This window comes from Quercus suber, unplaced genomic scaffold (assembly GCF_002906115.3).
Source record: "Quercus suber isolate HL8 unplaced genomic scaffold, Cork oak 2.0 scaffold_69, whole genome shotgun sequence".
Classification (NCBI taxonomy): domain Eukaryota; kingdom Viridiplantae; phylum Streptophyta; class Magnoliopsida; order Fagales; family Fagaceae; genus Quercus; species Quercus suber.
In genome coordinates, this window is record NW_027069534.1 from 651,111 (window position 1) to 723,199 (window position 72,089).

The 72,089-nt window shown below is 34.5% G+C and overlaps 2 protein-coding genes and 1 pseudogene across 3 annotated transcripts; 2 read left to right on the top strand and 1 right to left on the bottom strand.

Annotated features, from left to right (window-relative positions):
- Positions 1 to 17,095: 17,095 nt before the first annotated feature.
- LOC112023739 (probable LL-diaminopimelate aminotransferase, chloroplastic) lies at positions 17,096 to 23,572 on the bottom strand. 2 transcript variants are annotated; one of them, XM_024056363.2, is made up of 10 exons: positions 23,421 to 23,571; positions 23,260 to 23,288; positions 23,056 to 23,123; positions 22,719 to 22,835; positions 21,947 to 22,009; positions 19,558 to 19,662; positions 19,386 to 19,436; positions 18,217 to 18,537; positions 17,889 to 18,095; positions 17,096 to 17,611 (listed from the first exon to the last, which is right to left on the bottom strand). In XM_024056363.2, the coding sequence occupies exons 1-10, from the start codon at positions 23,495 to 23,497 to the stop codon at positions 17,318 to 17,320; spliced, it is 1,332 nt and encodes a 443-aa protein (XP_023912131.1). In that variant the 5' UTR covers positions 23,498 to 23,571; the 3' UTR covers positions 17,096 to 17,317. The 2 variants fall into 2 exon arrangements, with proteins under 2 accessions (XP_023912131.1, XP_065629181.1); XM_065773109.1 differs by lacking the exons at positions 19,386 to 19,436; positions 19,558 to 19,662 and having other exon boundaries at positions 23,421 to 23,572.
- Positions 23,573 to 29,361: 5,789 nt separating this feature from the next.
- LOC112023712 (tRNA (carboxymethyluridine(34)-5-O)-methyltransferase) lies at positions 29,362 to 33,505 on the top strand. The gene is made up of 3 exons (XM_024056334.2): positions 29,362 to 29,493; positions 31,069 to 32,169; positions 33,006 to 33,505. The coding sequence occupies exons 2-3, from the start codon at positions 31,103 to 31,105 to the stop codon at positions 33,091 to 33,093; spliced, it is 1,155 nt and encodes a 384-aa protein (XP_023912102.1). The 5' UTR covers positions 29,362 to 29,493; positions 31,069 to 31,102; the 3' UTR covers positions 33,094 to 33,505.
- Positions 33,506 to 62,801: 29,296 nt separating this feature from the next.
- Positions 62,802 to 72,089, top strand: part of LOC111999824 (beta-fructofuranosidase, insoluble isoenzyme CWINV1-like) — a 10,935-nt pseudogene continuing 1,647 nt past the window's right edge.

Below are 72,089 nucleotides of genomic sequence, written 5' to 3' on the forward strand. Positions count from 1 at the left end.
AGTAATTATTAGAACCTTTTTTTTTTTTTGGCGAGAGGTGGGTCAAATGCGTGGTGTAAAAATTGAAAAACGGAATAAGTAATTAAACTACTAACTGTTCCGCATTAATTAATTATTGATTTTTGGAGGTGGGAGATAAGTCAAACTTTGCTACATAGAAATCGGAGAACGAGATAAATGTCGTTGAGTTACAAACCCATTTGGCATCATTTAGAGTTAATTAATAAATTTTTTTTTCGTGAAAAACAATTTATATATCTTGTACATGATAAGATAAGAATTTTACTACAAATTTTGTAATACACTGGAATTTTTGAACATTGGTATACAAAAATTTCAAATACTCATTAAACTAAAATAGAATACAATCAAGTTACACTTAATTTAACTGTAACTTCACCGGCCGATGCTAATTTGTACAGAGCATAACATAGAAGCAAATGAATATAGCTATCAACCTTTATTATAATCCCAAGTTTCCACTTCTTTTTTTGAAACATCCGTTATCTGAGGAGGATTGTTTGGATGAATTTTCTTGAAAGCCCAGAAGAAACACCCACTTGATTTTCTCTCTTCGAACTCAATCTCATCCATGTTGGCTCTTTCTTCCTCTTCCCTTGTCTTCATTTTCTCTTTGTGAAGCTTCTTCATCACATAGATTTCAGCAAGACCATACGCAGCAGCCATCGCCTTAAGAAAATCTCAGATGTCTACAAATATAGTTTGATATGTACTCGGTTGGTGGTTTGGGAGGCCTTGAGAGGGATATTTATAGAGGCTTTTTTTTAATCAACTTGGGGAGCAAGGAAAGCTTTCAATTTAGTGAGGGCCCTTTTGGTTTGAAATCATTTCGTGGTGGCTTCGAGGTCTGCAGGCAAAAACAAAGACAAAGTGAGGTAAGAAACGCTTGGGAAGGTGCTTTTTAATTGGAAGGTTGTGTTAGCTTGGTGATCAAGGAATTGTACAAGGTCCATTAAAAACATTTTCATCGTTGGCATGTGGCGTGCTATGCCAAGGTCCATTAAAAATGTGTTCGAATACTTATTTACCATTTGGCATTTGGATAAATAGCTATTATATTGAAGAAACTTTGTAGGTAGGGGATTTCACTATGTCAGCAATGAGGTAATTAAGATTCTATATTAGTGCTTTTACACTACAAGTTTATTTTAAGTATTGACTAGTGACTATAATACTATTATCAGTTTAATTATCACCGTAAATAGTCAAACTAAAAAGCCTTCAAGCCTGTCTGGTTGTAGCACTATTTATTGAAATTGAACCAAAATTTCTAATGGAATAAAGAATAAAATTAACAAGTATCATGACATAAGGCACTCTCAAAAAATTATCTTTATCATTTTGTTTTTGTCATGTTCACCGTACTATTCCTAACTTTCTTGCGTAATGCCATGCGATAATGTTATTGGCATCTTTCTGGCCTTTCAATTTCTTTGCCGGAACATTATCAATCTACTTTTGCTTTTTAAACTTTACAAAATCATCAATAGTTTGCAAAATTGGTAGTTGAAAATAAGAATAAATGAAAGAAAGCATCAGGTCTGATCAGGATATCGCAAGAGAAATAAGAGTAAAAAAATTCAAATTCAAGGGATAGATGATAGATTATCACTGACTTCACGACTGACGACATGAGTTAAGAGTTAAGACAAGAATATACAAGTGACTCTTTTAGAAGACAAAAATAAATATAAATCGAAAGATTTATTTAATTGAGGATTTAATTTGTCTTCAGAAGCCTAGGACGGTGATCTTTAGCATATAAAATTTGTATCTAGGAATTTTAATTTTAATTATTACTTCACACTACATTACTAACCTCTACAAGCTTACACATGCGTGAGGGGACAATTTCATCCGAAATTTGACCGATTTTTTTTCCCAGAAAAATTGCGTTGCCTTATGTTTTTAGGACTTTTAAGGCTGCGTTTGAATCGGGTGAAAAGCATTTCCGGAAATGCTTTTCACCATTTCCGGATGTTTGGTTGTGCACGGAAAACGCATTTTCCGGAAATTAATTTCCGTTGACCAGTGGTCAAGGCTGAAAACGATTTCCCCTTTCATTTTCACTTCAAATCTAATTTTCCGGAAAATTAGAAACAGAGCACGAAGAGAGAGATGAAGGAAGAAACGGTGAGCCCAGGCGCACTCCACCTGAAGCACGTCCTCGCCGGTCAGATCGCCATCCTCGTCGCCGTCGCCTCCTTCGTCCTTGATCTCGTCGCCTACTTCGTCTCCGATCTCGTCGCCTCCTTCGTCACCGATCGCGCAGCCCTCTCGATCGCACCGCCCTCTCGATCGCGCCAAGATCGCGATCACGGCGCCAAGTTCGTGCCTGCGAGATCGCGCCGAGATCACGCCGTCCTCCTTTGGGTCAGATCATCATCTCCGATCTCGTCGTCGTCTCGATCGCGCCGCCCTCTCGATCTCGTCGTCCTCCTCTGATTTTTTTTTTTTTTNTAATTTTAATTATTACTTCATACTACATTACTAACCTCCACAAGCTTACATGTGCGTGAGGGGACAATTTCATCCGAAATTTGACCAATTTTTTTTCCCAAAAAAATTGCGTTGCCTTATGTTTTTAGGACTTTTAAATATGCTATGTGCAAGTTTTCAAGTGAAAACACCAACCTTTTATTTTGGATGAAAATATTGGCTTGTAGTGGCTAGGGGCATTTTTGTCTGAAATTTGACCGACTTTTCTTTTCAGCAGTGGGGAGGGGACAAAAGTGGGGTGGAGCAAATGGCGTGGCTTTGCATGGTGAGCGTCGATCTCTGCTGGCCTAGGCCCTCTGAGTGACTCTTTAATCAATTTTTGGAACACCAATCTTTGTCTCTCAATGATGCTCTCGCTCTCTCTCTCTTTGATGCGGTAGAAATGAGTGTGTGCTTAGAGGTTCTTTTATTTTTTTTGGTAAATATTAATAGTTTTTATTAATCACAAAATCTCTTTCCTTGTTTAATTTTCTCTCACCTTTTTCTTTTTTGCATGTGTTCAACTTTATAAAAAATAAACCCAAGTTGATATAATATCAAAAAAAAAAAAAAAAAGAGTTAGAAAGTGTAAGGAAAGGTAGTGCCTAATTTTATGGGATATGGAGAAATGTGGTGAAAAAAAAAGGTTTTTTTTTTTTTTTTTAATATTCCTACAATTTAGGAGTTTTATTTCTACGGCTTAAATTAAATGATCCCTTAAATAATAGTATAGAAAATATAGATAATAAGAGGAAATATTACTTAAATTAAATGATCTTGGAGTTCGATCAAACTAGTGAAATACTCTTTTGGGATGAGCTTGGAGTAAACTTATTAGCCCTGTCCTCCCCTTTTTCAGTTTTTTTTTTCCTTCATAAATTATCCTTAACAACAACAAATGTAAAAGAAAATATAGTTTTGAGAATAGTGCAATAATTGGTTCTCAAAAAGAAAAAAGAAAAAAAGGATGATAGTGTAATAATTAACAATGATTTATCTATAAATCACTTAAAATATACTCATATTTGTCAAAACATTAATGGTAACCTGTTTTTAATTTTTTTTTTTTGTCTTTACGGGGTAATGATGTGTGCAATAGGTAGAAAGGTCATATGGCTTCGGATGGAAAGCCGACTTATAACCTGTTGGGCTATATGGGCCAACCCAGGCCCTTTCTAATACTGAATGAGCTGAGAAAAAGATTACCTAAACAATGTGACTAAAAGTACACCCTTCCAAGTAATTCATGAACATTATTTGTAATGCTACACAATGTGATTGATCTCAAACTGTAACATAAAATTTAAAATAATATCCCAACAATTACTCCTCCTAATCAGTCAATTAATATCAATATTATATATAAAGGCCTTTCATGTGGAAAAACATGAGATTTTGTCAAATGATGCATTCTATGCAAAGAAAATTAAAATATTCACAAGTGCCACATCAAAGATTAAAACAAATTAAATATTGACTTTTTATTTTATTTGATTCAATGTTTTAAGAATTTTTTAATTAAAAAATAAATATATTTTGTATCATTTTATTCAATATTTCAAAACTTTTCATCTTTTACACATACACAAAAAAACTTTTTGCATTTTAATTCATCATTTGGAGCAAGAAGGCGACGCATGGGCTTGGTTAGATTTTGCCTGCCCCAGTATAAATCATTCTAAAGCAAAGGACACTGTAGCAAGCAAATAGAGACAATTGGGTGCTGCCAAGGACTCATTAATGGAGCTAGTTTTTTGTTGCATTATATAACTAAAACTGGTCCGAATGATAGAATGCTATTAATTTGAACTGTTATTTTGTGAGACGGGGGCATGTGCTTATTGTCTCACTAATATGTGGGTCTCATGCCACGTCAGTGAAACAATGGGCCCAGGCGCCGTCTCACCCAAGATTTTTCATTAATTTGGGCATAGAATTGGCATCGTGGGGTCACCTTTAATGGGCGCCATTCACATGGGTTTGGTAGTTGGTACCATAGGTGCACTGTGTTTAGATTAGGCATAAATAATAGACTAACAGTGTGTCACACTCACATTCAATCACAGCTATGCTTTCTATCCCCTTTATCACGGGATAAACTTTGATATCACGTGCTACCGTTGGGGCTACACGTGCATTTAGAAGTGACTTTTATGTTAACATGATTTGTGGTTGTGTTAGCGATAACAATGGTAAATAAATCAGTAAAGTGAAAAGGTATATTAACAAATGAACAAAAAGAGAAAATGGGTCATGAACACTTGATTCAACATCAACATGTGATTTTTTTTTTTGGAGATAATTATAACATGCTGCTAATCCTGTAATTTGAACACTTTCCCACCTAGACCCCCAAACACTTTGTACATAAGAAGGTGCTAATTCAGCTACAAGATTTTTGTACATGGGTATTAACATGTGATTTGATGTTACATAATGTAGGGTTAGGATTTGTGGCCCAAGCCCAAAAACAATGAATTTGTAGAGCGTGGGTGATAGAGTTAGGTTAGCTATGGAGCTAACAACGATTGATCACAGCATACAAGTATAAACCAGCATAAAAGTACACGTAAAGACCAAGTAAGTTCAAGTCCGAAGAGACTTATGATAGATTAAATACAGGTTACAATTCTTTCTGTTATCTTTTGACCTCCCCCCTCTCATTAGGAATCCTTCTTCTTTATATATCTTCCTCCACTACCATCCCCATCGTCCACTTATTCTCCATCTAGCTCCCTACTTGAGTGCATGTCATGTAATGTATCTCCCTTAGCTTTTGTGAATGACGGTAGCTGAAGTTGCACTGTTCAGAGGTCTTCTCCACATAAATGCGGCCAGAAAAGTTGTTGCAGTGCATTTAATAAAGTGGTGGCAGCTTTTTCTTTTAAATATTTCTCCGTTCCTCTTATCTCCAGGCGTGTCTAAAGTTTATCCAAATTGCTGAAGTCACTAGTAAATTCATTTGAGCCTCCCACATATTTACATGACCCCAAAATCCTTTCATTTGAGGATAATCATCTCTTCGGAACAATGATGCTCTCTTCAGACGGAGTTTCTTCGTCCCCATGTATCCTTCTTTCACGCGAAATATCCCTCGACAATTTTAGCCTCCTCGGACAGACACTAATCTTCACCTTGGGCTTTAGGCCTACTATATATGGCTGGGTTTTACAACCCCCCCCCCCCCCCCACACACATAAGATTAAAACACTATTATCTTGCCTAAAAACCAATATTAGCAAACGATGGGCTTCGTTTAGTTGGAGTGAAAATAAGAAGGATGGAAAAGAAAAAGAAAAATATATGAGAAAAAAATGATGTTTTTTCTTATTTGGTTAAGGAGAGAAAACATAAAGGATGGAAAACATTAGGAAAAAAATTCGCCTAGGCTCACAAATTTTTATCCTCCCGATTTAGGAGAAAAACTAGGAATAAAAGAGAAAAGGGGGACTTAGTTACCCCCTCCAAGTTGATGTCTTATATGTGGGTTTTTTCCCTTTTATTTATTTTATTTTATTTAATTATGGGAACTTGCATGTTGGTGAGACTGGTCCTTGACTCCATGTCTCTTTTTTTTTTTTTTTTTTTTTTTTTGTTTTGTTTTTAATTCCTTTCTTTTGTGTTCATACTATGCCATTTTCTTTTTCAATTCTGTTTTGTTTTCTTTTTGAAAAAAAAAGTTTTGGATTCTTGAACCTCTTATCCTCTTTTTATTTTATTTTTTTAATGAATAAATCATTCATACATATATTTTTCATAAAAATATAATGTATTATTTTTGTTTTTACCTAAGTTGGATATAATGATAAATTTATACAAACTTTATTTTTTATTCTCTCACTTTTCTTCTTAACTAAGCAATTTTTTTTTCTTCATTTTTCCACTTTTCTACCCCCAACTAAACACATGAGGGAAAACTAAATTTTTTTTATCCTTCAACTTTTCTATCATTTTTCTATTTTCTATCCTTTCAATTTTCATCCCCAAACCAAACGGACGCTAAAAGTTAATTTGATAAGACCATCATTCAACATTTGACATTGTGATCGTCTTTAACTTATAAATAGTGTTAAAATGTCACTTGTTATTAAGAAGAAAATTTAATAATTTTGAAAAGTTTTGATAGTACCTAGTATTAGCCTAAACATTAGGAGTGATTTTTTTTTTACCCATAATTTATTTTTCATAATAAACATATTTCCAAGTTCCAATAAAAATATATGGAGTTCAAATCTCTCTATTGTAACAATCAAATTATAAAAAAAGAAAAAGAAAAAAAAAAAGAATACAAATGCTGCAATGCAACAAGAGACTAGGATCAGACTTCACCTTATTCAATAAGATAATTACTCTATTCGGAATTCAACCTAGGAACTATTAGTATTAGTAAAGTTCAGAAGACTCATATCTTGTGGTTCTCATTTACCCGATAACCCACTTTCTATCCTCATTTACTTTAAATTTACTTTCCCAACTTCAGTTTAAGGTTAGAGTTTAAAGTCATAAGACTTTTACACAGCGTTTCTTAGACAAGTTTTCTGGAGGTGAAGCTGCAGAGTAAACCGGTAACAAGTTTACACAGCGTTTCTTAGACAAGTTTACACAGCGTTTCTTAGACATAGTGATGATGATGTATCGTGTTTTTTTTTTTTGAAAGCCAAACCAACTTCATTCAAAAAGAAAAGGAAATCGAGTCCAAAAACAAAGCTTCAAGAGTCGGTGGAGGATCATCCTCCAACCAAACAATTTCCTCACTTAGATCTCTAGCAAATTGAGCTAAAGAATGGGCAACCCCATTAGCAGTGCGTCTAATGGCCCGAAACTCCACGTGGCGCAACCTCCCAGCCAAGCAGCAGATATCATCATAGAGATTCCCCAAGCGAGACCAATCAGACTGAGCTGAGACAATACATCTCATAACATTTGAGTTATCACCTTCCACGATTAAGGCAGAGAACCCAGCATCAATTGCAAACTCCAAAGCTCGCCGACAAGCCAAGACCTCAGCTTCCTCGCTATCCATGACTGCGTGACCCTTTGATGACAGCGCTGCCATAACTTGACCGCCGGCGTTCTGAATCATCACACCAATACCTGAAGCTGATAAATCAAAGAAGACTGCAGCATCATAGTTCATTTTATACCTTGTGTCGTCTGGTGGTTGCCACGACAGTGATGGGCCAGCAGAGACAAGAAACCCAAGCTGAGTCTGTCTCCTTAAACTCCGTAAGGAAGCTGTGAGCACGCACGTTCAATGTACCAGGTTCCTGCAAAGAACCTCCATGCACAACCTGGTTGCGACGATGCCAGAGAAGCCAGCATTGCACCAGAAAAAATTCTAGAACATCCACGGGCAGCTTATGCAGTAGCCCTTCGAGTAATTGTATTACCGAGTCTTGGACAGTCAGCCCTTTCTGCAGAGCATGGTGAGAACAACCAGCCCAAACGTCTTGGGGAGCACCACATTCCCACAATGCATGTAATATTGTTTCAGGGGCTTGCTTGCAAATGGGGCACAAGTTGTTCTCAATAATTCGTCACAGCCGAAGCTTATCAAGCATTGGTAGGATGTTGTGGCACGCTCGCCACAGAAAGATTTTTATTTTATTTGGGATGTTAAACTTCCAAATTCTCGCCTAAACTTCATTGCAAGAACCCAGATTGGACCCCTCACCCACCAATCTTGATTCATTCAACAGAAACCTTGCTGTATGATAGCCAGACCTTACTAAGTACCTCCCATTTTTATTATGCAGCCAGAACATCACATCTGGAACACGTCGTCTATTCAGAGGAATTCGATAAATAGCCTCTGCATCGTGCCTGCTAAAAGCCATGTCAATGAAAGCTCGGTTCCATTGAAAAGTAGCCCAATCAATAAGCTCCGATACATGCCAATCATCCTCTACTTCATGTGGTGGGACCAGAATTTTATTGGTGGGACCAGAATTTTATTATTGGGATGACAAGGCAGCCACTTGTCTGATAATACCCGAATGGAAGAACCCGAACCAACACGCCAGCAACACCCCTTCCTCAGGATAGGCTGAGCCGCAAGTAGACTCTTCCACACATATGAACTATTTGGATGATCACCTGCCTCCAAAAAGGTGCACCAGGGAAAGTATTTGGCTTTAAAGCAACGATAGAGAAGAGAATTATGGTTGGTTAGCATTCTCCACCCTTGCTTTGCCAACATAGCGAGATTAAAGCTATGAATGTCTCCGAAACCCAGACCTCCCACCTTCTTTGGCCGAACAAGGGACTCCCAACTCTTCCAATGAATCTTCTTATCATCCCCACATTGACCCCACCAAATCCTAGCACACATCATATTTAATTCATTACAAAGTTTCACTGGAAGTTGAAATACTCCCATCGTGTATGTAGGAATTGATTGGGCCACAGCTTTGATTAGGACTTCTTTTCCCGCTTTAGAGAGCAACTTTCCCTTCCAACCCTGAATCTTCTTCCAAACCCTCTCTTTAAGAAAAGAGAAAGCTTGATATTTTGATTGGCCAACCAATGTGGGCAAGCCTAGATAGGATTCAAATTTCACCACTTCCTGCACTCCCAACGCATTTTTTACCCAGTCCCTTTGCACCCTCGTTGTATTGCTACTAAAGAAAACAAAAGATTTTTCCAGGTTAATACATTGACCGGAGGCCACAGCATACAACTCTAGCACATCAGAAATCACCTGCACTTCTTCTTGTTTAGTTTGAAAAAACAAAAGAAAGTCATCAGCAAAAAGCAAATGAGAGATAGAAGGGGCATACCGACTGATGGACACTCCATGAAGTCGACCCAACCCCTCCTCCCTGGCCAGTAGAGATGTAAAGGCCTCAACACAAAACAAGAATAAATAGGGGGATAACGGATCACCTTGGCGAAGCCCCCTAGTAGGTCTGAAATTCCCATATGCCTTACCATTGAGATGGATAGAGAAAGAGGTAGTAGTGACACAACTCATAATCCGGTCAATCCACCTTTGCAGAAACCCCAATTTGGACATCATTCCCTTTAAGAACAACCACTCAACTCTGTCATACGCCTTACTTATGTCCAACTTTAGAGCAAGAGCTCCTTTTTTACCCTTTTTCCGCCCATGCATGGTATGCAAAGTTTCATAGGCCACAAGTACATTATCAGTTATTAACCCGCCAAGTACAAAAGCACTCTGAGAGGGGGATATTAATTGGGGTAGAATCAACTTCAACCTGTTAGCCAGTACTTTAGAAATTATTTTATAAATGACATTACACAGGCTAATAGGTCTAAAATTAGACATTTTTTTTCGGAGACTTCACTTTAGGAATGAGGACAATATGGGTATAATTTAATTCAAGCAACAAAATACCAATATTCAGAAAATCCAAAACAGCATTTGTCACATCATTATCGACAATATGCCAAAATTTCTAAAAAAAGAGAGCATTCATACCGTCCGGTCTGGGGGCTTTGGTCAGTCCCATCTGAAAAAGCGTTGTCTTCACCTCCTCAGCATTAAACTCACTAGACAAAATATTGAGCATATCCGAAGAAATCCTGTGATTGATTGCATTAAGGCATTCCTCCATCCGGTCACACATCCTTGAGGAAAATAAATTCTCAAAATACTGGACTGCCACTTCTGCAACGTCCTTAATCTTATCAACCCATGCCCTTTCCGAATTTTTAATGCCTTGTATAAAATTTCTGCGACGCCTTTGTGAGGCCTTATAATGGAAAAATTTTGTGTTTTTATCCCCGGACTTTAACCAAGACAAGCGGGAGCGTTGAGCCCAATATAGTTCTTGCTAAAGCAGAAGATCATCAAGTTGTTTACTGGCAGTCACAAACTCAGCTCTGGTTGCTTCATTTTGGTCGCCTTCATGTAATCTTTCAAGCACTTTCTTCAACCTCTTAATTTCGTCCACCGTAGGTCTTGTCTTAGTTGAACCCTATGCATATAATTCTGCCCCACAATGGTTTATTTTATTGCTAATTCTGACCATTGGAGAACCTCCACCCCCCATGCTGCCCCATGCATCTTCAACCACAGTCCCACAATCCTCCTCAAGTAGTCACCGTTCTTCAAACTTAAACCCCCGTGCAATTTTGCCATGGAACTTGTTGTCCATCCCAGTCTGTAAAATTATTGGCATATGGTCGGAAGCATGTGAGAATTTATGAGACACGGTGCTAGCTAAAAAATAATTAAACCATTCCTTATTCGCGACCGCACGGTCGAGCCTTTCTCTAGTATTTCTTGCACCTGGGCTCTTGTTGTTCCAAGTAAATTTATATCCTTGGAAACCCAAATATATCAAATGACAATCCTCCAAAGCATTCCTAAATTCTTCCATTATTTTTGCTTATGGTGGATGGCAATTGAGCTTTTTTGAAGGGTGAAGAAAAGCGTTAAAGTCACCAACACAGCACCACGGGCCATTTACAAGAGAAGAAAGATGTCTTAATAGAGCCCAAGACTTGTGTTTTTGATTTGCTTCCGGCTAGCCGTAAAAGCTAGTGACAAACCATTGAAAGCCATTATCCTTAACTACTTTCGCCAAAACATGATTGTCCGTATAATTTATCACCTCCAGCCGAACCTCTTCTTTCCAAACCAATGCTAAACCTCCACCAGAGTTGGGTTTTTTAACAATAAATTTATTCGGATAAGCTAAATCTCTACAATGGTGCATAAAACCTTCTTTATCAAGTCTAGTTTCCATTAGGAAACAGACCGTGGGAGCTTGATCCCTCACAATATCGTGAAGGCTTTGAATTGTGCAAGAGTTCCCAAGCCCTTAGCAGTTCCAGCTTAACAGCCTCATTATGCTCGGCAAGGGTGTTCCGACACCCCCGCCGCTTCAGTGAAAATTGAAACATCCCCAGTTTTGACCCTCTTCCCCGCTTACTCATGCATACTATCAAGACATACCTGCTGCTGTGTTTGTTTTATTCGTTTGCCCAGAACTGGCTTTGCACCTTCCTTTAAATTCTCCACAGGCCCATAGTCCATGCGGGTAAGTCTAGTCCACGTGCATTGTTTGTCAAGCCCTTGAGGCTTATTACTTCCATTCACATTTGTAGGCCCATCCAATTCTCTCGGCCCATCCCTACTTGGCCTAACCGTTTCCACCAACGTGCTTTTTTGCATTGCTTCTCTTTCCGTACTTTGCTCTTCGTAATTTGCGGGATTTGCCAGCAAGATTTCTGAAGCATACTCTTTGTTTACGTTATTGTCATTAATGCATTTGTCGTTATTATCATTAATGCACTTGTCAACTCCAGCCTTATCATCTAACTCGCCCCTTCCACCGCCATACACCGTCCCTACCCCATCTTTCACCTGTTGCTGGTTGGTACTCCTTTCATTATTCCCAGGATCCTCCATATCTCGGGTTTGACCTTTACGGCTTGGAGAACGAACATTGCTACCTGAAGCTTTCATCCATTCCCCATACTGGCAAGCTCCATCTTCATTGCCCTTACCCTTTGCAAATGCAAAATATTGAGCACAATGTTTGAGGTCGTGACCCAGCAACCCGCAGTGATGATAAAACAGAGCAAGTCTTTCATACTTGAATGTTACCCATATTTTCTGCCCACTTGAGCCCGCTAAAAAGGCCCCTTTCCGAATCGGTTTGGATAGGGGTAGTGCTACCTTAACTCTCATGAAATAACCTGGGATATCCTATTTTGGCTTTTTCTCCACTTCCTCAACAGTCCCTAAACGGCTACCTATTTCTTCTACAACTCTGGGAGAGACCATATCAAACGGAGCCCCCTATATTTGCACCTAAAAGGGTGCTGAGACAAACTTTACATTGCAAGCGGTCATCCCAGATTGCCATCGGACAAGCAATAGGACCTGATTATCAAATGTCCATGGCCCACCTCTCAAAACCCTCTCCATGTCAAACTCGATCTGAAACTTGAATTGAAAGAGGTTTGCCCTGACCTCCACTATCTGGACTTTGTTCTCCAAACCCCACGCTCTCTTCAGCGTACTTTGAGCAGCTCGCTTATCAAACGGTTTACAAGTGAGGATCTTCCCAATCAAACTCTGGGAGCAACTCTCAATCTCTTCCTTCTTGCAGTCATCAGAGATAGAAATGACTTCCTCCTCTTCCGTAGTCAGTTTCATGCTCTTCAAGTTGTGTATCACTTTGTCTGCCATAGCTCGAGAAAATCTAAGAACAAAGCTGAGAAAGTCAAATAAAATCAAACCCTCAGTAGAACTTGAGGGAGAGAGAGGCTTGTATACCAACGAGGGAGAGAACTCCTACCCAAGAGGATTTAAGTGCGTAGGAAAAATTAACACAAGTAATTATATACAAGATCCCGTCAACAAAAGGAAGATTATGATCATATATGTTCCTTGCAGTGATTGAAGCTCAATTAATCCATCCACATTTGGATGATCATAATGAATATTTGGAAGGATGTGGAATTACTGTGGATGCAGATTCGTTCCTTAGCAGTGTAGTGAAAAAAGAAAAAGAAAAAAAAGAAAAAAGAATAGGGGGTAGGAACATGTTAAATTAGGACAAAAATAATATTTTGAACAATATAAGTCATCCCCTTTCTATGAGTCCACTTATTTCTAATACGCATGTTTAATCTATATTCTTATTAATTGTAATGTAACAATGTATTGAAAAAATAACTACCAGTTAGGTTTTTTTCTTACTTTTTTTTTGGGCGAGAGGTGAAGTGTGACGTAGAAATTGGAAAACGAAATAGGTGTCAATCAAACTACAAATCCATTCCACCTCAATTAACTATTGATTTTGGAGGTGGAAGGCAAGTCAAACTTTGTGATGTAGAAATTGGAGAACGAGATAAATGTCATTTTGGTATCATTTAGAATTAATTAATAAAATTTCTTTTCGGGGAAAGCAATTTATAGATCTTGTACATGATAACAAAAGAATCTTACTATAAGTTTTGTAATACAAATGAATTTTTCAACGCTGATATGCAAAACTTTCAAATGCCAATTAAACTGAAATAGAATACAATCAAGTTACACTTAGGCTGTGTTTGGTTCTCGTAAAATATTTTTCGAAAAATAAATATTTTCCTGAAATACTATTTTCGGGAAAGGAAAATATTTTCAAGTGTTTGGTTGCATTATGAAAATTGTTCTAGAAAATATTTTCATGTGTTTGGTAACATTTTGAAAATGCTATTTTTCACCACCACCCACACAAAACCCACCACCACACAATAGGAAAACCACCAAAACACCACCACCCACATCACCACAACAACAACAAAAATCAAAATCACAGAGAGAGAGAGAGAGAGAGAGAGATCGGTTTGTGGGTTTCTGGTGAAGTCGAAGGCTCTGGGTCGTCGGCGAAGTTGAAAGCTTGTGGGTCGAAGGCTCTGGGTCGAAGATCGGTGGGTCGAAGGCTTTGGCTCTAGGTCGAAGGCTCTAGGTTCGTGGCGTGATCTGGGCTCTAGGTTCACCGGCAAAGTCGAAGATTGGTTCGTGGGTTCGTGGCACGAAGGCTCTGGGTTGCCGACGAAGTCGAAGGCTCGTGGGTCGTGGGCAATGGGCTCTCTCTCTCTCTCTCTCTTTACATGCGAGCGTGATCTCACTCTCACACTCTCTCTTTCTCTCTATTTTTCGGAAAATGAGATTTGAAGGTAAAATAAAAACGGAAATGATTTTACTCCCAACACACGGTCAACTGAAAAGTATTTTCGAAAAATTTATTTTTCATGCGCAACCAAACACTCGAATTTATGGAAAAGTATTTCTGGAAGTGATTTGAAGCCACAATAAAACACAGCCTTAATTAACTTTAACTTAACCCGTCGATGCTAATTTGTACATCACAATATAGTAGCCAATGTATGTAACTATCGACTTTTATTTACCCAAAAAAAAAGAAAAAACTGAAATAGAATACAATCAAGTTACACTTAATTAACTGTAACTTAACCCGCCGATGCTAATTTGTACATCACAATATAGTAGCCAAAGTATGTAGCTATCGACTTTTATTATAATCCCAAGTTTTCACTTCTTTTTCAGGAAAATCTATTATCCGAGGATTACTTTGAATTTTCTTGAAAGCCCAGAAGAAACACCCACTTGTTTTTTTCTGTTTAGACTCGATCTCATCCATGTTGGCTCTTTCTTCCTCTTCCCTTGTCTTCATTTTCTCCTTGTGAAGCTTCTTCATCACGTAGATTTCAGCAAGATCATACCCAGCTGCCATTGCGTTGAGAAAATCTCAGATGTCTAAGTTGTGGACTACAAATATAGATTGGTATGTACTCAATTAGTTGGTGGTTTGGGACGCCTTGAGGGGGATATTTATAGAGGCTTTTTTTAATGAACTTGGGGAGCAAGGAAAGCTTTCAATTTAGTGTGGGCCCTTCTGGCTTGAAATCATTTCGTGGTGACTTCGAGGTCTGCAGGCAAAGACAAAGTGTGGTTCATGGTAGGGATGGTGCTTTTTAATTGGAAGTTTGTGTTGGCTTGGTGATCAAGGAATGTACAAAGGTCCATTAAAAACATTTTCATCGTTGGCATGTGGCGTGCTATGCCAATTATATATGTATTTGGATAAATAGCTATTAAATTGAAGAAACTTTGTAGGTAGGGGATGTCACCATGTCAGCAATGAGATAATTAAGATTCTATATTAGTGCTTTTGCACCGCAAGTTTATTTGAAGTATTGACTTTTATACCATAAATAGTGAAAAAAGGCCTTCAAGCCTGTCGGTTGTAGCACTATTTATTGAACCAAAATTTTTAATGGAATAAAGAATAAAATAAGTACCATGACATAGGGCACTGTCAAAAAATTATCTCTCTCTCTCTCTCTCTTCTTTTTTCTTTTTTCTTTTTTCTTATTAGTCGTAAGCTGTAAGCATGGAGTCTAAGTTCAGTATACTATTCCAAAATTTCTTGCGTAATGCCTTGCGTTAATATTATTGGCATCTTTATGGCCTTTCAATTTCTTTGCCAGAACATGATCAGTCTACTTTTGCTTTTTAAACTTACAAAATTATCAATAGTTTGCAATTGGTGCTTGATAATAGAATAAATGAAAGAAAGCATCAGATCTCATGATATCACAAGAGAACTAAGAAAAAAAAAAACTTAAATTCAAGGGATAGATGATAGACAAGAATATACAACTAATGCAAGTGACTCTTTTAGAAGACAAAATAAATATATATTGAAAGATTTATTATTTAATTTGTCTTTTAGGAGCCTAGGATGATGCTCAGAGGAGGGGCAATTTCGTCTGAAATTTGACCCTTTTTTTCCCACAATATAGCGTTGCCATGTGTTTTTAGGACCTCTAAATATGTTATGTGCAAGTTTTTGAGCGAAAATGCCAACCTTTTATTTTGGACAAAAATCTTGGCTCGTAGTGGCTGGGGGGGCATTTTCGTTTGAAATTTGACTGACTTTTCTTTTTAGCTGTGGGGAGGAGACAAAAGCAAGGTGGAGCGAATGGCGTGGCTTTGCATAGTGAATGCTGATCTCTACTGGATTGGGTCCTCTGAGCGACTCTCTCTCTCTCTCTCAAAGTAGAAATGAGCATGTGTTCAAAGACTTTTTTTTTTTTTTTTTTTTAAAGGTTAATAGTTTCCATTCATCATAAAATCTCTCTCCTTTTTTGTTTTTCTCTCACCTTTTCTTTTCTTTTCTTATCTTTTTTTGTTTTTTGTTTTTTTGCATGTGTTCAACTTTATAAAAAATAAACCAAAGTTGATATAATCTCAAAAAAAAAAAAAAAAAAAGTGTAAGGAGAGATAGTGCCTAATTTTATGGAATATGGACAAACGTGTAAGGAGAGATAGTGCCTAATTTTAGGAGTTTTATTTAGAATCTATGGTTTAAATGGCTTGAAAACTACTTAAATAATAGTATAGAAGATATAGATAATAAAATGAAATAGTAATTAAATTAAATGATATTGGAGTTCGGTCAAAATAATGAAAGAGTAATACTATAGTCACAAATTATTTTATAATATTTTTACAAAATGTTGATGTGGCTAACTTCTTATTAGTTTTTATCTAGGTCCACCATTAATATCACTTTTTCATTTACCAATAATCACTCATCACATAAGCAATTTGTAAAAAAATTTGTAAAATAGTTTGTGTTTCTAGCATTATTCAATAGTGAAATACACTTTCAGGATGAGCTTGGATTAAACTTATGAGCCCTGTCCTCCCCTTTTTTTCCTTCAAAAATTATCCTTAACAACAACAAATGTAAAAGAAAATATAGTTTTGATAACAGTCTAATAATTGATTCTCAAAAAAGAAAAAGGAAAAAAGAAAAAAAAGGATGATAGTGTAATAATTAACAATGATTTATCTATAAATCACTTAAAACAACTCATATTTGTCAAAACATTAATAGTAACCTGTTAATGATGATGTTTTTTTTTTTTATTTTGGTCTTTATGGGGTAATGATGTGTGCAATAGCTAGAGAGGGCTATTTAGTTTTTGGATAGAAAGCCGACTTATAACCTGTTGGGCTATATGGGCCAACCTAGGCCCTTTCTAATCGTGAATGGGCTGAGAAAAAAAATACCAAAACAATGTGACTAAATAGATCTTTCCAAGTAATTCATGAATATTATTTGTAAAGCTACTACACAATGTGATTGATCTCAAACTGTTACATAAAATTAAAAATAATATCCCAACAATTACTCCTCCTAACAGTATAAATTCCTGTACTGAAACCACCATATGATTCTCAGCATAAACAACTATTTATGCAATAGAATCCACCTCACCATTTTATTCAACATGTAAATGGAATCGTAAAATGATTTCATTTATAAAGATTTTTCAGCCTCATTGAAGCCTCCAATATACGTTCTCTATGGCCAAATCCACTGACTCTAACATATCCTTCGCCTCCTGGACCAAATCCTATACCTGGAATTGTCACTATGTGTGTTTTTTCGAGAATTTCATTGAATACATCCCAAGAACTCTTACCCGGAAAATGTACCCACACATATGGGGCATTTTTCCCACCATACGCCTTCAATCCAAGGGATGAAAATGCATCAACAAGTATTTCAGCATTGCCCATGTAGTAATCAACCACAGTAGTTAAGGCCTGAAACAAAAATTTAATATTGAGACTACTAAATTTTCAAATAAAAGATCTACTTCATTATAAAACTGGGTTTAATAAGGTTCTATAGAAATTCAATTAGACCAAATTTTGTAATAATTTTGTCACGCACATCCAAAGAATTTCATATGTTAAATTGTTCAGGTTGCTTGACAACTTAATCAGACTTTTTTTTTTAGCTACACAAAAAATTGAATCAAACTTTGAATAAGTTTACAAGAAAAATTGCCTGATAAGGTGGTAAAAAGTAAAAACTAACCCGATAACCTTCTTTGGAAAGGCATGCTAGTCCTCCAGCTTGAGCAACACTTGATGCACCATTGAAACATGTGCACACAATGCGATTATAATCCTTCATAACTGGAAATCCATTTGAGTACAAAAGCTCTTCAGGAACCACTGTCCAACCAAGACGAACACCAGTAAAGCCGGCAAATTTGGAGAAGGACGAAATTTCAATGGCAACCTGTATTTGTGAATGACCCAAATGGTTAATTAACATTAACAATTAAGGTTGATGTCAAATATAGAAGTAGGAATAGTTGTCATTATTAACCATAAGATGATGATTAATGCAAGTGACAAACCTCTTTGGCTCCAGGAATTTCAAAGATTGATCTTGGGCTATCATCTGTCACATAAGCAGCATAGGCAGAGTCATAAATGATCATGGATCCATTTGCCTTAGCAAAATCCACAAGTTGCTGTAATTGCTGCCTTGATGCAGCATAACCAGTTGGATTGTTTGGAGAGCAAAAGAAAATGATATCTGTCCTTGAAGTAGTAGATAAGTCTGGAAAAAAATTGTTCTCAGGCCCACATTTCATGTACACAATATTATCATAGGTCCCAGTTTTCTCTTGGTAGTTGCCAGCTCGACCAACAATAACACCACAATCTATATAAGCCTGTTCCAATCACAATCCATGTTCATCAATATGGAGGCCCAAACACAAAAAATGTTCGAGAGAAAAATATCATACATGTTGATTGCTTGATTCCTTAATTTTTATTTTTTATTTTTTTTTATAGTAGCATATGTGGATAACAAAATCTAGTTTAAAAGGATGATTCTGAATCTACTACTAGGTACAATGATCTTCCCAAAGATACAGACCAATAGGAGAATCTAATAGACTTTATGATGAAACAATCTAAATGGGTCATCTTGCTGGGGAACAGAAAGCAACATAAACATTGAAGGTGGACCATATGGTGCTCATGAGTACTGTTCAAAAGCTTTTGAAAGAGTCGGTTATATGCTTCTAGAGAAAGCCAAAACCATTATGCATATGGGGCACAAGTACGAGTGTCTTATGGTTAGAACATACCCCACTCCAAAAAGAAAAAAAAAAAAAAAAAAAAAAAAAAAACATACATAGAAAAAAACACTAAAGAAAAAAAAATGAAATGATGGATTCAAATAGAGGAAAAGATAACGAGACTTGTATCATGAGGGAGATCCATAATTCAGGATTAGAGCATTCAAATCCAATAACCCAAATGGGTTTTTAGCTAAATTAGCCAATACTGTAATAAAATTTCAACCAAAAAAAAAAAACTCACCCAAATGTTTATTATTGTTCAAAATTTTACGAGTGCTACAAAAATAAACACAAGCACCGTAGGCTGTAGCATGTGTAATTGGTAACAATTAGTGGTAACTTAGTATCACCGCTGCAGTTTCTTTAGGAAAAGTCTTTTAACGTTTGAGGTTCATCTAAGCATTTAGCCATATCAAGGAAAAAAGAAATACCGGAAAAGATGGGTCCTGTACAGCCATTGACACATTTGATCCAAGAAGCAACTGCTAAGGAGGAAAATAGTAATGAGAATCTATAACATATAATAACTGGTCCTTGCTAAATTACACTGCTTAATTAAATTTATTAGTATAATTTCTTTAGATATAATTGGTTTTTTCTAACCTGAAGACGAGAAATGTCACATTGTGCACCATCTGATACAAAAACTTCATTTCCTTTTACACCTAAGTCTCTATAAAATGTTTCCGCAATAGCCATTCTTAATTCCTGCAGCAAAGAAATTAACTTTCAACAGTGAGATATGGCTTTCATTGAACCAAACATTATTGTGTTGTGTATTTGTACTACACGTCCCTTTCATGGATATAGGTCGATATTTAGGGATGGAACGAGGATTTGAACTTAAGGGGGCTAAAGCATGAACTAAAAAAATTTCATGTGACATGGTTTATTAAAAAAAATCATGGTAGACAAAAAATTGCACTTTATTACCTAAGTATTTAAGTCAAGAAGGATATAATATGAACAAAAAAAGTTGAAAGTTATAACATGATATTTTAACATTTTTTGAAGAAGAAGAAAAAAAGAAGAAGATGAATTAATATGTTGACTTTATTATGTTGACCAACTCACCAATATGATAATCCCATCATTTTGGATGCAACTAAAAATCACACTAATGAAGTTTTTCAAAACTTTGTTTGAGGATTTTAAAAAACTGGGATATCAATATTAAGAGTTGGCAATGCTGCGTCATCAATATTAGCTTCTAAAAGAATTTTGGCATTTTATCTAATGAAAAAAATATAAATATTGTAATTCATTTTTCCATAGTTTAGAAATCAATTTAAAAAGTCATATAAATTGTTGTCACCTCCTAAGGGAATTTTTTTTTTCTATGAAATTTTTTTGGTTATGAATTATTGAATTATAATATTGGTGAATTGGAGATTTTTTTTTTTTTTTCATTTATATACTATTTAATATTTTTCAAAAAAGGAGGGGGGCATGGCCCCCCAACCCCTTAGTGGGTCCGTCCTTGTCAATATTTATGTAAGAAAGAGGACTTGTTCTGAATAAATTCACGTCTTCTTCAAATTTATTTTGTTCATAAATATTCAGTAGGATTGATAGAATTATATAAGCCACATGATGGGATAAGGCTAACAACTTATAAGGTCATGTCAATTCTTATCCAGAAAATTGGCCTAAAAATTAGTTAAAACACATTTAATAAGTTAATAAGTGCAGGGACTCTCGCACACAGTTTCGTACTCAACTAATATAGTAATAGGCCAAGCTGTGATTGATGCATAATAAACTGAGTGTTAGTAATGAACTCGAAGGTGATGTTATTCCTAACATAAGTTTATAACTTAATAGAATGCCAAATTGAGTGTTTTGGTAAGATTCTTGTTAATGAGTACGGTGTAAAAGACAAGCGAAAGGAGGAAAGACGAAGACAAAACGTCCTTATCTTTTATGCGTCAAATTTTTTCATTTATATACTATTTGGTGTTTTTGGGGGGGGGGGGGGGGCATGGCCCCTCAACCCCTTAGTGGGTCCGTCCTTGTCAATATTTATGTACGAAAGAGGACTTGTTCTGAATAATTTCACGTCTTCTTCACATTTATTTTGTTTGTTCATAAATATTCAGTAGGATTGATAGAATTATATACGCCACATGATGGGATAAGGCTAACAATTTATAAGGTCATGTCAATTCTTATCCAGAAAATTGGCCTAAAAATTAGTTAAAACACATTTAATAAGTTAATAAGTGTAGGGACTCTCGCACACAGTTTCGTACTCAACTAATATAGTAATATGCCAAGCTGTGATTGATGCATAATAAACTGAGTGTTAGTAATGAACTCGAAGGTGATGTTATTCCTAACATAAGTTTATAACTTAATAGAATGCCAAATTGAGTGTTTTGGTAAGATTCTTGTTAATCAGTACGGTGTAAAGGACAAGCCAAAGGAGGAAAGAGGAAGACAAAACGTCCTTATCTTTTGTGTCAAGGGCACAAAGAAATTGACAGTTACGTATTGGATGCTAATGGAGAAATAAGTATAGTAATTAACACCAGAAATGTTCTAACTTTTATTGTGTTTGTAAACAACAGTGCTTCGTCAACACACATGGGGTTTCACATGTTCTAACAGCTCTAGCATCCATGGTCAACCCAAAAAATAGAGAGGATGTTTTGTCAATGATAAATTTTTATGATTCTCACTAACAACTTGAGTGGCTTCAATTATTTATAGGAAAATATTGTTTCACATTTGTTGTTGTACACTTCCTAGTTTATAATTTCATGTGCAATGCACACATTTTTTAAGTTGATGTACACATTTAAAACTTGAAAACTGAGTATGAGAGAATCAATACCCATTATTTATACTTTTTTCTTACTTCAACAGTAGTTAGTAGTTTCCTCTACAGGAAGTCGTTATCCAAATACGTTTAGCCACACCAACTAAGATAAGATAAAAATGAGAGAGAAAAACGATGGATTCATAATAAGAACCAAAAGTGCCACTGTACCATATTGCCTTGCTCAGCTCCATACCCTCTATAACCCTTAACTGTCGATAGAGCATATACATGCTGCAAAACAGAATAAAACAGATTTGCCATGAAAAAAAGGGAAAAAAAAGGTCATACAGAAAGTTTCAAAGGCCTGAGACAAACCAAGGCATAAAAGTGGGGGTTAGAATCATATTGGCTGTGGCATTGCACCAAGTGCAAAGATAGCATATTAGTTATTCTTCATTAACAACAGAGGAAAAGGGAACAGGCTTATACAATCAAACATATCTTTCAAGTTGAAAACAAAAATTAAGACGCATATTCTTTGTCAGATAAAAAACAATAATAGAAATTGGGAAAAGGCGCTGCTCATTCACATGCTGTGTGGTACTAGTATAGATATTCCCACTAAGTTGCTCAGATTAACCAAGTCAATGCAAGATTGTTGGCCTCTAGCTATGAGTTCCTTTCGTCGACAATTCAACTTGTTGGTTGAAAACACTAGACCAATGGACTAAAGATATGCAATCATAAGTTCTGTCCCAAAAGTTGGACCGTAGTAGAAAAGGAAATACAATATGATTGAAGTCCCACATAAATAATAATTAGAAGAGTGAGTGGTTAATCTAACATAGTTAAGCTTAAACTCATAGGCTTGCTTTTGAGTTAAGTGGTGGTCTTGTATGTTATGTTAACCCCTCCCTAAGGTGTTGTTGGGGTGTAAACCCTTAAGCTTTTGGGTTAAGTGAACATTATTTTTCAATTTTGGCAGCCACAATTTATTTACCTCAGCCATAGCAGATGTTATGATATCCGGTATAGGCTCTGTGGTGTCACCAATGCCAAGTCTTATTAACCTTGCATGAGGATACTTCTGAGTGTGTTCAGACTCGCGCATGCCTATCTGCTCAAGTTACCACAAGGTATCATAGAATTAATAGCAAACTTGAAAGGAGAGTAGTATACAACATATAAAATTCCAACCAGGGGTATTCACAAATGAAAACAACAACAAAACTACTATTCTTGAAACATTAGCATGAAACAGATTGCATAAAATAAATGTAAAAAAAGTAGGCAAAAAAAAAAAAACATTATGATCCGTGAAGATTTGAGAAGCGGACCTCGGGAAACAAATATCCACTTTGCAGTTTTTCCATATTGAAATTGCGTGGGACTCCTGTGCATGAACCTGTGATGATATAATGTATTAGCCCTTGTATACAGATTTATTTCGAAGTCTATATATTTCCATAATTAATGAAACAATCAGATTTAGAGAAAGCATTTGAGAGCTCTAGTCTAGCAGATGCAATAAAGTGACTTACCAACTTTTTTCTCATTGTTGAACTTTGTACTGTAAGTCACCAAAGAAAAACATATATGTTAAAAAATTGAGTACCATAAATAAAACCTATTTAGAAACAACACAATCATGGTCAACAAATAACATATATGAAAGGATTGTAAGGAGGTGTTTATCAATAACCTGGTCCAAGTTGTTTTAGGTTGTAATGAAACTGCAAGAGGTATGCAAATGGATGATGAAAGTAGAGAGTAATACATAATGTGTTTCGAAAATTTTGCTTCACTATTAAGCTCCTTCACGATTATCTCAATAGCAAAAGGATATGTATAGTTATATACTTGAGGGTAGTTAGCACAATAATAGATATGCCGCGAAGGGTCCCTAAAAGCAATAAACAACTTGGGAACATTTTATCTGTGCATCAGAATTTTCTTAGGTAATTCCTAGAAGCAAACAAATGTGAAAAAAAAAAAAAAGCAACTCATGGCAGCCACGTACACTGCACAAGGTGTCATTTTTTCGATACAACTTCCTAGACCATGACTTCCATGAAGGCTTTTGATCAGTGAGTACTTCATAAATACTTTTCACAAACCACCTAATGTTTAGGTCACACTTTTTGTGGAAAAATTCATATAAGGTCTTTTCTTTGAACCTAACCACCTTTACAAGTCCCTTATGTACACACAGAGGAGTCTTACTATTTTCAAAGAAATTTGTCATATTATAAAAATAATGGAGGGTCTTCGAATTCCTACAAAAAGCTAAAATAACAAAGAAAAAAAATCATTAGAGACACCCACACAACTAACTTTCTAAGCTTAAATTGTACAAAATGCTATAGACTCAACAAATTTAATATATTTTTTCTTTAATAATTTGCTGGTCAAATCATGATTACTAATAACATCAAATTTAATAAAATTATAACTAATTTTTATTATATATAATCTATGATATGTCGTTTCAAAAGTTGCAAAATTTTTTATGTAATTATTGAACATAATATTATAAATGGTAACGTGACAAAAATCAAAACCTACAACCCACGTGAAGAATGAAGATTGGCTGCTAAAGGAACCGTGGAGCATCTGGATTGGGTCTTTACATCAAACACATGGAACAATTTCACTATGACGGTGACTATACATCAAATAAAACATTCAAGTTGACCTTCTCAGCAAAAGAGGAACAAAAAGAAAAAGAAAAAAACAAAATGATCTTTGTAGAAAGAAACTGAAATTTACTTTTCGAGGTTATCCTTTAATTGTTTAATCTAAATGAATTGTAAAATCTCATCTCATGAAACTTCAAGAAACTTGAATCACAATTTCTGAGAAAACCACATTATGATGATACGTACATACTGAAAATACTTATTTTCTTATATGTAGTTACATACTCAATAATAGACAACCTTAGTTTATACACAACAACACTGTTCCTCTAAGCGTTATTATTTTTTTCTCTGAATAACTGTACCTTGAATAATTGAACAGAAGGAGAGAAAGACACACGAAGAAACAAGATGAAAGAATATCTTAAATTTCCAACAAATTAGAATTGTTAACTGTTTATCAAAAATATTTATAAAGAAAATGATAACAACAACGACAATAGAATCTTAGTTACAACTTACAATTTGTTTTGGAGTCATGTAACAACACAAGACTGCAAAAGTCTAGTCACAGTTAAAATTCCTTGTAATGGTTAATCTTTGGTTTTATATATTATATAAATAATCTTATTATTCCTCCTACCCTTTTTTCTAAGAATACTCTCACCATGGAATTCTAAGCCTCTCGGACGTGGAAAATTCTGTTCGCACCCAACAAATACGTCCATCAGTATCACGCCATAGTTGACAGAAGCAATAAACACTATTTAATGAACCATGTCTCATAGGAGACTTGGACTAATTATTTAGATAATGTCCAAAACTTGACCATTTTTCATAAATGGGTATCACACAAAGTTTTAATTATATTTAATTATTTCATGATTAGAGTACAAAAAGGTCTAAGATAAACACAAACTAGAAATTTAAATTGCAGCAACCTATACAGGGAGAGTACTATTATAGCAATATTTGATTGACTTAATATTTAAGATTCAAATAAAAAAATATAATACATCAAGTTGTAATTTAGTTTAAGGACCAGTCTAACATCAATGTTGAATTTTATTAAATCAAGTATATTTTCAAGGTCACTGGTAGATGTAGAAGAGCTTCCATGAAGCTAAGAAGAACTTGAAAGGAATTGGCTAGCCACCATAAACTCATAAAACTAAAGTCTAATGGCCAAAGACAAAATAAGATAAATTTTCTAAACAAATAAATAAAAGGACAAAATTTAGCTACAAAATTGGTTGTAGCCTTAGACTACAAACTTACTTAATATATTCTTATTGGAGGTGAATTTTGACAAATCCACCATTGGATTACATCTTCTTCTTATATCCTTCATGTTTGCAAAATTTCAAGAAAATTAAAGATCAATAACTATATCATCAATAAATTTTTTAAATTGCAAGCTTTTGTAATTTAAAATTATGCACAAAATATAAGCTTATAAATCATATAGTAAATGATATTCGATTGACACAAAATTTAACATGTGTATTAAGGGCGTAAAGAACATGCAATTCAACGGTTAGATTTTCAAAATATGTTATAATATTTATTTTATTGAGTGAGTTTGTAGTCTTAAGTTACAACTAATTTTATAGCTAAACTTTGTCCTAAATAAAATGCTAGGATATTAGAAAAGAATTAGAAATTGCGTTGTAATTAAAGATCTCAAAAAATATAGCATTTAACAACTCAAACCTACTTTATCAATTTTAACAACTCACTTCCCAATTCATCTCACAATTATATTTTTTTATTATTTTATTTATAATAATATAAACGACTCATTAAAATAATAAAAAAAAATCACCACAAAAACCAACCACCACAAAATCATTAAAAAATAATAACAAGTTGCTACAATGAATTCTCATTGATATCAAATTTTGTAAGATATGGCATCTTTAATGGAGCATGATTTTTGCAGTTTAAAATATTAAAAATAGCTTTTGAGTGGGTTTGACACTCTTGTTGTGAATGCTCAACTGTGAACACCTTTTACTAGCAATTAATATATAGTATTATTTTTTTTCTTTTTGGGACATAGCACCTATGTCATGCTGACATAGCCTTAAAGGTTTTTTCTTTTTCTTTTTCTTTTTTTTAAGGAGATACATAACCTTAAAGTTAAGGGTGAGCCATTAATCAATTTAAAAAAGTGCATTTGACTTAATATTATTTCGGACTGGACTACAGAGTATTTTCACTTTTCAGGCTTAGTTCTCTTTTAACTTGTCGTAGTCTCAATACCTTCGCTTCATAGAAACAGGAGACTAGATACTTGGTAATTTCTTGTGGAGATTTTTTAGATTTAACTAAATATTTTATGTCTCATATGGGATCCATAACAAAATTCAAGTGAAAAGCCTACGAAATATTGCAAGAGATGCATTCCTTGAAGAGCCCTTTTTTTAAAATATCAAACTGTAAAACTCAATGAGTATCAACTTGCTATACACAATTTTTCTCATCACTTAATAACAAGATAAAAACTAAAAATGACAAAACACTTAGGGTATGTTTAGTAACTGTTTTTTTCCTTAATTTTCTATTTTTAAAAATAATTTTCTATTTTTGAGACTAAAAAACTTGTTTGGCAACTCAAAATAGACAGAAAACAAAAACTGTTCTTCAAACTCAATTTGTGAAGGAAACTGAAAAAAGCATTTTGCATATTTTCAGTTTCTAATTTTTAAAAGTTAATGAAAACACGAATGTAATTTAATGTATTAGCATTAGAGTTCAAATCCTAATAACAACATATATTAGTATTTTCTTTTTTCTTTTTCTTCATAAAACTATCTTTTTAATTTCAATAAACCAAACATGTTTTTTGTGGGGATTAAAGCCCAAATTTATATATTGGGCCTTGGACACTATTTGAAGATTAAGGTATGTCCGAAGAAGAATAAATGATTGAAAAAAGCCCTAGACTGGAGAATCATGCAGGGAAATGATCGAAAAATATAGTCCGAAGAGTTTGTCCTCCTCGGATATGAAGAATATCGGTCAAGCAAGTACATGGAAGGTTCGAGTGACCTTCCTGATAATTCCAACGATAAGGATAAACTTCAGGCACGTATAAAGATGATAAGAATAGAGAAATATTTAAAGGAAAAGCTGCTACCACTGCATTAAATGCACTGCAGCAGCTTTTCTGACCGCGTTAATGTGGAGAATACCCTTGAACAGTGCAGCCTCTGCTACCACCACTCATGAAGAACTAAAGAAGATACTTGACGAGACACATACTCAAGTGAATGCTTAGATGAAGAACAAGTGTACGATGAAGATAGACAAAAAGAAAACTATATAAATGTAAAGGACCTCTCATGAGAGGGGGAGGGGAAAGAGAGAAAAAGGAAGTGAGAAATAAGGTTTACTATATCTCTAAGAAGTATATAAACAAAAGTTGGTTTCCTCGAACAACAATTTATTCAAGTTTCAAGTTTGTTCTTGCACTTATTTATCTGTTAAACATTGATTAACTGTTGTTTAGTTCACAAACAGCTCAGTTCTTTCACCCACTCTCTACAAATTTATTGTACTGGGCTTGTTGGGCTCATATTTCATACCTCTTGGGTTTGGGCCACAAATATAGACCCTACATTTTTTATTTCAAAAATACAAGAATTTTTTTTTTAATATATATTCCCCAAAAAAAAATTTGAAAATAGAAAATAAAAAGGGTTACCAAACAAAGAGTCCAAATCTTCTGTCCCATATATATATATATATATATATAAGTAAAATATGCTGCTAACCTCGGCCCGTAACTCGAATCCTTTCACCTTTAAGTCTTCAAGTACTTTGCATATGGGGAAGTTTCAATTAAGGTACAAGGCTCTTAATTAAATCATATGTAAGTGAGAGAATAAGAAATGAAACCACAGAAAGAATTATCCTTGTTGCTTGCATAAAAAAATGGCCAAGTTTTTAATTTGATAAAATGGTGCATAGGGAAATAACATAAAAAGTCCATAATTTATATCTCATATAAAATTAGATTTCAAGTTTTTTGATTTTGTCAATTAAGTCCCAAACTTATGAAACCGTTACAATTTAAAACCTCTTGTCCATCTCTATTATTTATTGATAAAATTTTGTACTTCACAAACTTTGATTTTCTAGTAATTAATATGTTTCTCTCTTTAAGGAAACTTTCTCTTCAAAAATAAAATTTTCTTTCTCTTCCTTTCTTGTTTAATGGTTACCAAATTTATTTATATAAAATTTTTAGGTGAAATGTAGAGATTAATTAACAGTTTCCTGCATTTATATACCTCGTTACTACTCATAATAATGAAAATTAATCACGAAAATAGACAAACACTTCAAATGGAAACAAATTATAAATTTGGGATGTTAATTGAGAAAATCAAAAACTTGAGACATGATTTAAAGAGCCGACACAACAAAAATTCAAAATTTTTTACAACATTTCTAAATTAGTCTATCACTTCACATATGAACAATTTAAAAAAAATTACAAACTATGATGAACTCATGTGTGAGATAGTAAAACTAATTTCATAATATTGTGAATTTTTGTTATCCCTATAACTTTCTTCTTCTAATATAAAATTTTGGTACAACCTATAAAAAGTGTGACTTTATAATAATCTAAAAAGTGTATATGTGTTAAGCGAGTGCAAATCTTATGTCTCACTTTTCCTATTCCACTCTATACTCCACAAATAAATGTTTGCCATGTGTTCACCTAATTAATTAAATACTATTATTAATAGTATTTAATTAATTAGGTGAACACGTGCCAAACATTTATTGATAGAGTATAGAGTAGAGCAGGAAAAGTGAGACAGAAGATTTAGACTCATGTTAACTCCATCTTAGAGATTTAAATCCCAACCTTTACCTCCCACATCCCACAAACACTAATAATTGTAGAGTGACCATCTTACTAAGCGTGTGCGGCAGTTTAACCACTTTTTAATTTCTATTTGTTTGTGTGTGAGCCAAAACGGTGCGTTTTAAATTTGTGAGAAAAAGCATAAGCAAAAACAAAACTTGAATACAGGTTGGAGCACAATACCTACCTAAAGAGACTAACGGGTGATTTTCTTCGGCGTATCAATTGCTCAGGTTTCTCCAACTCCAAAGGTTAGCCGATTTTTATTTTCATTATATCTTTCTTTACAATCTTTGTTTCTTTGTAAGTCATATCAAATATATGAGGATTTCGGCCCTAAATTTGTTAGAATTTTTTTTTTTTTTTGGATTTTGGTTTGGTTTTTTCTATTATTGGGCTGTTTGGGTACTGAGAAAATCAGGGAAGACTCGCCTTTGAGAAAATCCGTGGCGTTTGCTCATATAAGAATGCAATGTGGGTCAATCTTTGATTGGTCTTACCGCGTGCCACTGGACCGAATGTGGAAAAGGGTTGTTAGAGTTTTCCAGGTCAAGAGCTTTGAAGAAGGAAAAAAAAAAAAAAAAAAAACGAAAGATTGTTTAAGTTTGTTATTTATGTCTGTGTGTTTACATTGAGGTAGAGTTTACATTATTGTTGTTGATGATTAGGTGAGAACTGAGAAGTAAGGTATTAGAATACAGATTAGGTCGAGTGTCTGAAGCTGACTCTTTTATTTATTTTTTATGATAGTAAAAGTGAAAGAATGAAAACATTGCACTTAACTGAGCTTGAAACAAGTATTAATTTATTGCTACTTGAAATTAATAACATTGTGAAATTCTGAATTTGGATATCAAATGGCTGTATGTAAACAGGGGTGAAAAATTGTGAGAACTAGAAATATGAAATGGTTAGGATATTCGTAATCTCAATTTAGACTAGATCTAGTTTCAGCAAAAGAAATCCATATCTTAGTCCAAAAGGATATAATTGGAAATTGGGAGATCATAATACCCGACAGGGGTGCAGCCTAGTGGTTGGAGGCTTGGGATGAGTTGTAGACCTAGACATCCTGGGTTCAGTCCCTACTCAAAGTTCCCCTAGATTACTTGATACACGGTTCTGGCAAGTGTTGTCGTATATCTGTGGTTTACTCTCCAGTGGTGGGTCTAAGGGCCCTGCCTTGGTGAGGTTCCATGTCATCATAAAAAAAAAGGGGGACCATAATAAACTACTTCTTTGATTATGATCCACATTTCAGTCTTCACAGTAGTATGGATAATAGTAATGTTCAATGCAATCAGTTTGTGGGGTTTCAGTCTTTCAGAATTGAAGACTGAAATTCATTGGAAAGACACATAGAGGTCACTGGTCAGGCATTTCTTACAAAACCTATAGGCTTGCATTTCTCGTGAAAAGTTATTTTAATCTAAACGCCATTGCTTTAAGTTGCCAAACCCATTTTTTGCTGAGTGAACTTGACAACTGTTTAATAATTGGTTAATTTCCAACTAAATCATACAAGTTGCTTTCCTGATAGATTTTAGGTCCTTAACTCCTTGGTTGCTGGGAAAAAATGATCTCAAAAATATGCATGATGAAAATGGTAATCAAGGAATGAGCAATCATACTTAGACACAGCTGACGTGCTAATCAATCTGTGCTGTTTTCCCTCTCTTAATCTTTGTTGCACTGTTGCTTACTCAAAATTAAGAATGTTATGGTTTGCAACTCCTATTATGTTATGTAGTTACCTCTTTTTGCATTTGATTTATATCACAGGATTTGCAAAATTGTTTGTTCTTATTATCAATGGTCTTTTGCAGGGTCATTTCTGATTACATTCAGAATTTCTGGCTAATGCTTCATAATGTTTTAAGAGTGAGTAGATTCTTCTATAAATCTCCCCAGGACTTTAGTGTACTCACTCTAGTTCATAATCTCTGTCATTCAGAAGTTTTCAATACCACAGGAGAACTCAAAATAAAAGGTGCTTATAACATGTCTACTCTTGTATGTGATGGAGAATCTCAAATTCCACAATCTCAAAGCGTATCATCCTTAAGTGTACAATCCACCCCTGAAATAGAAAAGAAGTATGTCCATCATGTTTATGATGCTATTGCTCCCCATTTTAGTTCCACCCGGTTTGCTAAATGGCCAAAAGTAGCCACCTTTTTATCATCTTTGCCTTCAGGATCTCTCATCTTAGATGCGGGATGTGGTAATGGAAAGTACTTGGGTTTGAATCCTGATTGCTTTTTCATAGGATGTGATATAAGTGCTCCCCTTATCAAAATCTGTGCAGATAGAGGGCATGAAGTACTTGTTGCAGATGCTGTTAATCTTCCATATAAAACAGGTTTTGGTGATGCAGCAATCTCTATTGCTGTATTACATCATCTAAGTACAGAGATTCGGAGGAAAAAAGCAATTGAAGAATTAGTTAGAGTTGTCAAAAAGGGTGGGCTAGTTCTGATAACAGTTTGGGCTGTAGAACAAGAGGATCAGTCATTGGTTGCTAAATGGACTCCACTGACAGAAAAATATGATGAAGAGTGGATAGGACCAGCTAGTCCTCATGCTCGTAGCCCTTCATCCTCGCTATTAGAAAGTATCCCAGAAAGTGAGGAGAATAGTTCAAGAGAGCTTGTAAAAGATTTCAAGGAGAGTTCAACAGAGAAGATGCATGAAACTATGCATTTGACCTCTGAAAGTAAAAATGATTCAGTGGTCTTTAAACATGAAAGGAATACCATGAATCACCAGGAGTATTTTGTTCCTTGGCATTTACCTTATCATCGTGCTGAAGTAAGTGGTGTTTCTGCATGTGCTCTTGCAAATGGTCTGGCAAAGAAAGATGATAAAAAGGGTGCTGTAGTGTACAATAGATATTACCATGTTTTCAGTCAAGGCGAACTTGAAAGGTAATTTATCTCTTCATTATATGTTTTCATTTGGATTAACTTGCTTCTATTGATTGTTATTTGTGCTTTTCTATTAATTGGTTTTGAATTACTTGAAGGAAATTCCAGTCTATCTTCTCTTGCTCGAAATATCTTACATGCTAGCTGGAATAGAATTTGTGCCTGTTACTATTTTGATGCATCTATAATAGAGATCTCTGATGCCATTATATCATCTGAACCATACTTATGGATTTGAATATATAACTTGCATAACACTGAGATTGTTTTGGAGAGCAACCCAAACATGCATAACAGTGATCTTAGTGATATTCAGGCTACAATGTTTAGCAAGTATGCATATCAACCATTTTGGTCAATTTATCTTTAGTATGGAGATTGAGTTGCTTTTGTTAGGATTAGGAATGTATAGCTGAAAATCAGGGTGTCCCCTGCATCAATTGCATGACATGAATGCTTATATCTATGTAATTCTGTGCCAGAAGACCATTTACGCACTATGAGGGGGCCAATTCTGCCAACTTTAAGTCATCAAATGAGAATAGGCCCATTAATGGTAGTTTTGATGAACTTTTGAACAATTCCAAGGAAACTCATGGTAACATTTGATGATCTTCACCATTCTCAAGCATGCAACTGGACATAACCCTTCATTTTTTTCCCCAGCTTTTTTGTTGGTGCCATTCTGAGATTTCTAAAGTCCATGTATTAAACATTTTGCTTTTATTTGATTTTTATAACTTAAGTTTTTTCCCTTCGCTGCTTCATGCCTTGACATGCTTGTTTACACAAGGTAGATGATGTTTCTTCCTCCTTATTTATCACTCTCTCTACAGGTTAGTCTCAGGTATGGACAATGCAGTCATTGTTGACCGATTTTATGACAAATCAAACTGGTGTATCATTCTTGAGAAAATATTATGACAAATTAAACTTGCTGGGATGTCAAAGGGCCTAAATGGATTTATGTAGATGGTTGCTTTTTTTCCTTAAGGGATGGGCTTTGCAAACTTTTGCACTTCCCAATTTGACCCATGTGCAGTTATGATGCTCAGTGCACTGTTCCTTACATACGTGGTGGATCTGAGGAAACGCTGGGTGTATGTGTGTGAGGGATTGATCTTTGGAGGACAGAGAGAGCAGACTGAAGTGTAACATACATTGGTCACAAAGGATATGTGTCTTACCATTACATGGGGGATTTGGGTAATCCAATGTATTTATCATGCATTGGCCTTGTAAGGAATGTATTTTTGAGGTCCTTCTATGCCTGTACTAATCAACATTGGATCAAATTTATCTTTCTGCTATCAAGTTATGCATCAATTTGCATTTACTCTTTTTATTTTTTTTGGTAACAAAAAAATGGGTAGAGGGGGGCAACTAGTGTGGCTTTCCTACCTGGGCATGACCATAGTAGTATCTTACCTGCTCTCAGGTGAGATCCCATACTCCCGGTCTGTGAGAAACTTACTTATTATTTTTTGGACCGTTTGGGATGGAGATGGGATAAAAGGAGCGTCAACACACAACTAGTTATTGAGACTTGAACCCAAGTCCTAAGGCTTGTTGGCCTGACATTTACTCTTTATTCTTATTAAGTACATCTAGGATATCAGATATTATTAGAACATAAGAAACCTTCCTGCCCATGTTATTATGCTTGAAAATAGTGTGTAGCCAGAGAAGAAGAAACTCTTCTTAGAGACTGGAGTAGACTATTTTTGACAACCCATGGTTGCATTTGCATATGTTTACAATGGTTCGATACTTGGATTCAACTTGTATGGTGGGTAATAGCTGCTGTTTGATTTAATGCGCAAACAAAGCTGAATGATGAAAGTAACTGCAAAGAACCTCCTGGATTTGGATATGCAAATGAATCAAGATGTTGGTGAACAACTTGAAGCAAAACTATACTGAGGCATTGAATGATTGAGATCAGGCGTAAACTAGGCTTTATGGAAAAATAAGTCAAGCATAGACAATATTTAAAAACTCGCCAACCCATAAATTGTGAAAAATGTTACTGTATATCTTTAACATTATTCTTTTATCCCCTCCAATTCTCTGCACCTCCACATTATTGACTCATTTTGTTCATAGTGTAGTGCTTTTCTTGCAAATATTTTTTACTTTTTAAGTATTAGGATTGTTGTGGAATTGTGAGTGAGAGACAAAAGGAAAAAAATAGGAGGCAGAAGCAACAGTAATGTAGTTCAATTTCACAACCTATATCTACAATCTTGAGCCCTTACATCTTTACTATATAGAAGTATAAAAACTATGTATTACAATGAACCCTAAACTAACCTTTTTGGGTTGTAGTACTTGCGCTACAAGTAGGATAATGATTATTTTCTTTGTTTTATAAGTACATGGACCTACAATGAGTTTGGACTTTTTAGACCATAATATCTCTAACACTCCCTTCAAACTTACGGTGGCACTAGTGTTAGTAAGAGGCTAAAAGCACAAAGTTTACTTAACCACAAAGGTTTTTTAGATCTTGGGTGCAATGCACAAATGCTTGATTAAGGTGAAGCACACATTATTTTAAAGTAATAAATTTGAAAATAATTACTAATAGATGATACAACAATGAAGTGATCATCCATAATTGTCATTCAGCATTTATTTTTTATTTGTTTATAATAATGAAAACTTTTAATGATATGCAAACAAAGATAAAGATACAGTCATACAGAAAAGTACAGACAGGACAGAGGTCTTGGAAAACAGTATCAACAAAAGCTGAGGGGCCAAGAGATAAATTTAGGCACCTACAAAACATAATTATGCAAGGACCAGCCCACAAACACTAGGGTTGATATGTTGCCAACCCTGCATTTTTTCTTCAAACGTCTTCTTAGTCCGGTTGTCGGTTTGACCGTTTGATGCATACCCTAGTCATGCTCATGCTGCACATTCATCACCTCTCAGCAACTTTGAACAACCGAACCACCCTTTTTTCTCTCTTAAAATGATAGGCCAACATTACTAAAGAACATATATATATATATATATATATTTCGGTAGAAAAAGGATGTAACATTAAAAACTAAATAGGACCAACAGAAACAGGACACACCTATTAACATACAGCCCACCGCAGTCAGCCTCAACGAAGGAAATAATGTCCACAGGAGGACTAGAAAAAACAACAAAATTAGTCTCCAAGGACGCTCCTAGCTTCACCAAGTAGTCCGCACACATGTTTGCTTCTCTGTAAATATGTTTAAAACTTACTTGGGGAATCTGAGTTGCCAAATGTCTGCAATCCTCCATCAACGAAGAAACAATAGCATTAGATTTAGCCTAGTTTGAGAACGCATCTATCCAGGCTTTGGCATCCATCTCTACAATCAGTGCTTGAACATGTGCTTGCACACAAAGGGATAGCCCATCTCTAAGAGACCACAACTCAGCTAAGAAACTATTCACTGGACCAATTTTCCTGGCATATCCAAGCACCCAATTACCCTGCTCGTCTCTCACCACGCCTCCCCCTCCAGCCAACCCAAGAGAATCAACTGAAGAGCCATCTGTGTTGAGCTTCTTCCAGCCGGTATTGGGCTTTTCCCATCTAATTCTTTTAAGCTCCACTCTTTTTACTGTTGTGTGACTGCTTGCACAGTAATTGTATTCCATGACTCGGGCCAAAATCTCCTTAGCAACATTTGGGTTTTGCACTTCACCTTTGAAAACATGATGGTTTCTATTTTTCCAGATCATCCATATTGCAAACAAAAACACTTGAAACCACGGCATCTGACTTGACCTGTGATTTGGCTTAGCATTGCAATTTGAAAACAACCACTCCTTAAGATTCTCAGCAAAAAACTCCGAGTCCGAGGGAAGCACACCAAATTGGTGCCAAACGGCTTTAGTTGAGGGGCAATCCCTCAAAGTATGGATTATACTTTCAGGACCATTAAGACAGATAGGACAAGAATTTTCTATAGCCATACCTCTTATTGAGAGACACTCCCTGACACCAATGCTGTGGTGCATGCATTGCCAAACAAAAAACTAAATTCTTGGCAAGGTTTTGAGCTTCCAAATCCACCTCCCCCTAAACGGCACATCCAGATTAGGCACTAAGGTCAGAGAATATGCTGATTTTAAGTCAAAATCTCCCTTAGACGAAAGCTTCCAGGCCAATTTATCTTATGTTCTCGCTGCTAAGGGTATGGGAGTGGCTTGAATGGCCCTTTTAATATCATTAGGCAACTCCATCTGCATTCTATCCCAATCCCATCCACCAGGATAGCCAACCTCCTTCACTTTAATCCCGGTAGATTCTAGTGTCAAAGGACCCTGTATGGCATGCCTTAACGGCCCAATCCCTAACCAATTATCATGCCAAACATCCAAATTGCTATTAGCCCCAGGTAGCCATCTGATGCCTTTCTTGAAAATTTCCTCGCCCTTCTTCAAGCTCTTCCATACTCTAGAGCTAGACAGCTTGTTAACATCCCTCGAAATCAGCCGTTGATGATTACAGTACTTCATTCTTAGCACCCTTGCCCACGACACTTTCTCCTCGGTGTGGAACCGGCAATTTAATTTTGCGAGCAAAGCCGTATTCCTACCCTTGGTAGTTTGGAGGCCCAACCCCCCTTCTTCCTTTGGCCTAGTTACCTTTCTCCAGCCTACCCAATGCATTTTTTTGTTAGTTTCTGAGGAACCCCATAGAAATTCCTATTTACTCTATCAATGCCCTCTAGCACTTTCCCAGGCAGCATGCAACTTTGCATCACATAAGACAAAATAGTAGAGGAGGCAGCTTGGATTAAGACTAATCTTCCTATGATAGACAAGAGGTTTGCCTTCCACCTAACAAGTTTCAACTTAATTTTATATAACACAAAATTAAAGTCCTGATTCGATCCTCCTCGGTGTCTAATGGGGAATCCAAGGTACTTCCCCAAACAGCTTGTTGATTGAAACCCGAGTATGGAGCCCAAGGCTTCCTCTTCATCCTGACCAATATTTAGGGAAAAGAAGACTCTTGACTTTGCTTCGCTTATAATCTGGCCTGAATCCGTACAAAACTTGTCAAGGACTTCTTTAATAGCCATACAATTCTCAGTATTAGCCTTTGCAAAAAGAACCAAATCATCGGCAAAAAATAGATGAGAAAAAGAAGGGCCGCTTCTAGAGGCTTTCACTGGTTTCCATACACCCCTTCACATTTTTCTTATATTAACTTACTAAGATACTCCATGCACATGATAAAAATATACGGAGATAGGGGATCCCCTTGCCTTATTCCTCTAGATGGTGTAAAAGGCTCCAAGCTACCTTCATTAAAGAGAATAGAAGTTGTGACGGTAGTAATGCAACTCATGATAATCTCAATGAGACTATTAGGGAGATTGAATTTGCTCAACATGCTTTTTATAAAGCTCCACTCAAGCTTATCATACGTCTTTTCTAAGTCAATTTTAAGCGCCATGTACCCCACTTTCCCTCTCGTTTTGCCTATTGTATGGATGACCTCTTGGACAATGATTGCATTATCCATTCCCCATCTTCTTGGAACAGAGGCTGCCTGACAAGGGGATATAATTTTATCCAAATAGGGGTGAATTCTCCTGACCAGCACTTTTGAAATGATCTTATACACAGAATTACATAGGCTTATGGGGCAGTAACTTCCAATTGTCTCAGGACCTTGAACCTTTGGGATAAGGACAATATTTGTGCTATTGAGAAAATCAGGAACTTTCCTCTCCCTAAACACTTTCTTGATTTCTTCTCTAACTGAGTCCCCAACAATGATCCAAAACCGCTGGAAAAAACCAGCACGGAAGCCACCCGATCCGAGGGCTTTAAAGGCCTTCAATTACCACAAAGCAACTAAAATTTCCTCCTCTGACACCATATGACTGATACTTTCTTTTTCTTCCTCCGAAAGTTTGGCTTGCCACTGAGAATGGAATTTTAGCTCCCATGTGGCCGAGTCCTGACTAGTGGTGTATAGCTTGTGAAATCCTTCCCTAAAATAATTCATAACTTCCCTTTCCTCAAAAATCCAATCCCCTGCCCCATCTTTAACTAACAAAATATGGTTCCTTTTCCTCCTAGCTAGAGCTGAAATGTGATAAAAAGAAGTATTGCGGTCACCCATCACCAACCAATTCATTCTAGCTTTTAAAGCCCAGAGTTCTGTTTCTTGGCCATTCACCATGTCCAACTTCTTAAGAAGTTGATATTCCAGTTGAATCAGAGAGGGAGAGGGATTATTTGCCATTGCCTTTTGGACCCCATCTAGCCGAGCCATAATTCTCTTTTTCTTAGCAAAGATATTCCTGAAATGATTCTTATTCCACAACTTAGCCTCTTTAGCAAAATTTTCTATATTCTCTGGTAGCTCTGTGGACCTCTTCCATGCCTGATTGACAACTCTCAGAAAAGAAGGGTCGGAGAGCCAGAAGCTTTGAAACCGAAACGTTCTGTTAAGATAATTCATCCTCCTAGGCAATGTTTCAAGGAGAATTGGGCAGTGATCCGAGTGACATCTCCTGAGATGGGAAACCCTGGCTTCTGGGTACAGAAGACACCAACTCGGATTCATGAAGTATCTATCAATCCTTTCCTAAATAAAACAACCAGCATCTCTCTTATTTGTCCAACTGAATCTTGGCCCTTTGAACCCTAAATCCACTATATTACACCTATCTATGCACTCCTTAAAAAGAAGGGATCTGTTTATGCTCACTGGTCTACCCCCCAGTTTGTCCTCATCAATAAGGGGTTCATTAAAATCACCAGCTATCACCCTAGGTTTATTATGCATCTCCGCTACTCTGGACAGATTATTCCATAAAATACATCTCTCCTCACTCCTTGGACTAGCATAAATTGCAGTAAAAAACCAAGAGAGATTAGAGGATAGTACCTTAACTTCAACATGAATCTCTTGTTCTGTAGTAGCCAACTGCTCAATCTCCACTATGTCTGAGTTCCACAGCAGCCACAAGCCTCCAGAAAGGCCAATTGTCTTCGTATGAATTGCTCCATCAAATGGGAGCCTGTCAGTGATCTCCCTTGCTCTATCTCTCCTAAGACGGGTTTCCATAATTACCATAATTGCCGGATAGTGAATCCCTACCAGCTCCCTTACATGTTTCTAAAAATTGGGCTTTAGAACACCCTTGCTATTCCATACTATTATATTCATGGTAAAATGTTGAAAGGGGAAAGGGTACACATCAAACATGAGCAATAACTCCACCACCATCCTCATAATCCATCCCAGCTTCACCATCCTCTCCTTTATCCAACCCTTTCCTTAGAACAAAGTTGGACACTACATCAAAACCCCCCTGTTCACTAACCTTGCTGCTAAGATTCAACTAAACAGCGGGATCGGCTTGAACACCTGACTCGGCTTGGTGGCAAACTGGTTTTCCACTACTGTCACCGACCTCACTACCACCGGATCGATCTGAGCAGTCAATGGAAACTTCTCCTCCTACGATGTCAACCCGCCGGTCCGAAGCCCCATCAGATCCTCCTTTACTCTTTCCCTGAACTTTATGCCCCTCTTCGGTTTGGACCGAAGCTGTAAACTGAAAATTTTCCTCAGTCCTTCCCTTACTGCCATTAGTGATGCACCAACTCCAATTTGGAGTGTTTATTGCTTCTGACTTTGTGTGAGTAGAAATAGCCCTACTTCTTGCTATATCTTTTTTACCCCTTACTGACGGGCTCAGATGCGAGATGGGCATATGTCCACCCAAACTAATCCCCACTCGAAATGGGCCCATCTGATTGACCATAGTGCTGGGTTCCGAAACAACAAGCTCCTACGGAATTGTCCCCTTGGCCCAACCCATCGAATTAGGCTTCATTGAAAGCCCTTGCCTAAAGAACATATATATATATATATATATCACATTGATCTTTTAAAGGCCCCTACTATATAAATAACATATATATATATATATATGCTTGGTCTCAAATTTAAAGGGCCCCTACTATTTCAATAAAAAAGGAGGTCATTTTCTCTTTTGTTTTATTACCTGATGCTGACCTTTGATTTTTGAAAGGTAAGTTTACAATGGCCCGTGTCAATGTGATGCTAGGATAACTTCATTGACTAAGGTACATCCATTCAAACACATATTTTTAATTTTTAAACAATATTACATGTATTTTTACACATTTTTTTTATCCATACATATTTTTACACATATTTTCAAATAACAAAACACATATTTTTAAGTGCATACATCAAAATTTTCTTTTCTTTTTCCTTTTTTTACAAAAAAAAGAAAGATCATTAAAGAGAAGTGGGGTCTGACTTCATTACTCTGTCACATATCTATCAGATTCAGGGCTTGTGGTCCATATTCCTTAATTCTTGCTAAGAACAATAAAGACCTGAAAATAGTGGTTCTTTTTCCCAAGTCAAATATTACAAGTAGATGATCAAACTAGTTTTAGCAGTACACATTGCAAAAGATCAATAAGTCTAAGATGTCTTACCTATAAGCATTTCATATTCTACAGATGACACGAATTTATTGTTAAACCCAGGGACGTAGCTAGCTTTGGACTAGGAGGCAATGGCCCCCCTAAGTTTTTATATATATATATATGTATGTATGTATGTGTGTATTAATTTTAGCAATTTTATTCTATAAAATTATATTTTTTTTCCTTAAATAATATCATTAATTCTTTTAAGAGTAATGTTATACTCACAAACTTTTTTACAACACTTTTACAAACTGTTTTGATAGCAAATTCGTATTGGTTCGCACATGAACCCACCACTCACATCATTTTTTTACTTACTACCGCTTATTACATCAATAATTTATAAAAAAAAGTTTGTAGCGCTAGTATTTTCCTCATTTTAGTGACTCTAAAAAATTTTATAGATCTAAAATCTAAAACAAAGTATACAAGCCCCAAAAAAAATAGCTAAACAACAAAATTACCAATGGTAAAACTTAAAAAAAAAAAAAAATTAAGATCAATTAACCAAATTTAAAATAAACAACCTGTCATTTAAAAAATTCTAAACAAAAATCATTTTGTTCTTACTAACACAAAAAAATAAAATAAAATAAAAAAATCTCAATAGCTAAGTAGTAGTAGAGTCAAAGGCTGAAACTGCTGCACACAGTTAACAGTAAAGCCGTCCTCCTTAACTCAAAAATCTTCTCTTGCTCGAAATATCTTACATGTAGCTAGCTGGAATAGAATTTGTGCCCGTTACGATTTTGATGCATCTATAATAGAGATCTCTGATGCTATTATATCATCTGAACCACACTTATGGATTTGAATATAGAACTTGCATAACACTGAGATTTTTTTGGAGAGCAACCTAAACATGCATAAAAGTGATCTTAGTGATATTCAGGCTACAATGTTTAGCAAGTATTGCGTATCAACCATTTTTGTTAATCTATCTTTAGTATGGAGATTGAGTTTCTTTTTGTAGGATTAGGATTGTATGGCCGAAAATCAGGCTGTCCCCTGCATCAATTGCATGACATGAATGCGTATATCTATGTAATTCTGCGCCAGAAGGCCATTACTATGAGGGGGCCAATTCTGCCAACTTTAAGTCATCAAATGAGAATAGGCCCATTAATGGTAGTTTTGATGAACTTTTGAACAATTCCAAGGAAACTCATGGTAACATTTGATGATCTTCACCATTCTCAAGCATGCAACTGGTCATAACCCTTCATTGTTTTCCCTCAGCTTTTTTGTTGGTGCCATTCTCAGATTTCTAAAGTCAATGTATTAAACATTTTGCTTTTATTTGATTTTTATAACTTGAGTTTTTTTCTCTTTGCTGCTTCATGCCTTGACATGCTTGTTTACACAAGATAGATGATGTTTCTTCCTCCTTATTCATCACTTCTGTCTACAGGTTAGTCTCAGGGATGGACAATGCAGTCATTGTTGACCGATTTTATGACAAGTCAAACTGGTGTTATCATTCTTGCGAAAATATTATGACAAATTAAACTTGCCGGGATGACAAAGGGCCTAAATGGACTTATGTAGATGGTTGCTTTTTATCCTTAAGGGATGGGCTTTGCAAACTTTTGCACTTCCCAATTTGACCCATGTGCAGTTATGATGCTCAGTACTGCACTGCTCCTTACATACGTGGTGGATCTGAGGAAACGCTGGGTGTATGTGTGTGAGAGATTGATCTTTGGAGGACAGAGAGAGCAGACTGAAGTGTAACATACATTGGTCACGAAGGATATGTGTTTTACCATTACATGGGGGATTTAGGTAATCCAATGTATTTATCATGCATTAGCCTTGTGAGGGATGTATTTTTGAGATACATTCTATGCCTCTGTACTAATCAACATTGGATCAAATTTATCTTTCCGCTATCAAGTTATGCATCAATTTGCATTTACTCTTTTTTTTTTTTTTTTGGTAACAAAAAAAATGGGTAAGGGGGGAGACTAGTGTGGCTTTCCTACCTGAGCGTGACCATAGTAATACCCTACTTGCTCTTAGGCGAGACCCTATACTCTCAGTCTGTGAGAAACTCACTTATTATTTTTGGACCGTTTGGGATGGAGATAGGATATAAAGAGCATTAATTTCAAAACATATTTAGTTGAGGCTCGAACCCAAGTCCTAAGACTTGTTGGCCTGACATTTACTCTTTTTATTCTTATTAAGTACCTTTAGGATATCAGATATTATTAGAACATAAGAAACCTTCCTGCCCATGTTGTTATGCTTGAAAGTAGCGTGTAGCCAGAGACAGGGGCGTAGCCAGGAATAAATACATGGGGGGGCCAGGTTGTAACATAAATATACTAAACGCAAAAAAAAAAAACAATCACACGCACAAGACAGTATTTACGTGGTTCGGCAATTTGCCTACGTCCACAGAGTTGCAGGGATTTCACTATTATCAAAGAAAATTACAATGTGCTGCTACAGTGTTTTTCTTTCTCAAAAACAACAAGAAGACAAAACCCTAATCACAAAAAAAAAGGTTTTTATATCCTGCACACAGGATTCATAATGGGCTACAAAACGGGCCAAAAATTTTTTGTCTACCCAAGCCTCCTCTCCATGGACTAAGCCTCAGTAAATCTCCCATTAAAAACCACGCAACATTATTCAGGTCAGGTCGGGTCATCAACCGGATCAAATCATGCCTGACGACGATTTTTCATGGAATAAAATTCATCCATTATCATTTCTATAGTGAAATTCCCTGCAATTTCCTTCTCTATATAAACTATCATATTATCTGCCAAAAACTCATCCTCCATTCTATTGCGAAGTCTTATTTTTAACAACTTCATAGCTGAGAAAGCTCGTTCTGTAGTTGCTGTACAAACTGGAAGGGCCAACACAAGACGAATAAGTCTATCAATCAAAAAATAGACATTAGACTTTCCTGAAATTTTTAATCCCCTACATAGCTAGGAAATTGTACTCATATTCTGAAAATCTGGATGTTTTATCACATCAAGCTTATAATGTTGCAATTGAGACTCCAAAAGTTCTTGTTCATGTTCAGTAAAATCTTGAGGATAATATTTCTTAACTAAATTGCATATATGAACAATTGTGAATAATCTAAAAGCATCTTTGGGATTTAAAGCTGAACTAAGAACGACAAGTTCCGTTGTTAACTCACCAAATCTACTTTTCAATTCTTGCAATTGAAAGTCTATTGCAACTGTAAATATGCAAATTCTAAAATGATGTTCCATTGTTAAATCTTCATCTTGACGACGATATCTATCTCGACCTTTAGTGTAACGAGCATTCATATCAGGAATATCAATTTCATGTTGCTCACAAAATGCTATAACACTAGCAAGTAAAGGCTCCCATCCATCATCTCTCAACTTTTGAATAAGTGATTTTGTAGTTGAAACTAAATGCATGGCATTTAAAAGGTCTTGAGAACGTTGTTGCAAAGCTTGACAAAGAACATTAGTAATTCCCATTATCTCTTTCATCAAATGCAAGATTAAAATAAATTCAAATGATGTTAATACCTGATAAGCTCCATCGGCATCACCGCGTTGTTTATAGTTAGCCCAAAGATTTTTCTATTCAAAATAAAAGAGAACGTAGAAAAAACACAAAAAAAAAAAAAAAGAAAGATTGTCTTTGTTTAAATTAAAAAAAAAAAAAAATGATAAGGGGTCCGTTTGGATAGCACTTATTGTTGCTGAAAGTTGATAAAAACTGATTGTTGCTAAAAACATTGTAGCAAAATAATTTTTAAATGTATGAATAGTGTTGTGGGACCCACTTTTAATATTAAATATTGCGTGAACAGTGCACGCACAGTACACGCACAGTATATTTTGTCCTCCAAAGTCAACAAGTGCGGCAAAAAAAAAAAAAAAAAAAGAAAACGCACAGGAGGAAAACGCACCGCAACTAAACCTTCTATCCAAACCCACACAAGAGATAAAGGGTTAGTTTGGATTGAACTTATTGTTGCTGAAAACTGAAAACTGAAAACACTGTAGCAAAATAATTTTTAAATCTGTAAATAGTATCATGGAACCCATTTTTAATTAAAAAGTTGCTGAAAAGTGGTATTTGTGGGTTCGTGAATAGTGCACAAAATGCACTGTTCACAGTGGAAAAGTCAGCCTTTGCGGCTGAAAAAAAAAAAAAAAAAGAAGAGAAACTCAGATGCACTGAAACGCGGACGCAAACGTGGAGGCCAAACGCCCTCAAAGAGATTGTAAACTACTGAAAATGTGGATTTAAGGGGGAGGTTTTAACTTGTAAGTGAGTAGGGATATCCAAGCTAGACTTAGTGTGTGTTTATATAAACTATTAGAAAACTGTATTTTGAATTCAAAATGAACATTTAAAAAAAAAAAAAAAAAGTTATGAGAAGTTAATGTTATTAAACAAAGTTTTAAGTTTTAAAAATAATATTTTAAACTTCTAAAACATCTAACCAAACAGATCTTTAGAATCTACAACTTCAAACCCATTAAATAGTAGGATAAATATGGAATAGATTAGGTAAATAAAATAATGTGGCCATATGCAAGTGATTTGATTGGTTAATAGTACGCAATTAAAATGTTGTTTAGCTAAAAACAGATACTAAATTCTAAGAGGCCCGCAACAACAGAGCAGTTTTGTTTTTACGTGAATGCATTGATATTTGATAGTCAAAAAGGCAAAAAGCACCGCAAGGACAGTTTCGTAGGGTTAGCGTCATCGCCATTAATAATTTCACACCAAGTTCGGCTGCAAAGCTGGAGTAGACATTATCTATAGTAGAGCAAATTCTGTTAAAGCTTTTGCGGTGTATAGGTGTCTTTTTCTTTTTTTTTTTCTTTTTTCTTTTTTTTATTCTCTCTCTCTCTTAATTCGAATTTAATGCATGAGTTAAGTCATGACAATATATGTTATTATATATTGTGGTAAGACAGAGCTTCCAGGGGCGTAGCCAGGAATATATACATGGGGGGCCGGGTTGTAACATAAATATACTAAACGCCAAAAGAAAAACAATCATACACACAAGACAATATTTTTATAGTTCGGCAATTTTGCCTACGTCCACAGGTGTGTATTCCAACCAATCCTTATGTGAACCATACCATGAAGGTTGAAATCGACAACGATGAGTATCATCATTGTATGGATATTCTATATTTTCAAGTTGATATGGACCTTGTATGAGATAAGCTCGTCGGATTTCATCTTGTTTGTTGGTAGGAAATTCACATATTTGTTTACGTGATCCTGGATCACGATCTATCTCTTCAAATTGAAGTTTTGGACATTTGGAGGGGTGTTCATCAGGCATTGAAGTATTAACATTTGTTTCTACAGCCACATGTGTCCTAATTTCTGAATTGCTAATATCTTTTTTCTTAAAGAATGCATCAATTGTTTTTCGTTTGCTCATAATTCTTTTAGCTTTAAGAATATGACTAAAAAATTAACCTGAAAAGAATTTTTAAAAAAAAAATTTAATTAGAAATTTTTACTTAATTATATGAATGTTATTCATACTCAAGAAAAAAAATAAAATTTTCACTATAATTTAAACAGTCAGCCCATTTTTAATACAACTTTAATTAATAATAACCCTTCAAACAAAAACAAAAATAATTTAATTAATTTGTCTTTTATAATGTATTGGTTAATTTAATTATATAGCTTTAATTATTATTGTTTAGTTTAACAATAAACTATATTGCTTTAATTTATTTGTTATAAATTATACTGCTTTAATTTGTTATATTGTTTTAATTAAAGCAATGTAATATGCTGCACATTACATTGCTTTAATGTATTGGTTAATTTAATTATATTGTTTTAATTTGTTTTAATTTATTTGTTATAATTAAAGCAATGTAATGTGCTGCACATTACATTGCTTTAATTATTATGCTGCACCTGGCCCCATGTGCCCATAGCCCATCTAACCCCTCCCTACCCCACTCAATAGCCAACAGACAAGTACAAAATGCGCCCCAATCACAATAGTTAGCTGCAATCAGAAAATTTCGCAATGCCAATCACAAATCATAACACCCGTTACACTAAATGACAATTAATATTTCACCAAACACCAATGAGTCACTGACCAACAACAAAAAGTGATAAGATAAAGCCAAATTAAAAAAAAAAAGTCACTGACGAACAACAAAAAGTGATAAGATAAAGCCAAATTAAAAAAAATGAGTCACTGACCAACAACAAAAAGTGATAACATAAAGCCAAATTATTAAAAAAAAAAAAAAAAAAAAAAAAAAAAAAAAAAAAAAAAAAAAAAAAAAAAAAAAAAAAAAAAAAAAAAAAAAAAAAAAAAAAAAATTTAATTAATTTGTCTTTTATAATGTATTGGTTAATTTAATTATATAGCTTTAATTATTATTGTTTAGTTTAACAATAAACTATATTGCTTTAATTTATTTGCTATTAATTATACTACTTTAATTTGTTATATTGTTTTAATTAAAGCAATGTAATGTGCTGCACATTATATTGCTTTAATATATTGGTTAATTTAATTATATTGTTTTAATTTATTTGTTATAATTAAAGCAATGTAATGTGTTGCACATTACATTGCTTTAATTATTATGCTGCACCCGGCCTTTATGTGCCCATAGCCCATCTACCCCCTCCCTACCCCACTCAACAGCCAACAAACAAGCACAAAATGCGCCCCAATCACAATAGCTAGCTGCAATCAGAAAATTTCGCAATGCCAATCACAAATTATAACACACGTTATACTAAATGACAATTAATATTTTAACAAACACTAATGAGTAACTGACCAACAACAAAAAGTGACAAGATAAAGCGAAATTAAAAAAAATGAGTCACTGACTGACCAACAACAAAAAGTGATAAAATAAAGCCAAATTAAAAAAAAAAAAAGAAGACAAAAACATTAAAACAGAAAAAGGCAAATTCGGCCAATCAGATAGGCACAATTCAAAAGAGAGAGACACAAGAATCTGAGATCAGAATTTAAAGATAAGAATAAAGAGGAGACTTCATATATATTCTTTCATTTTTTTCCTTCAGTGAGATAAAGAGAGAGAGAGACTGAGAGAGAGTTAGAGAGAAAAACCGGAGCAGAGGCAGAGGCGATGAAGATCTTTGCGATCTCCGATGACGATGAGGCAGAGAAAAACGATCTGAGATCTCTGCGGACTGCGATCTCCGATGGCGATAAGGCGATGAGGCGATCTCCGATGGCGATGAGGCGATCTCTGCGATCTCTGATAGCTGGTTCGCTACGATCTGCAAAAAAAAAAAGATTTCAAATGTTCAGTGAGATAAAGAGAGAGAGACTGAGGGAGTCAGAGAGAAAAAGTGAGAAATACCTTGAGGGAGGGCCGAAGGGAGCACCGTCTGAGGGAGGCCGAGCACCGGAGTAGAGGTAGAGAACTCTGCGATCTCCGATCTGCGATCTGCGGACTGCGATGAGTGGCAACCGAGCTGCGGCGACGACAACGGCGACGTCAACGTGACCGTGGGTTACTGGGTTAGTGGGTTTGGTTTGCTGGGGACCTGGGGTTTGGTTTTGGTTTGTGTATTGGGGGTTTTTTTTTTTTGATAAAAACACTCTGTTTTAGTTTTCTGAGTTTGATGAGCTTAGTATTGGGGAATTGGGGTTGATGAGCTTTAGTATTGGGGATTTGGGGTTTGATTTCTCTGCCACTGCCACCGATGTGATGGATTTCAACTCTGCCAGCGATGACGCGACGTGCTCTGTACTGGTTTTTTTTTTTTGGTTGAGAATCCGTGGGCTGGCCATGAGCGAGCTTGGGCTCGCCGTGGGCTTGGTTTGCCATGGGCTTTGTTACATTTTTTTTTTTTTTTTTTTTTTCAGATTTTAGTTCAAATTTGTTTGGGCTTTTTTTTTTTTTTTTTTTTTTTTTTTTTTTTTTTTTTTTCTTGAAAGTAGAACAGATATATATATATATATATTTAATTTGAGGTGTTCCTAATTTTTGATTGGGGCTGGGAAATGGGTGAGAAATGGTAGGGGGCCGGCTGTGTAATGTTGGGGGGGCTCAATTATTTTTTCTCCCTACTCTAATGGGAATTTTTTTTTGTCGGCCCCCTCAAGCCACTATGTGGCTCCACCCCTGTCCCCGCTTGCCATCGACGCAACATTAACACCTGATTATCAAACGGCCATGGACCTCCTCGTAACACTCGTTCTAGATCAAATTCTGTTTTGAACTTGAACTGGAATAGGTTTGACCCAACTTCAGCTATCTGCATTCCTTCATCCACTCCCCACGCTTTCCTCAACGTATTTTGAGCCGCCCTCTTATTGAAAGACTTGCAAGTGAGGAACTTTCCTATCAAACTTTGAGCGCAGCTCTCCATTTCTTCCTTCTGACCTTTATCCGAGATAGTTATATCTTCTTCTTCCTCCGTGGTAAGCTTTATGTTTCCCAGGCTATTGATCACATCTTCGGCCATTTGTCGCAAAAAAGTAGAAATTTGCTACAAAGAGGAATAAAAGGAAAATGCAGACCCTTAGAAACCTAAGGGAGGGAAAATCCTCGTGTAGACGAGAGAGAGAACTCCCAAGGCAGGAGATATATTTCAGAATTTTTAAATATATTTTATATTAATTTTTTATATATATAACTAGGCTGATATATCTCAATATCTCGACGGAGTACTTTTTTTACCAATATTTTAAGATAGTGAAATCTTGTGAGATTTAAAACCATGCCTCTAACAAATTCAAATATGCTGAAAATGCCAAAAGAGCAAATATGCTAAAAACGTTACTACAACATTTGCATTTGAAATATTAATAGTGAAAGAGTAACTTTACTCTCATCAAAAAAGAAAAGAGGAAGGGTAACTTTAACATACAAAATTACAAACCCTTTCTATATTTAGATTAGAGATTAATTTGATTCTCAAAAAAAAAAAAAAAAAAGATTAGAGATTAATTACCATTTGCATAAAAAAAATAGTATATAATGGGCTAATTTTCATAACATATTTCACCATAGTTAAATTAGCAAAAGTCTTACGGATTCTTAATAAAACTATGTAAAAGAAAATAACAATTCTATTAAAATCCCCCACAATTGATATCACTTTTTTAACTACCAATAGTAACCGACTATTTTTACTTATTGATTTTAGTCGGATGGGCATGATAGCTCACTAGCTCCTAAAAAACCTACAGTGAATCTATTGCCTCTCGGAGCAAGGCTAAAATGGGTGAGTTTAATATATAAAGAAAAATATTATGTCTATAATATTTTTACAACATTTTCAAGTAAAAAACTCCCAAAATGACGGGAAAAAACCAAAAAGGTAAAATGTAAAATTAACCCATTTACAAATGGGCTACATGTCCACATTATGTTATTGGGTTTTAAAACCGAATTAATCATAAAAGGCTTAAGCCGAGCTAAAGATCCTGCAAAATTAAATGGGCTGAAAGACCCACAAGCAAGCTAGATTTTATGATTTGCAAAATCAAGTTGGACTTTATGATCCACGAACATGGACTCTTAAGTCTCTCTTTTTAAAGAAACAAGGACTCTGACTAAATGGTCCTTATTTATACAAATTGAGCTAATAAGGAAAAAAGTCACGCCCATTACAACTTTGGAAACCCAAATAAACCAATAGGTATTACCAAAGTTCAAAGAAATATTAAAAGTCACTCACTTCACAAAAGCTAAATGAACTGCTGGACAATTAATAAGGCCCAATCCGATAGACCATATCCACATGAGACTAAATTTTGGGTTGTGCAAAAATGAAAGAACTATCAAAATGAAATTGTCAAGCAAAAACCAATGCGTCTTCTAAAGATTGGTTAGCAAGGGACAAAATTTTGTTATAAAACTTGTTGTAGTTTTAAGTTACAATCTTATTTAATATCTTTTTATTGGGGGTAAATTTTGACAAATTTATCATTGGATTAAATTTTTTTCTTATATCCTCCGTACTTGTAAAATTTCTAAAAGATTAAAGATCAATAACTATGTCATCAATAAATTATTTAAATTGCAAGTTTTTATAATTTAAAATTATGTATAAAATATAAACTTATAGATCATATAGTAAATAATATCCGTCTGACACAAAATTTGACATGTGTATTAATAGCGTAAAAAATATACAATTCAACAATTAGATTTTCAAAATATGTAGTAATTTTTATTTTATTGAGTAAGGTTGTAGCCTAAGATTATAACTAATTTTGTAGCTAAACTTTGTTATTATCTAAGTACCTACCAAGTTATGAAACAATTTATTGGTGAGAAATTTTTAATTTAACAAGGCTACACGACAAACATTGTAATTTTAATATAAGTGGTGGGGCTTAATTAGATTAATTTCACAATGTAAAGAGTCTTGCAAGTGCAACTCAACCAGCACTTCGTCGTGTTTCTAAGTTCTAACCAAAAAAGAAAAGAAAAGAAAAGTCGAAGACGTCTAAGAAAAATAATAATTAGATTAATTTCTTTCCTTGTCCTCTAAATAGATAGACAATATTACTATATTTAAATAATTTTTACGGTGCTAAGATAATTTTATTGGTGAAATCTTTATAAGTTAGCAAGGTGCATGACACAAGATGGTAATTTTAATAAGTGGCGGGGCTTAATTAGATTGATTTATTTCCCTGTTTTATATGTAGATTAACATATTATCTATATTATTATTTAAGCGATTTTTAAGTTCTGGACAATTCTTAAATGTCCCAAAATACTCTCAAACTAACTTTTCTAGAAAATTTAAATAGTAGAGTTAGATACGTAAAATTATTAATTTTTTCTAGATAGAAAACCATATTCAGAGATTTGTTGGCTACATTTTGCTCATTTTTAAGCTTTCAAGGATTTTATAGCTGTACACTAACATAATTCAGGGGTCATATCATCAAGATCCAAATCCAATTTTCACCCATTTAAGTTGATTTGAAACCAAGCAATGAAAAAATGATTCAAATATGGTTTTTAATGCGCCAGCACCTCAACTTCTTACATCTAATCAAACTAAATTTGACATCCTAGCGCAAAAGAACATTTCAGAATCATACTAAGCAGGGTGTTATTGATACTTTGGTAGAAAAATGAGCAAAACATTATTAGAGTGCATTCCTATCTCTTTAGATTGTGTAAAAATAAATCTACACTTTTGTCTAGCTTATTTTTTAAGCCAATAAACAATTAGCAGTCCTAAATGAGAACTTGGTTGATTTGGGAAAATATTACACTACATGTATGGAAATTTTTTTTTTTTGAGAAACTTATGTATGGAAATATTGGGTGTTCACGGTCTCTTTGTTTTGTATCTAATATGCTGAATAATAATAATTTACAATTTGATTTCCTCTTCGTGCAGTAATGTCAGCAGCAGGGGAATAAAGGAAGCTACTAGTATTAGTGTATTACTGTATTTAAATAATTTTTACATGTTCTCAATAGTATTTAATATAAAATAATTCAAAAAAACATAACTCAATGTACTACATTGGAAAATAAAATACTTTATATATTAAGATAACAAGGCCGAATGACAAAACATGGTACTTTTAATTAATGTTGGGGCTTAATTAGATTGATCTTACGGTGTTAAAAAGCTTTGTAATCCAACTATCACATGGTGTTTCCAACCAAAACATTTAAAATTCAAATCTCTGGTCCCGATTGTAACTATCAAATTATAATTTTTTTAAAAAAACTTATTGATTTGTTTCTTGTTCTCTGAGTAGATAACCAAAATTACTATATTTAATGAATTTCACAGTGCAAGGATAATTTTTATTGGTGGGATATTTTTAAGTTAGCAAGGACACATCACACGGCTTAAATAGATTGATTTCTTTCCTTATCCTCTAAGTAGATTAACAGAATTACTTATTTAAATAATTTTCACAATGCAAAAATAATTTTAAATGTTTTTTTTTTTGAGAAAAAATAATTTTAAATGTAATAGTTATAAATAACATCACTACTTTTCAATTTAAATTTTTTAGAGACAAACACCATTATTACTATTATAAAAAAAAAAAAAAATTGCTTTAGAGTAAGTATATTACACTTTATAATTACTGTGGAATTGGAATATACAATGCCCCTCAATAATAATAAATTTTTTTTATTTTTTTTATTTTTTATCAATAGGTAAAAACAGTAATTGGCTTTTAGTGTAGGCAAGACTCAAACTCAAGTCCCTTATTCAAAGATAAACAATTATATCTATTGATTTAACTGAAACCCACGTCTCACTAAATTTATAATTAACTAATAAAATAAAATATATCAAATTGACTTCAAATATAGACAATTTAATACAAACCCTGAGGCTAGAGCCTAAATATGTTGATAATTTAATACAAACCCTAAGCCCAACAACATCATATGGTACAAAGGAAATATAGACTATTTCGGAGTAACCCAAGGAGATTGAGATCTCACCAAGGCCCAGTTAAGGCTTTTCATGATAATTGATATTTCTTATTTTGATATATTTTTATATGTTATGCAAAGTTTTCCATCATAAGAGCATTATCATTGTAGGGTGTAAAAACCCTCCAGTTGCTATTTTAGCCACCAATAAGCCCAAAGTAAGCTTCATCTGGATAGGTATACCTAAAATATTTTATCAACTATGAACAGTCAGATGGTGTATATGCAACCTACTTTAGCTGACGAGTAAAACTAAAATATCTATTTTATTTTTATTTTATTTTTCTCTCTTTTCATGCACCCTCCCTCACAAATCTGCTCCTCACTTTTTATGCCTCTCTCCTCTTTGCTCCTCACCTTTTCTCCTCTCAATCCTCTCCACCTTCATCACCTTCTCTACTCTCCACCTCCATCCGCATCCCTTACCCTTATTCTCTCTTGCCTCCCTCTTTTCTCTCCTCCTCTCCCTCTCTTTTCTCTGCCTCCCTCACCCTTTATTCTCTCTCACCTTCTTCTGCCTCCTTCACCTACTTTTCTCACCAAATCGAACCACCACCATATCACCCCAAGAAATCGACGAATATGGATTTACTGGTGGTTCATGGTGTTTCTCTGCTCACTAGTGGGGTTTTTGTGTGTGTGTGTGTGGGGGGGGGTTTACTGGTGGTGTTGATGGTGGATTTGTGGATTTTTGTAGGTTGGATGAGGTGGTGGTGCGTGTATGGTGTAGCTGTTATGGCGACTGTGGGGTTGCTACCATGGTAGATCAGCTGCTACTTTGGTTTTGGGTTTTTTTTTTTGGTTGTTGTTGTTGCTGTTGGTGGTGGTGGTGGTGGTTGCTGGGGTGTGTGGTGGTTGTTTGGGTGGGTTTTAGTGGTGAATTTTTTTGCTATGGGGTTTGATTTAGGGATGGGGATTGACTGTGGTGGTGTGGTGGTGGGTGGTGGCAATTTTTTTTTGGATAATTTTGGCATTGGAGAATTGGTGTTTGTGGCTGAGTTTTGGTGGAAACTGGAAAGTGGTTGTGTGGGTTTACTGGAGAGAGAGACAGAAGGGAAGAGAAGAGAGAATGAATTGTTTATATTATTTAATGTTGTAAGTTATATTATTTTAATAAGTTGTATGTAAAAATAGAAACTGAGATGTTAGGTGAGTTGTAAAATGGGATTGTAAAATAGGTAAAGTAGATTTTAAGGATGCAAAATAGAACTTTTTTATATCCCCGGATGCTAATGCTCTAAGTGATATCTTTAAAATTTTCCCCCTTTTCATATATATTTTTAATAATATCTATATAATCATTTGTGTTAAACCTATATTTCAGATGCTTTTTTTAATATCTTTTTTGTAATAACTAGGCTAATATATCTTGATATTTGAACAAATGACAAATGTTTTAAGATTGTGAGATCTTATGAGATTTAAAACCATGCCTCTAACTTAGCTCTTATTCCTTGATTTGGGTTATGTAAGGATAGGTTCCATTTACCCAAGTTTTATTCAACCTAAAGTGAACCATATTATTGATGGTCTAAGTTTCGGATTGTAAATGAATCAAGTTGTCCAAATTAATAGCTTTGGCTTGCCTTGGGGGTAAGAAAAAAAATTGTTTATATTCATTTATTTAGCAAATATCACAAACTCAAGCGCTTGAGTTTGTGTTATTTGCTAAATAAACTAATATAAACAATTATTTTTCTTAAAATAATTTTCTCAAGGTTTTTTAATAACTTTTTCAAGGGTTTTGACCTCTGGAAAAAGTCAGATTTGTTGTAGTGAGCTGAAGTTTAGGCTCAACTATTGAACAAGTTGAATTCAAACTTATCAAATTTGGTAATGAGCTTGAATTCAAATAGCATAGGCTTACTTTAATTCAACTTGGCTTAGATCGTTTAGGCTATATAACTTAGTTTTCAAGATTCGGAAGGGAGGAAAAAAAAAAAAAAAAGATTTACCTGAATATAACTATTGTATTTTTGTATAGGGTAAAATCTAGGTGCACTACATTACGTTACCCAATACAATTAAGATACATAACTATAATGTATTAATTATTATTGAAAAAAAGAAGAAGCATTTTTTGTACCTCATTGGTCAATACAACCATGCATTTTAATTGGGAAACTTATTGTACTGCATTGTACGATATCTTCTTCCTCAACAATAAAAGTATTTGAATTAATAAAAAAAATACAATTTGGTGCCAATCACTTTGTAATGTCTGTAGTCAGTATTGTACCATACCCAAAATGTTTTTGGTAGTTTTATTTATGCTAAAGACATTCTATAACTTTACAAAACTAGTATGTGCCTATTTGAAGATCATCCCCAAGACCCTAAGAGTATTTACATCAATCAATACAAAATAAAAAATAAATAAGAAAGATATCAATTTTACACATTTAACCTCCAAAATCACTCATCAGTCAAGCTAAAAAATGTGTAAATTTACAAAGTTGCTACGGTGACTATATCGATTTACAAAGACACTATTCACTTTGCATATTTTTTTTTTTTTTTTATTCTTCCTTTACATATCTAGAGACTGAAGAAAGAAAGTGTATGGTGGTTATTATGTGTGAAAAAAGACAATAAAAAATTAATAAAAATTGATACTTTAATGTAATGTAATGTAAAACAAATAATTTCATGGTTTTAATAACCGGACCGGATTGACTTGTCCTACCAATTGAATTGGAAATCGGCCACTAGTCTAGTACAAAAAAACCCCAATAACCGGTCGAAATCGGTCATAAACCGAGTTAAACCGAGAACTAGAAGCAAAACCGGTGCCCCGATTTGGTTTTTAAAACCATGGATAATCTAATATGGGGTGTTTTAAAAAATAAGTTTGTAAAATAGAAAAACTATGAGGTGAATGCTTTTAACATAGTTGATGATGCGAAGAATTAGCAGTTGAGATCCTCATTTCAGTGGATGGATGATCCCGTGGTCGGTCGTGCCTCCGATGTAAACCTGCAAGAAAGCTTTGGAAAGGAATGGAATACATCAGTGTGGTGTTTGACAAAAACACTTCGATGCTTAAGTCAGAAAGGGAGAAAGTTGTTTAGCGAGAAATTGACTTGGAGTGATTTTTGGATGAGTATTTGTGTGTACCTTTGGATTTTGTTGTTCTTTTCTTTTATAGTTGTTTCTCGCCTTAATGAACAATGAATGTCTGTATTTATGTCCAATGGCTAGTATGTTATCAATGAGAGCTCTGAAGTGCACAGCTCACTTGTTACCGTTACTTCGTCTGTTATGTTTCGTCATTGATACACACAATAAATATGTAGCACTTGTTTTGATCGTCATTAATAGGAATAACGATCCCAAATTATTTTTTTGACTCATCAATATTTTTCATATACAAAAACATGGGCATGACTTATGAGACACCAAAATTCTGTCTTGTTGCAAGCTTCTATTTTTTTGGCCAACCCATCTTCTATCTCATTGGCTTCATAGTAGGAGTGAAGCGGAAGGACGATCGATAAGCACCTGAAATCGTCAATTAATAAAGAAACAAGATTCTACCATACCCAATAATTAATACTAAGAGACATCGGGAAAGAAAGCAAGCAAACATGAATGAAGACTTCAAATCTTTTTTTTTTTTTTTTTTAGAAATCCAGACCCGAAGGCCAAGTATATATTTTATAATATCTCAAAAAGATTACAAAGAGTCTCAAGTTACTGGGGGAGCTATAACATCAAGAGAGGATTTAATCCAAACCTGTAGCTCATTGCCAGAAACAGATTTCTTGGTAAGAAAATTGGCAATTGAATTGCCTATGCGTTTTACATGAGAAAAATTACAACATCGAAAATCATTTGCTACAATCAAAATGTCACTTATCACGTGACCATACTCCGGATTGGCCATATCTCTTGCTAGTATAGCCTTGATAATGACCTCAGAGTCGCCCTCAATAGAAACTTCAAATATGCTTAATTCCTTCACAAAATACAAAGCCCTCCTACATGCCAATGCTTCAAGCAATGCTTCAACTACTTCGAATCTAACTACAACACGTCACTCATCAACCCATCAAAAAAAAAAAAAAAAAAAAAAACAAAAACACACACACATCACTCATCAATATCATCAAATGCATTAAAGTTAACCAAGTTTTCCAAATCAGTGGGGATCAGATCCTTCCACGTGCAAAAACGACTGGGCGAAACTACATAGAGTTGATTATAGCCCATGGTTTTTATTTCGCAGACTCAAGATTGAAAAAAAAAAAAAAAAATCATTGCTTTTGTCTTTAAGTTTATAAATTTTAAAATATTATCGGTTGTTAATGCTTTTTTATTTTTTTTTTTTTAGAGCTTTAACTTATGACATTTACTTTATCATCAAACTAAGACATTAATAAGTTTTTTAGCGTAAGAAGAGATTGAACTCCAGACCTCTTATTTAACCATAAAAACTTTACTAATTGAGCTAACTAAAACCAACTACTAGTTGTTAATAATTAATTAATATGCACAGTTTTTCAGTTTAAACCAATCTTAAAATACTATTGGCTGGTCCATACCATATGTGCACCTAAAGGCTAAATGTTTATGGAGAATTATTTATATTTAAATATTTATTAAGGAATAAAAAGCTATTCATATCTATTAAAAAAAATCCAAATCAAACTAATTGGCCGAAAATAAATATAGGAGTATAACATAATTAAATTAGTAAGAGGCATTACTTTGTGAGAAATATGAGCTACCCTCTTTTGTTTTCTGGTAAAAGTTTAACTAATTAAACAATAACATGATAACGCTTTTTAAGGTTGAACGAATTACGTGGTCTGGTCAATTCTCAATTTGATCCAATATTGAATTAAGAGTAGTGTTTATTATATATACTGATGGGACTGACAAACTACCCTACCCAAACGACCTTAGTACCTCACTAAGAACATTCGTCCACTTAGCCACTACATGGACGAAGAAAAGCGAATCATTAATAAGAAGTTTTAATGATTCAATCAGTTACCAAGTTGCGGTCATACCGTTGAAGGCTCATCAACACCAACATTGATAGGCCCTAAAACATTACAAAAAGGGATACTAAAGCCACAATTAAAGCCCCAACGGCTAGAAGCTGTGAAGCCATATATAAAGTCTATCAGGACCAGACCAGGTACATACACACAACTGAAATACACTAGCACAAGTAATTTTGATATTTTGTGCTCTCCTACTTCCTAAAAAGCTTCCATTTACTGACTTTATCATCGGAGGTTTTGTAGTAGGTACACACTAGTGACCGTTTGAGGAGAGCTTTACACCACGTTTGTAGGCTCAGTGATGAGGACTCGACTCTATGTGGACGAACCTACATTGCTGACGATTTTCACATCATCATATACCTTATTACACACGTATTGTTACCCACCTGACGGAGACCAGAAATTGATCGTCAACAAGACCTGCGATTGATCGTCGATGAGGAAGATGACCTATCCTGCGTGCATTAATAGTACACCTGAACACCCCCCGGATAGCTGTCCATCCCTAATTATATCAGGAGTAGTTACAAGAACAAGAACGGCACAACGGTCGTCCATTACACTGTAACTGAAGCAATCATTGTTCAATAAATGCAACGGTCAGGAGAGAAACGCTCAACCTAGCATTTAACGAACATAACTGCACCGACCCAGGGAAGGGTATAAAAAGTGAGCCTGATGCGAAGAAGGGGGTAAGAGAACTAAAAGCTAGAAAATAGCAAACTGTGAGCAAATTGAGTTTGGATTGTGTAATTTGACTTAAGCATCGGAGTATTTCCAGCTAGCCTCATGCCGGCGAAGGTACCCTCTTTGCTTTCTTCTTGTATTGACTACAGGTCCGAAAATCGTCTATCATTCTGACGAGGAACATACTGATGAGGCACATTTTCAGCTTCATCACCACCCATTTTTTTAAATTGTGTCAAAATATGAGTGTGTAACTAGGACGGATTGTGTGACAATTTTTTAAATATAAAGATAAGTTAAAGTATGAAGGAAATGACAGAGAACATGCATGCAAAGACAATTACAGAGAGGTTGAGAAAGTTAAATACTTTTAATATAGGATAGGTTAGTTGTATATTAATTTTTCTTTAAAGTATTTATAGTGGTGAAAATCAACTTGTTAAGGCGATTGTTTCATTGTAAGGATTTTTTTTTTTTTTTTTTTGGGGTAATGACTTTCGAAAAGAGATAGCGTTCCAAAACCAATTTCTTTTATGTCGACTTTGCCTGACGTAAGGTTGACAATAATTGCTTTGATAAGTCTTATTATTATTATAATATTTTTGGTAGAATTGATAGGTCTTACTATTACTAAATTTTGTTACCTTGGAGTCAAAACATACACACAAAAAAGAAAAAAAACTTTGAAATCTCATAAAGGAAAGAAAATATTTATAATTTTTCCCTTGTTAAAAGATTAGTGCTCTGTTTGTTTTGAAGCAAAATGTATTTCCATTTTAAGTGTTTATTTGTAGGTAAAATATAGTCAAACTTGTTAAATATTTTTTGTTGATTATAAAATCCTTTATAAAAAGTTGTAAAATGTTTTAATTTTAAAAGTTTGGTAAAACAAAAGACACAACAAATTTAATACTGTCAATAACACGTTATTAAAATGGTAGTTGTGAATCCAATAGAAGACAAACTTCTTTTAGGAAAAAAAAAAGAAGAAGAAAGAAAATGTTAGTAATTTGAAGTGCACAAAAGATGTAAAACTCAAATGTGGTTGAATGGGATCTTTTGGCTCTTCTTTATACTCTATTGACATAATATGCTTATAAAAAATATCAAATGTCTTATAATTAATTTAATGGTACAATCTCTCTCTTTTATTAAGAGAATAAAAAAATAAAAATAAAAGCTATCTCTTTTATTAGAAGAATCACATAAAAAATTAAATAAATAAAAATAAGACTTTTGATAATTCAGGGTCATCGATGCTACAAGCCTACGAATACGAACTCACCCATACATTGACTAATGACCATGGGTCAATGAAGGAGACATACCTTTTTTTTTTAATTTTTTTTTTCTATTAATTCAACCATACTTTTCTCCACCTAATTAGAGCATCAATTTTCAAAAGTTGTAAAACTCTGAATATGCTAAATTTTAACATCAAATCGATAAAAACATGCATTATTGAGTTGGAATTGTAAAAAAGTTTACAATTAAGCTACAATATCATCCAACCTTAAACTTATAACTGAGTTGCAGTGGCATGGTTGTTGCTAAGCTGTGGCATGGTCCTGAGGCCTGGTGGTGTAGTCTTGTTTGGATACCACTGTCGTTCCTATAATCAGATCTTTTTGTGCGCGCATTATCTCATATTTGTCCGGGTTCTAGATAGGGGTGGCAATTTGTATTCATGTATTGGGTTCGGGTCGTGTCGACTAATGAGTATTCAACTATATGGGTCAACTCTAACCTGATATGTTTATTAAACAGGTAAAGATTCCTCAACCTTAACACAACCTGTTTATTAAACGAACTAGTCTTGTCGACCCATTTATCATATTTTCTCAAAGCGAACAAAAAATACAAATTTTAGTATTAACCAATTTTATCTAAATTATGAAAAACCAAAAAAAAAAAAAAAATATATATATATATATATATATATAAATTGGGAACTAACAAGTAAATACATCACAAATAATCATTTAAAATTATAACATATCTCAAATCACAAATAATCAATCACAATATGTTAAAGAAGTGGTGTAGTCTTGTTGGATACCACTGTCGTTCCTATAATCATATCTTTTTGTGCGTGCATTGTCTCATATTTGTTCAGGTTCTAGATAGGGTGGCAATTTGTATTCACGTATTGGTTTGGGTCGTGTCGACTAATGAGTATTTAACTATATGGGTCAACTCTAACCTGACACGTTTATTAAACGGGTTAAGATTCCTCAACCTTAACACAACTTGTTTATTAAACGAACCAGTCTTGTTGACCCATTTATCATATTTTCTCAAAGCGAACAAAAAATACAAATTTCAGTATTAACCAATTTTACCTAAATTATGAAAAACCAAAAAATATATATATATATATAATTGGGAACTAACAAGTAAATACATCACAAATAATCATTTAAAATTAGAACATATCTCAAATCACAAATAATTAATCACAATATGTTAAAGAAAATAAACCACAACAACTAATAAGTTTATATACCTAGGATTTGAAAAGTATATTAGTAAAATATCATTTAATTAAATGGGTTAAATGAATTCCATAGATTGGAAACTAATCCGACCCATTAATTAAACGGGTTAGTCGTATCAATCCAAATATAACTCGAACTCGTTAAGCCTCAACCTATAACTTGTTAATTTCATGTTGAGTCGTATCGTGTTCGTAGGTCGTGTCAAATTTTGCCACCCCTAGTTCTAGAGAAATAATATTGTCTGAGTTCGCATTTGGGTGGTTGTCGGTGTAGTTGTGTTTTCTATACAAGTATAAACATCAATGTAAATCCAGTGGAGTTGGCCGAGTGGTTGGACACTTAGTCTCAAAGTGGTTNAAGGCATTTTCATCAATTTTTTAGTGGTCAAGATTTTGGTAGAAGCTTGTCATTTTGTTGGCCTTGATTTAATAGAAAATTAAATTTGTTGAATGTGGTTTGGGGTTTTGAGTTTTATTTGAGATTTGGGATTTATTTGGGAATTGGCTTTGGTTTCTGTTTGGGTAATAGGTTTTGCTTGAGTATTATGTTTGGTTTGAATGGCAACTGTGCTGGTGGGTGGTACGAGATGGTCGAGAGAAAGAAAGAGAGAGATAGAGGAAAGAGACAAAAATTAGAGAGAGAAGAGAAATGGGAGAGAATAGAGATGGTTTTGAAATATATTATTTTATTGCATAGATATATTATTTTAATGTGTTGTATGATAAAATAAAAGTTGAGATGTTGGGTGTATTGTAAAATAATATAGGGTCTGTTTGAAATCTGCTTATTTTGCTAAAACTGAAAACTTTTTGCTGAAAATACTGTAGATAAAGGTAAAAGTTAGCTAAAATAGTACAATGAGGCTCATGAATAGTAGCAAAAATAAGCTAAATATAAAATAAGCTGACTTTTTTAATGTTTGGATACTGTTTTAATGAAAATTTTGTTGAAAAAAATACTTGTGGATCCTGTGAACAGTACGAAGGACCCACTAATTTTGACGCAAACGTAGCTGAAAGTGAGTTTCAACTCTATCCAAACTCACGCATAGTATAATAGATAAGTAACTTTTGAAATAGTAAAATGTGATATTTTTTAGAAATTGAATGCTAATGCTTTAACAATTTGTGTGTGTGTAGCTTATTAAAAAAAAAAAAAAAACTGCATGTAGCTTCCAACAATGAATAATATATGTTGCATTTTTAACCTAGAGATGCTTCTTGTCCTCATTTTTTTTGGATTGTAGCAACATTAATCAATTTAATAATTAGAAAACTAGAGTTGACTTTTTGGCTCTCTAGATGCAAAGTCTATAAACGTATTTTCCTTAATATACCCTCTCTCCCAAGAATATTATGCTTTCTCTTTGAACCTTTCACGACTTAGTTACTTTGTCCGATCCCGATAAATAATTATACAGTATGTTGAATCTCATCAGAAGTTGACTAAGATGTCTAGGGGTCAAGTATTGCAATGCCAATCATATTATGCTGTGAATCTCATCAAAACTCTTGCTTATACGCCATCATGTATAGTTAGTTTCCACTTATATAAGTAGTCAGCTTTCTATCAAATCCACCATGGCTGTATCTTCTAAATGTCTGTTGCTCTTCATCTCCCTCCTCCTTGGCTATGGTGTTCTTCAGCTTGAGGCTACCGCAGATAGTCAACCTTACAGAACTTCTTATCACTTTCAACCTCCCAAAAATTGGATGAATGGTATGATTTGTTGATTTTCTTTCTTGAATTTTGTCATTATTTGTTATTTTATATAGCTCTAACGGTGTGTTTTTTGTTTTTGCATCTTTGATTTTATCAATGTGACCTATTGTGATTGTGAATTGGACAAATGGGTGTCTTTGGATGCACAGATCCTAATGGTATGTTCTTTCTAGTCATGTTCTCATTTCACAATTACAATGTTTCCGGCTTCATTAGTTTCTTTCATTTCTTTTTATTTTTTATTTTTAGGGTTTATTTGGATACTGCTTATTGCTGAAAATTGAAAACTTATTACTGAAAATACTGTAGCAAAATAATTTTTAAATGTGTGAATAGTGAACACAGTTTTAAAGTAAAATTCGTATTTTTTTGTACTTGGATATCGCTTATTGCTGAAAACTAAAAACTTATTACTGAAAACACTATAGCAAAATAATTTTTAAATGTATGAATAGTGAACACAGTTTTAAAGTAAAATTTGTAATTTTCTGTACTTGCGGATCCCGTGAACAGTGCACGAGACCCAGGAAAATGAAACACAAATGCACAAAACGCCACTCTTACCGCTATACAAACTCACACTTAATATTCAACTTTGAAAGTAGTGATGTCAAAAGTTATAGCTTTTGACACTTTTTAGTTTTTTCAAATAGAAATATCAACGGATCAAATCTCTCTATTGCTCATTGTCAAATTATCCCAAAAATAACTTTAAAAGTAGTGACAGATCAAGTATAACTTTTCATTAAATGTTACAAAACTTGTTACTTTTTATGTAATTCATGTTTTATGGATTTTATGGTTTCTTTACTTGTATGCATGTTAAATTTCATATTAATTAGACTTTATTTATTATTGGAATGAATCAATTATTGATTTATGATTATCTTGAAATTTTGCAAGCATGGAGAGTATAATGATAAAATATAAATAACAATTGATTTATCAAAATTCACATTTAATAAAAACATACTAAATGATGCAAAATTAACAAAGGCAAAGTTTGACAATGAACTCAATTTATTTCCAGAAGATTAAAGATCAATAACTATGTCATTAATCAAATATTTAAATTTTAAGTTTTTGTAATCTAAAATTACTTATGAAAAATAAGTTTAGGCGTAAATGCACTTTTAGTCCCTACATTTTGACTTTTTTTCATTTTGGTTCCTACTTTTTTTTTTTTTACCACGTTTAATCCATAAACCAATTAACGCGTGACATTTAAGTCTTTACAGTCACCAAACTAACAGAAAATGCTGACGTGGCTATGGCACATAAAATAATAATTAAAAAAATCTATTTTAGTATTAAAAAATTGGCACTCAGAATTTAAATAAAAAAATTAATTTATTAATTTTAACTAAATGAAGAATTAAAAAAAAAAAAAACTCGGGAAGAACATGATGAAAACAAGAACTCCAACCAGATAAAAAAACTCAAGAACACAAACCTAAACATAGATTTTCTTTCTGACTGTGACTGCCCTAAAATCACAACCACAAATCCACGAATCTGCCACAAAACCATCAACTATGCACCACAAATCCAAAAAATAAACCAATCCACTACCCACACAAACCCATTGGAGCAAACTATCCCAAAAAAAAAAAAAAAAAAAAAAAAAAACTCAGCTAGTCCAGGTGCCATTCCTTTTCTATCTGAGAATGAAACCCATCACCAAACTCCAATCTGTGAACGAATCCCACCACCAAACTCCGATTTGTGCCATCACCGAAACCCACCACCAAACTTCAATCTAGCCACCAACCATTACCGATCCAGCCACCAAACAATCATGCAACCCATCATCGACCGACCTAAACTCTGATCTGTGCCATCACCAAAACTCCACCACAGATGATCACCACAAACCCACACCCTCCATCACGCCGATCCACAAATTTAGACCTCCACCATGCCGATCCCCACAAACCCACGCCCTCCACCTCACCATGGCAAGTCGGCAACACCATATGCACATAAACCCACCAAAAAAAAAAAAACTCCAAAAAGAGAGACCCATTGATTTGAGAGAGGAGCTTGAGGCATATGGTTTAAATCAATAGATAAAGAGAGTTCAAGAAGGCTAAGCACCAAGATAGGGGAGAAATAAGAAAAAGAAGAAGAAAGAAAGAAGAAAAGGAAAGAATGGAGGCGGAGAAACTGAGAGACCGTTATAGGGAAGAAAAAGAAAAAGAAGAAGAAAACAAAAAAGAAAAAGAAACCCACAAGCACCGTTGAGACAGGAGAGTTTCAGAGAGTTGTGATCTGGGATTGTGGTGTTTTGATCTGTATTGGGCTTGACTTTTTGTTTTTAATTTTGTTTTTAATTTTTTTCATTTAGTTAAAATTAATAAATTAATTTTTTTTAATTTAAATTCTAATGTGGCAATTTTTTAATGTTAAAATAGATTTTTTAATTATTATTTTACTGTGCCGTCAACCATGTCAGCATTTTCTGTTAGTTGGGTGACGGTAAGGACTTAAATGTCATGCGTTAATTGGTTTAGGGACTAAAAGTAATAAAAATAAAATGTAGGGACCAAAATAGAAAAAAAAGTCAAAATATAGGGACTAAAAGTGCATTTACGCCATAAGTTTATGCACCTAATAGTAAATAACATCTGGTTGACACGAAATTTGACATGCATGATAAGAATATAAAAAACATGTAATTTAATGGTTAAATTTTCAAAATATGTAGCAATATTAATTTTTTTAGTGGGACTTGTAGCCATAAGGTATAGCCAAGTTTATAGCTAAACTTTTTTTTATTAACAAAAATGACACCAAATGAATCTTGAATCCATCTCTAAAAAGTGGTAGATTTTTTTTTTTAGTAAGAAAACTTAGAAAATAATACGAGCGAATTAAACATGGGGCAGAATCCAATCTGAAAGGGTTAAACTTTAATTATATTTCAACAATGTTAATAGGATTAAAAAAAGTGTACAACATCACAAAAATGGATGTATTGGACACAGTTTCTTTTCTTCTTCTTCTTCTTCTTCTTGTGTGTGTGTGGGATAAGTAGAGTCTAAATGTTTCAAGGGCTGCCTGCAATTCATCCTTTCAGATTATAATCAACTAAATCAAGGAGTTTTTTTTTTCTTTTCCAAAAGGATGAGTCAGGTCTCAATCTCAAGGGAACGTAATTTATAAATGTCAGTCATACAAACACAGGGATTAATTGATAGTTTAGGTCATTATGGCTACCGATTATGTAATCTACCTAGTATGGTAGTGTGTTAATGTGTTATACGTGGATCTTCTTGCAAGGCCAATGTTATATAAGGGAATTTACCATCTATTCTTTCAATATAATCCCAAAGGCGCAGTTCGGGGCAACAAAGTTTGGGGCCACTCTACATCAACGGATCTTGCGAATTGGACCCCACATGAGGCCGCCATCTATCCATCACAACAGTCTGATATCAGCGGCTACTGGTCAAGTTCCACCATGATCCTCCTCGAGGGTCGACCGGTCATTCTATACACTGGAATAGACCCTAACAACCTCCAAGTCCAGAACTTGGCCATGCCCAAAAACCTTTTTGATCCATTCCTTAGGGAATGGGTTAAGTCCCAAGATAACCCACTAATGGCCCCTAATTCCTATAACAAAATCAATTCATCCTCATTCAGAGACCCAACCACTGGTTGGCTAGGCTGTGATGGGTATTGGAGAGTAATCATTGGGAGCAAAATTAACCAAAAAGGATTAGCAATTCTTTATAAGAGCAAAGATTTTGTTCATTGGGAAGAAGCTAAAAACCGACTTTACTCGTCCAAAAAATCAGATATGTGGGAGTGTCCAGATTTTTATCCAGTTTTGATGAAAAGCCCACTTGGTATTGACACATCAATTGATGGTCCCAATACTAAACATGTGCTCAAGGTGAGCTTAGATGATACAAAACATGATTACTACAAGATTGGAAGTTATAACTAGGATAAGGATATCTTTATTCCGGATAATGGTCCGTTCCATAAAAACTTTAGATTGAGATATGATTATGGAAAATTTTATGCCTCAAAGACTTTCTTTGAAGGAAACTCAAAGCACAGAAGGATCTTATGGGGCTGGGTTAATGAATCTTCGAGTGTAGAGGATGATATCAAGAAGGGATGGTTTGGAGTTCAAGTAATTTTAGCTCTACATAATTGCTTTATTAAATTTCGAGTTCCATTAGAAAATTAATTGGTTTGGACTAAGCCTACCAAATTAGCAGATTAACTTATTTGTTAATGTACAACTTTCTAAAGTTTTATATTTTTTTTATAAGTGTAATTACACTTCTATCAATTTTAAACAAATAAGGTTTTTCAGCAAAAAGCACGCATAGTTTAAAGAAATGTTTGAATTTAATTTGCTAGTTTTGAAACAACACTAAAAATAATTCAATGGAGTGTCTTATTATATAATAAATTTTTATCAATTAACGTGTATAGGTCCATTGGACTTTCGGCTCACTTTAGGTTTTTTTGTACCACACACTGTCTCTTATATAAATAAAGGCATTTTGTGTATAATTTATTCTCAAGAACTATAATATACTCATTATTATAATTACTCAGTATTAGAATTTCGAACATTCTTAAATTAAAAAAAAAGTTATACAAATGATCTCTGTGACACTTTTTGCAGGCAATTCCAAGGAGTATTTGGCTTGATAATTCTGGAAAACAATTGGTGCAATGGCCAATAAAAGAAATCGAAACGCTGCGTTTAAAAGAGGTCAACTTGCCTAAGCAAGTGCTTAAGGGAGGATCAGTCCTTGAAGTTTCTGGTGTCACTGCAGCACAGGTGATTCTCTTTCAAAAATAATTCAGCAGTGCGATTTTGCCACATTTCATAGTACAAAGCAAAAATAAATTGTTAAACTAGCTTATATATTCTAAAACAAGTACTATATTTTTTCTTCATATCTCTCATAATCTTTTACAGGCAGATGTGATTATTACATTTGAGACAAGTAAGCTCAGTAAAGCTGAAGTGCTGGATCCAAGTTGGACCGACCCACAATTGCTTTGTAGCCGAAAGGGTGCATCTGTTAAAGGTGGTATTGGGCCATTTGGGCTACTAGTATTGGCTTCAAAGGGCCTGCAAGAATGTACGGCAGTGTTTTATAGAATTTTTAAAAGCCACAGCAAATATGTGGTGCTTATGTGCAGTGACCAAAGCAGGTCTCTCCCTCTCTCTCTCTTGCCAAACTTCAAACTTTTTTTTAAACTCATTTTTTGGGTTCTTATGGGGTGTTAATTGTCGACATATCTTCCTTGAATAATGAAAATGATGAGACCACATATGGGGCTTTTGTGGATGTGGACCCTGTTCATGAGAAGCTGTCACTCAGAAGCTTGGTGAGTTGCTATATATAAAACCAAAGAAAACGTTTAAAAAACACAAAGTTACAATTTAATGTTGTCTTTTTTTTTGTTGGCGGCGAAAATAAGCATGTTGTCTACACGTTGCACATTTGCATTCATGAGAAACTTAAGAACCGCAGCATGTTTCAGCGTCTAGCCTATCACAATTTACATCAAACACTCAAGAATCTTTCCTTTTTTGGATGTCTTACCTACTCCATACCTGCCTAGGGATGGAAAGTAGATCAGATTACATTGCATTTATGGTTTACTTAAGGTGTGCAAGATGTTTCTATAGCTCATCATAATTTCTATCAAAACACCTTAACAATATTTCTTTTGAGGGTGAGTCGTTGTCCGGTGCTCCAATATATTGTACTAGAAATGAAACTGTCATATAATTGTTAATGTATCCGTGTGACATCCAATGCATTAAATGTAAGCCAAGACACTTCTATTTTTTAATATCGTACATATTCAAGCTTTGTCTATGGATGATAATAAATACGATTTGGTAGGTTTTTCAATTCTACTAAACTCTAATAAGATGAGTTTGGGAGTTCTTTTAATGGGTATGAAATAGGTTTGGGTTTTAAAATTTTAAAATTGATTGGATTTGGGTTTTAAATCTTGGGTTCTTGAATCCAATACAATTATATATGCATTTAAATTATTAAAATGTACCTATCATTTATTTTATTTGTAACCAAAGTATCTAGTAATTTACTAATGCTTGAATTTAATTCAATAACATTTTATATATTTTTTTGGGTTATTTACTAATTCGGTCCTCCAATTATAGGTTAAAGTTCAATTTGATATCTCAATTATTAATTGTGTCAATTCAGTCCTTCGACTATTGATTATGCAAATTTAGTCTCATAACTTTCAAAATTAATCTAATGTCATCTCTGAATCATCGCTATATTAATTTAAATTTTAACAAGATTAATTAATGTAGAAAATGAAGCATAAGTTAAAAGGTTAGTATAGAAAGTGTAAAGTTTTCAAAATCAATTCAATTTTAACGATTAATTCCATTATATTTAAATGGAAATGGGACTTAAGGATGAAATTGATTTGATTGTGAAAGTTTAGGGACTAATTGACGTAATTAATAGTTGAAGGGCCAATTTGAACTTAAACAATAGTTGAAGGACTAAAGAAGCATTTAACCTTTTTATTTAAGGTTAAATTTACCCACCTGTTTAACACAATTCATGGTTTGATGAGTTTGATATGGAATTTCTAACATTTAACAAGAATTTAGCATATAAAATATTTAACAGATTTGGTTTTAAAAGGGGTTTCCCCCTTAAAACCGATCCGTTGTTCTCGTCTTACTTTGGATTTATACATTTAATTAATATATTGTATTTTATTAAAAATAAAAACTCATTTGGACCCATATTTATTTATTTATTTCGGATGGATAATCAAGGCCGAGGATAATTTTATCTATTCTTCTACCAAATCAAAACTAAATAGAAGCAACACTAAGTACAAAAGCTTAACATTCTTTTTAAAGGTTTGAGTAGATGCCCTTTAGGTATTTATTGATTATTATACATTATCATGTGTATTAGATCTTTAATAATATATGAATTTGAAACACACACACATTGGTCTTGATAGTTTATGTTCTTTTCAAGTTCAATATTTTAGTTGGTTTTATGTTTTCTAATGGAAGATACCTACTTAAAAAGAATACCAATTACATACAACCAAATAAAATGAAAGCCACCAGTCTAATATTGTTTAATTAGATGGTTCTTTAATCTTCATTCATACAATGATTATACCTACATAAATTTACACATCGACAACTAGCCTGCCTATAGAAGTTGACCACCTTTTTGCTGAATTTGTGTTTGCATGCTTAAGACTATGATTTTTTTTTTTTTTTTCCTTTCATTTACCCATTTAGCCATTTTGTCCTTATGCATTCGAGGTTTTATTTCTTTTTACAGATTGATCACTCTATAGTGGAGAGCTTTGGTGGAGAAGGAAAAGCTTGCATCACAGCTAGAGTTTATCCTATCCCACATTGGCTACTGATGCTGAGGCCCACTTATATGCTTTCAATAATGGAACTGGGAACGTTGGGATCACAACATTGAGTGCTTGGAGTATGAAGAAAGCTCAAATCAATTGAAAATATACTTAGAATTTATGCTTGTTGCAATCACATGACACCTCACTCATCCTTATTTTCTGACCTTAAACCTGCACCACACCCTCTTAATATTCGTACAGCAAATGGTTCCACAATGTCTGGTCATAATATAGGTTCAGTTTCAACCTCCAACCTCTCGGTTCCTGGAGTCTTTAATGTTCCTGACCTTTCTTATAATTTATTTTCTGTGGGACAATTAGCTGAGTTGGGTTATCGCATTACCTTTGATTATTCTGGATGCATTGTGCAGGATCCTAGGATGGGACAGGAGCTTGGGACCGGTCCCAGAGTTGGGCGGATGTTTCCCGTGGACAACCTTCGTCTTCCACTTGTCGCTCCTGTTTCTATTCCTGCTGCTGCTGCAGTTTCTTCCACTCCTTCTCTTGCACTTTAGCATGCTCGACTTGGTCACGCATCTTCCTCTCGGGTACAACAATTGGCTTCTAGAGGTTTGTTAGGTTCAGTGTCCACAGAAAATTTTGATTGTGTTTCATGTCAGTTAGGAAAACAATACAATCATTCAGTATTTCTAACATTCTAAAACAAGTATTATTTTTTTTTTTTTCATATCTTTCATAATCTTTTACAGGCAGATGTGATTATTACATTTGAGACAAGTGAGCTCAGTAAAGCTGAAGGGCTGGATCCAAGTTGGACCGACCCACAATTGCTTTGTAGCCGAAAGGGTGCATCTGTTAAAGGTGGTATTGGGCCATTTGGGCTACTAGTATTGGCTTCAAAGGGCCTGCAAGAATGTGCAGTTTTTTATAGAATTTTTAAAAGCCACAGCAAATATGTGGTGCTTATGTGCAGTGACCAAAGCAGGTCTCTCCCTCTCTCTCTCTTGCCAAACTTCAAACTTTGTTTTAAACTCATTTTTTGGGTTCGTATGGGGTGTTAATTGTCGACATATCTTCCTTGAATAATGAAAATGATGAGACCACATATGGGGCTTTTGTGGATGTGGACCCTGTTCATGAGAAGCTGTCACTCAGAAGCTTGGTGAGTTGCTATATATAAAACCAAAGAAAACGTTTAAAAAACACAAAGTTACAATTTAATGTTGTCTTTTTTTTGTTGGCGGCGAAAATAAGCATGTTGTCTACACGTTGCACATTTGCATTCATGAGAAACTTAAGAACCGCAGCATGTTTCAGCGTCTAGCCTATCACAATTTACATCAAACACTCAAGAATCTTTCCTTTTTTGGATGTCTTACCTACTCCATACCTGCCTAGGGATGGAACGTAGATCAGATTACATTGCATTTATGGTTTACTTAAGATGTGCAAGATGTTTCTATAGCTCATCATAATTTCTATCAAAACACCTTAACAATATTTCTTTTGAGGGTGAGTCGTTGTCCGGTGCTCCAATATATTGTACTAGAAATGAAACTGTCATATAATTGTTAATGTATCCGTGTGACATCCAATGCATTAAATGTAAGCCAAGACACTTCTATTTTTTAATATCGTACATATTCAAGCTTTGTCTATGGATGATAATA

Excerpts from the sequence above, each read along its gene's own strand:
- LOC112023712 (XM_024056334.2), top strand. The coding sequence starts at position 31,103 with ATGCTTCATAATGTTTTAAGAGTGAGTAGATTCTTCTATAAATCTCCC. Across the intron at positions 32,170-33,005 it reads AGTCAAGGCGAACTTGAAAG|GTTAGTCTCAGGTATGGACA; the intron begins GTAATTTATCTC and ends CTCTCTCTACAG.
- LOC112023739 (XM_024056363.2), bottom strand. The coding sequence starts at position 23,497 with ATGTATTACTCTCTACTTTCATCATCCATTTGCATACCTCTTGCAGTT. Across the intron at positions 18,096-18,216 it reads AAATTCCTGGAGCCAAAGAG|GTTGCCATTGAAATTTCGTC; the intron begins GTTTGTCACTTG and ends TCACAAATACAG. Across the intron at positions 17,612-17,888 it reads TTTCCAAAGAAGGTTATCGG|GCCTTAACTACTGTGGTTGA; the intron begins GTTAGTTTTTAC and ends TTTTTGTTTCAG.